Source organism: Salmo trutta, chromosome 14 (assembly GCF_901001165.1).
Source record: "Salmo trutta chromosome 14, fSalTru1.1, whole genome shotgun sequence".
NCBI classification, from domain to species: Eukaryota; Metazoa; Chordata; class Actinopteri; order Salmoniformes; family Salmonidae; genus Salmo; species Salmo trutta.
The window spans coordinates 81,200,906-81,272,507 of NC_042970.1; the positions used below are offsets into that span (position 1 = coordinate 81,200,906).

At 44.7% G+C, this 71,602-nt stretch overlaps 4 protein-coding genes and 2 pseudogenes across 8 annotated transcripts in view; 3 read left to right on the top strand and 3 right to left on the bottom strand.

Moving 5' to 3' along the window:
• The window catches only part of tsc2 (TSC complex subunit 2), a gene marked incomplete at its 3' end in the record, with an annotated part of 40,478 nt that extends 35,237 nt beyond the window's left edge, over positions 1-5,241 (bottom strand). For 2 of the 4 annotated variants that reach the window (XM_029689890.1, XM_029689887.1), the window contains 6 exon segments: positions 7-154; positions 264-374; positions 771-857; positions 1,957-2,157; positions 4,875-4,920; positions 5,050-5,241. In XM_029689890.1, the coding sequence (XP_029545750.1) occupies positions 7-154; positions 264-374; positions 771-857; positions 1,957-2,157; positions 4,875-4,907 (580 nt within the window). 4 annotated transcript variants of the gene reach the window in all.
• Positions 5,242-5,266: 25 nt separating this feature from the next.
• Positions 5,267-16,126, top strand: nthl1 (nth-like DNA glycosylase 1). Its single transcript, XM_029689893.1, has 6 exons — positions 5,267-5,734; positions 6,062-6,333; positions 11,396-11,566; positions 13,186-13,345; positions 15,091-15,196; positions 15,380-16,126. Exons 1-6 carry the CDS (start codon positions 5,467-5,469, stop codon positions 15,714-15,716), a joined length of 1,314 nt encoding a protein of 437 aa, XP_029545753.1. The 5' UTR covers positions 5,267-5,466; the 3' UTR covers positions 15,717-16,126.
• Positions 16,127-22,084: 5,958 nt separating this feature from the next.
• On the bottom strand, positions 22,085-35,677 carry LOC115147614 (alpha-2-macroglobulin-like). 2 transcript variants are annotated; one of them, XM_029689892.1, is made up of 37 exons: positions 35,597-35,677; positions 34,537-34,624; positions 34,151-34,331; positions 33,624-33,780; positions 33,112-33,164; positions 32,730-32,750; positions 32,328-32,493; positions 32,147-32,231; positions 30,800-30,950; positions 30,579-30,699; positions 30,050-30,159; positions 29,773-29,946; positions 29,143-29,376; positions 28,718-28,784; positions 28,502-28,644; positions 28,246-28,395; positions 27,733-27,885; positions 27,508-27,595; positions 27,169-27,319; positions 26,693-26,918; positions 26,482-26,608; positions 26,282-26,403; positions 26,148-26,199; positions 25,990-26,073; positions 25,707-25,883; positions 25,272-25,347; positions 25,012-25,168; positions 24,859-24,933; positions 24,271-24,433; positions 23,857-24,047; positions 23,402-23,617; positions 23,134-23,258; positions 22,836-22,926; positions 22,671-22,739; positions 22,462-22,567; positions 22,301-22,354; positions 22,085-22,181 (listed from the first exon to the last, which is right to left on the bottom strand). In XM_029689892.1, exons 2-36 carry the CDS (start codon positions 34,620-34,622, stop codon positions 22,314-22,316), a joined length of 4,389 nt encoding a protein of 1,462 aa, XP_029545752.1. In that variant the 5' UTR covers positions 34,623-34,624; positions 35,597-35,677; the 3' UTR covers positions 22,085-22,181; positions 22,301-22,313. The 2 variants fall into 2 exon arrangements, with proteins under 2 accessions (XP_029545752.1, XP_029545751.1); XM_029689891.1 differs by having other exon boundaries at positions 28,502-28,647.
• On the top strand, positions 35,271-37,734 carry LOC115147902 (endonuclease III-like protein 1; annotated as a pseudogene).
• A 5,872-nt stretch (positions 37,735-43,606) lies between these two features.
• On the bottom strand, positions 43,607-56,693 carry LOC115147615 (alpha-2-macroglobulin-like; annotated as a pseudogene).
• Positions 56,694-65,763: 9,070 nt separating this feature from the next.
• Positions 65,764-71,602, top strand: part of LOC115147618 (Na(+)/H(+) exchange regulatory cofactor NHE-RF2) — a 33,025-nt gene continuing 27,186 nt past the window's right edge. The window contains exons 1-2 of the mRNA XM_029689894.1: positions 65,764-66,327; positions 69,934-70,239. Coding sequence (XP_029545754.1) covers positions 66,121-66,327; positions 69,934-70,239 — 513 coding nt within the window. The 5' untranslated portion in view covers positions 65,764-66,120. The remainder of the gene's footprint in view (positions 66,328-69,933; positions 70,240-71,602) is intronic.

Here is a 71,602-nt window from a genome sequence, read left to right on the forward strand (position 1 = left end):
TCTCACCTATGTCCTCCTCCAGGTAAGTGATGTCCTTCCCGTTCTCCGTCAGGGCCTTGAACACCTCCAGCCTGTCAGACAGGTCCTCATTGGACGGCTGGTAGTCTCTGATCACCTTGAAGAAGAAGGCCCGCAGAGGACCCAGACGCTCACCCTGGTAGACACACACACACAGAGAGGGAGGCAACATACACAGGATGTCAACATACCTTCAGGGAACAAGAAAGTATCTGTGGTGCCTCCTTTAGTGTGTGTGTGTGTACCTGTCCCTGTATGATAGCTCTGAGGAGCAGCAGGACAGCATGTCTAGCTTCAGGTGGCTGTTCTGGAGTCAGCATGTCCTCCACCGCCTTCCATACTGCTTCCACTGCATGCTGTCTCACACACACACACACACACACACACACACACACACACACACACACACGATTAATAGACGGTTGGTTGTTTAGCAACAATAGCGACGCGTGCTCAGAAACAGACCGGGTCGACTTAGATTGTTGGCAACATGGAAACTATACATTTCATCTCCAAATGTTTATTGAAAACAAATACATTTGCACAGTGAGCACTTGTCTCTTAAATACATCATTACAGTTGTTGGTTAGCTAGACGTGACCTCAGTCAAAACAAGACATGGTATGAAGAACAAGATAAACAACGAGCTGAGAAGAGCCACCTACGATTCCCCACACGGCAGCTTCCTGTCGCTGTCTGGCCACGTAGAATCACAACACACACACACACACACACACGGTGTGCTCTCTCACCTCCTCAAACTTCTTGGCCTTGGCCAGGTCACAGACATGGTTAGCAACCCGGATTCTGTTGCTAAGGCCACAGTCAGGGTGCAGCTCCTGAAGAGAAAAACAGCATGGTGGTCAGAGACAGAAAACGGATTGTGTGTGTGTGTGTGTGTACACTATGTGTGTGTGTGTACAGTATGTGTGTTTTTTTATTTATTTAACCTTTATTTAACTAGGCAAGTTAGTTAAGAACAAATTCTTATTTTCAATGACGGCCTACCAGGGAACAGTGGGTTAACTGCCTTGTTCAGGGGCAGAACAACAGATTTTACCTTGTCAGCTCGGGGATTCAATCCAACTACCTTTCATTTACTGGCCTAATGCTCTAACCACTAGGCTACCTGCTGCCCCATACCACACACTGTGTACAGTGTGTGGTATATATGTGCTGTGTGTGTACAGTGTGTGGTATACATGTGCTGTGTGTGTACAGTGTGTGGTATGTATGTGGCATGTATGGTGTGAGTGTACAGTATGTGTGTGTACAGTGTATACGGTGTGTGGTATGTATGTGGTATGTATGTGGTATGTATGGTGTGAGTGTACAGTATGTATGTGTACAGTGTATACGGTGTGTGGTATGTATGTGTACAGTGTGTGGTATGTATGTGGTATGTATGTGGTATGTATGGTGTGAGTGTACAGTATGTATGTGTACAGTGTATACGGTGTGTGGTATGTATGTGTACAGTGTGTGTACAGTGTGTGGTATGTATGTGGTATGTATGGTGTGAGTGTACAGTATGTGTGTGTACAGTGTATACGGTGTGTGGTATGTATGTGTACAGTGTGTGGTATGTATGTGGTATGTATGTGGTATGTATGGTGTGAGTGTACAGTATGTGTGTGTACAGTGTATACGGTGTGTGGTATGTATGTGTACAGTGTGTGTGTGTGTGTGGAATGTGTGTACAGTGTGTGCGGTGTGTGTGTGGTGTGTGGAATATGTGTGTGTGTGGTATGTATGTGTGTGTGTATTGTGTGCGGTGTATATGTATATAGTGTGTGTGGTGTGTGTGTACAGTGTGTGGAATATATGTGGTGTGTGTACAGTGTGTGTGTGTGTGTGTGTGTGTGTACAGTATGTATGTGGTGTGTGTGTAGGTGTATACAGTATGTGTGTGTGGAGTTGCATCACACTCTTACATACCTTGAGTATATCTAGCGTGATGATGAACTCTGAGGGCTTGCTGTCTGTCTGCTTGCTGGGGGGTCGAGGGGATCCCAAACCAAATATCCCCTTGACCTTGTCCTTCAGACTCTCTTTACTGGGCTGCTTGTTCATGGCTGGGGGTCCAGGAGGGGTCCTGTGGGGAGGGACCAGACAGCTTACACTGGCTCTACTGGGCCTCTGGTGGAAACAGAGGGAGGAAAACCAGCAGGGTCAGGGAGAGAGAGAACATGAATAGTATTGGTGGTAGGGAGAACATGAATAGTATTGGGTGGTAGAGAGAGAGAACAACATGAATAGTATTGGTGGTAGAGAGAACATGAATAGTATTGGTGGTAGGGAGAACATGAATAGTATTGGTGGTAGAGAGAACATGAATAGTATTGGGTGGTAGAGAGAACATGAATAGTATTGGGTGGTAGAGAGAGAACATGAATAGTATTGGTGGTAGAGAGAACATGAATAGTATTGGTGGTAGAGAGAACATGAATAGTATTGGGTGGTAGAGAGAACATGAATAGTATTGGGTGGGAGGGAGAACATGAATAGTATTGGGTGGTAGAGAGAACATGAATAGTATTGGTGGTAGAGAGAACATGAATAGTATTGGTGGTAGGGAGAACATGAATAGTATTGGTGGTAGGGAGAACATGAATAGTATTGGTGGTAGAGAGAACATGAATAGTATTGGTGGTAGGGAGAACATGAATAGTATTGGTGGTAGAGAGAACATGAATAGTATTGGGTGGTAGAGAGAGAACATGAATAGTATTGGTGGTAGAGAGAGAACATGAATAGTATTGGTGGTAGAGAGAACATGAATAGTATTGGTGGTAGAGAGAACATGAATAGTATTGGGTGGTAGAGAGAACATGAATAGTATTGGGTGGGAGGGAGAACATGAATAGTATTGGGTGGTAGAGAGAACATGAATAGTATTGGTGGTAGAGAGAACATGAATAGTATTGGGTGGTAGAGAGAACATGAATAGTATTGGTGGTAGAGAGAACATGAATAGTATTGGGTGGTAGAGAGAACATGAATAGTATTGGGTGGGAGGGAGAACATGAATAGTATTGGGTGGTAGAGAGAACATGAATAGTATTGGTGGTAGGGAGAACATGAATAGTATTGGGTGGTAGAGAGAGAGAACAACATGAATAGTATTGGTGGTAGAGAGAACATGAATAGTATTGGTGGTAGGGAGAACATGAATAGTATTGGTGGTAGAGAGAACATGAATAGTATTGGTGGTAGAGAGAACATGAATAGTATTGGTGGTAGAGAGAACATGAATAGTATTGGGTGGTAGAGAGAACATGAATAGTATTGGTGGTAGAGAGAACATGAATAGTATTGGTGGTAGAGAGAACATGAATAGTATTGGTGGTAGAGAGAACATGAATAGTATTGGTGGTAGGGAGAACATGAATAGTATTGGTGGTAGAGAGAACATGAATAGTATTGGGTGGTAGAGAGAGAACATGAATAGTATTGGTGGTAGAGAGAACATGAATAGTATTGGTGGTAGAGAGAACATGAATAGTATTGGTGGTAGAGAGAACATGAATAGTATTGGGTGGGAGGGAGAACATGAATAGTATTGGGTGGTAGAGAGAACATGAATAGTATTGGTGGTAGAGAGAACATGAATAGTATTGGGTGGTAGAGAGAACATGAATAGTATTGGTGGTAGAGAGAACATGAATAGTATTGGGTGGGAGGGAGAACATGAATAGTATTGGTGGTAGAGAGAGAGAACAACATGAATAGTATTGGGTGGTAGAGAGAACATGAATAGTATTGGGTGGGAGGGAGAACATGAATAGTACGATCCCGTGTAGCTCAGTTGGTAGAGCATGGTGTTTGCAACGCCAGGGTTGTGGGTTTGATTCCCACGGGGGACCAGTACGGGAAAAAATATATATTAAAAATAATGGATGAAATGTATGCATTCACTACTGTAAGTCGCTCTGGATAAGAGTGTCTGCTAAATGACTAAAATGTAAATGTAGTATTGGGTGGTCCATTATTCCACTCCTCTTTGGGAACTTTGTATCATTTAGAAAAGCCATGGAGTTGTCTTGATGTCTCGGGACAGTTGGTTATCAATGTACAGTTTATTGACCATGTTTCCTCACGTCCTACCCACTCGCCTCCTTTTAACCAACAAGGTTGCTTCTCCTCAGACTTTCAATGTTAAAAAAAAAAAATAATTATACCAGAAATAAAATTCAATTCAATGTGTTTTGAGTACACGGAATCAAGTAAAGATCAATTGAGAGAGCCCTGGCCCAACTTTTTGCATTACGTGACAGATAAATGACAGAGACATGCCCCAACATCACACCCCTTCTCGACATGTTGTTGTCCTTTGCATCTGTGATTCTCCAGAAATTAGTGCACCTCCAGGCTGCGTGCACACGCATGCGAAGCGAGCACATCAGACAGCAAACAATTTCCCAAGAAGCATTCCATTCCTCTACACATACTAAATGGCCTTTGATATGATATCCATAACGTTGTTGTTACATAAAGAGAATAATAACCGCTTGTAAAGAAAGCAGCTAGGAGGACTCTGTTGTGGTCACGGGAAAGTGGTAGTTTGTGTGTCCGTGCTAATATAGAATACGTCCCAAATGGCACAATCACTACATATAGAATACAGTGCCATTTGGGACGCATATAGGCTATACTTCAGTAGCTAGTCAGTAGTACCTACAACCTCGGGATCAGTGGCAATCAGCTACTGAGTTCTAGCTGGGGAGAGAGAGTGTACCACGAAACAAGCCAGGGGAATGTTGAAAGAATTCTCCCTGTCAAGCAAAGAGAGAACCGAGTGAACAACGATAGCTAACTAACGTTAGCTAGTTCTGTTTTAGATGTATCAACAGTACCCGGTCAGGTGCCCATTCGTGCACGTTCAACATCCGTCCGGAACAGCTGACGAAATAGCGGACAGGGAGAGAGAAAGAGCGACACAAACAAGCACTAATAAATACATATTGTTGACTAGCTATCTGCTTGTTTGAGTTCCAGACGTAGGGCTTTAAAAACAACGGAAACTCATACCTTCTATCGATCTAGATGCGTTTCTGGCGTCATTCACGTGAGGCTGGCAGGTGGACAAACTACCGAGCAAGCCAAATTCATGCATTTAGAATTTTTATCCACATTTTTCTAAATCTTTCCCCAAGTCAGATCAGTCCCCCTACTCGACAACCGGATGGACTGTCGGGCACTTCCTTTAAAAACACGTTTGTCGCGGGAGCTGACGGGAGATGTAGTTCCTACTGAAAACATTGCTCGAAAAAGCAATAGGTGTCGAGTTAAAATGTAACGTTTGTTTAATGTTCTAGCTAGTCTTAACGTGCCTGTCGTTTGAAAATGAAATCATCAACCAGAGTAGGTCACGTTTCCATATCCATCAATAGTACTTGGAAAATGTTAAACACTTGTATACATTTGTTTTAGCTAGCTAACAAGCTAATGTTGTTAGCCACGGTCCGTCCCACTTGCAGCACAACGGTCTCCTACGCTTTCCACTGTTTCAAAATGACCTCGCCTTATTTCGTTGAGAGTACCGCGGTCATCACTCGGAGCGGTAACAGGACCGTGCCCCATGCCGGTTTAGCCACGACGTTAAAAACTAGGATGGAGAGGAGAGTGTTGAGCGCGGCTGCTTCGAGGGCGCACGTGAAACTGGAGGAAGAAGATTCCAGCGTATCAAATCAGAGTTTGGGACGAGACGCTTCAGGTATGAATCCGTTTTTATCACAATGTTTCCCTTCTGACATCTACACACTGAAGCAATATCTTGCTGCATCATTGAGGGACTTTCAGATGGGACAAGCTGTAGCCTAAAACAACAACTAAGAGTTGTCTTCAGAGAAAGAGAGCCTACGGCCTGGCTATATGCACAGTCTGAATACACCCCTAATATCTTTGACACAGGTGACCATGACATCTACTACTTCCTGTATGTTCAGTACATGAAGAATGTGGCATCATTTCTGTATGCCTCAGAATGTTCAGCACACCTCATCACTCAACTTCTGTCCCCTGCCCTTACTTTACCTTGCAGATATTGGCTCCTCTAGGTTCCGTCGCTCATCCATCGGCCAATCAAAAGCTGAGCCAGACAAAGCCCAGCCCCTGTTACCCCTGGCACCCATCCTGCGGAGGAGGAGGGGCCAGGTGAAGGTGGAATACGATGGGAAGGTGGAGCCTAAACACTGGGAGCCTCCTGATTGGAGCAAGCAGCTGGGTCACGTGCGTCAGATGAGGAGCGCCAGGGACGCGCCTGTTGACATCATGGGGGCGGAGAAATGCTACGACACACACGCCCCTGATGAGGTGGGTGAGACCCCACTGGTTTCTGTCTCTCCGTCGTACACCCCCCACTACCGCTTTGCCCAACCCATCTAACCCCTACCACCCTACATCCAGCCAATACTAACCTTTACCCCTACTGCCTCCTTCTCTGTTGTTTCTGCTTGGGCCCGTACCACTACTGTCCAGCCCTATGCCTCTACTGCCTCCATCTCTGTTGTTTCTGCTTGGGCCTGTACCACTACTGTCCAACCCTATGCCCCTACTGCCTCTATCTCTGTTGTTTCTGCTTGGGCCTGTACCACTACTGTCCAGCCCTATGCCCCTACTGCCTCTATCTCTGAACCTGTCTATACCAACCACAATGCCCTTCTCCTGTGGGGTTATCGCCATTACAATATACATGATTTACATTACAACTTACTTTAAGATTAAGATTCCCCACCTTCCTTCCTCTCCCCTCCTCTTACCTCCCCACCTACACCCTGGCCACTGCCACCCCTCTGTCCTCTCCCTCATCCTCTCCGGGTCAGAGGTGGACCAGGCTTCTCTCCTCACCAGCCCCTGTTACCCCCTGCTCCGTGCTGTCCACACATTCTCCCACTGTAACACAAACCTCCTGTTGACCTACCAAGAGACCGCTTCCTGCCTTGGCTCCTCCCTCTCCCGCGTCCTCACGTTCCCCGAGTTCGCCCTAGCCTTCTCCCGCTTCACAGAGGTTGTGACTTCAGTCCACCCCACCGGGCAGAGGGAGCTCAACGGTTACCTGTCCATCATCTCTGACCTGGCACTCACCTGGGAGTGACCTGTTCTAGACCTGTGGGGCGGAGACCTGATCTAGACCTGTAGGGCGGAGACCTGATCTAGACCTGTAGGGCGGAGACCTGATCTAGACCTGTGGGGCGGAGACCTGATCTAGACCTGTGGGGCGGAGACCTGATCTAGACCTGTGGGGCGGAGACCTGATCTAGACCTGTGGGGCGGAGACCTGTTCTAGACCTGTGGGGCGGAGACCTGTTCTAGACCTGTGGGGCGGAGACCTGTTCTAGACCTGTGGGGCGGAGACCTGTTCTAGACCTGTGGGGCGGAGACCTGATCTAGACCTGTGGGGCGGAGACCTGTTCTAGACCTGTGGGGCGGAGACCTGATCTAGACCTGTGGGGCGGAGACCTGATCTAGACCTGTGGGGCGGAGACCTGATCTAGACCTGTGGGGCGGAGACCTGATCTAGACCTGTGGGGCGGAGACCTGATCTAGACCTGTGGGGCGGAGACCTGATCTAGACCTGTGGGGCGGAGACCTGATCTAGACCTGTGGGGCGGAGACCTGATCTAGACCTACCACTGTAGAGCAGTGGCAGAAATCGGCTACACCAGGGCTTTGTGCGTTCTGCCCCTATATTTTGCCGCTAAAGTAATGTGGGAGTTTGAGGGAGCTCCGCTCTCCATCCCCCCCCCCCACACACACACACAAAAAAAAAATGCCCCTGAAAATAGTAAACCGGGGTAAAATATGCCCTCTAAATGTACTGATTTCCCCCACCGCTGTAGGTTCTCTGCCCACTGTGCTGCTGTCTGCAGCAGGTCTACTGGGGGGTTAGAGACCAACAGATCTACTTCCAGGTCATCACTGGTCACAAACCTCTCACCTGCGGCAGGTGTAACTCACTGGAGCACGAGCTATATCACTGTCTGTCAAAGAACCACTGGGTCTAGCACTGATACTGGTCTATGTAGTACTGGTCAGGATCTATGAAGGATTATGTTGCACTGGTCAGGATCTATGTAGGACCTATGAAGGACTATGTAGCACTGATCATGATCTATTTAGGTCTATGTCGCATTATGTAGTACTGGTAATGCCACAATGTAACACTGGTCATGACAATATGTAACACACAAAGGGGTCATTCCTGACACACAGTATGTTGTCTGTGCCAATCACACAAACTCCCTTTCCACAGGTGGTGCTGACTGTTGCCTGTAGGACGTTGGAATACACAGAGGTAGTAGCAGGGTTCCACCAGTAGAACCCTGCAGGTAGAACAGTAGAATACCCAGAGGTAGTAGCAGGGTTCCACCAGTAGAACTAGTTGAACCCTGCAGGTAGAACAGCAGAATACACAGAGGTAGTAGCAGGGTTCCACCAGTAGAACTAGTTGAACCCTGCAGGTAGAACAGTAGAATACCCAGAGGTAGTAGCAGGGTTCCACCAGTAGAACTAGTTGAACCCTGCAGGTAGAACAGCAGAATACACAGAGGTAGTAGCAGGGTTCCACCAGTAGAACTAGTTGAACCCTGCAGGTAGAACAGTAGAATACACAGAGGTAGTAGCAGGGTTCCACCAGTAGAACTAGTTGAACCCTGCAGGTAGAACAGCAGAATACACAGAGGTAGTAGCAGGGTTCCACCAGTAGAACTAGTTGAACCCTGCAGGTAGAACAGTAGAATACACAGAGGTAGTAGCAGGGTTCCACCAGTAGAACTAGTTGAACCCTGCAGGTAGAACAGCAGAATGCACAGAGGTAGTAGCAGGGTTCCACCAGTAGAACTAGTTGAACCCTGCAGGTAGAACAGCAGAATACACAGAGGTAGTAGCAGGGTTCCACCAGTAGAACTAGTTGAACCCTGCAGGTAGAACAGTAGAATACACAGAGGTAGTAGCAGGGTTCCACCAGTAGAACCCTGCAGGTAGAACAGTAGAATACACAGAGGTAGTAGCAGGGTTCCACCAGTAGAACTAGTTGAACCCTGCAGGTAGAACAGTAGAATACACAGAGGTAGTAGCAGGGTTCCACCAGTAGAACTAGTTGAACCCTGCAGGTAGAACAGCAGAATACACAGAGGTAGTAGCAGGGTTCCACCAGTAGAACTAGTTGAACCCTGCAGGTAGAACAGCAGAATACACAGAGGTAGTAGCAGGGTTCCACCAGTAGAACTAGTTGAACCCTGCAGGTAGAACAGTAGAATACACAGAGGTAGTAGCAGGGTTCCACCAGTAGAACTAGTTGAACCCTGCAGGTAGAACAGTAGAATACACAGAGGTAGTAGCAGGGTTCCACCAGTAGAACCCTGCAGGTAGAACAGTAGAATACCCAGAGGTAGTAGCAGGGTTCCACCAGTAGAACTAGTTGAACCCTGCAGGTAGAACAGCAGAATACCCATTAGAGTTGGAGGGGTTCTACAGAGTATTGTCAGAATGCTGTATATCTGATTTATGTTCCAGGATAAAGGTGAAATACATCCAGCACTATAAAAGGAGGATGTGGAACTGCAGTTAAGTTATGTCACTGGATATGATTTGTCATGAGCTTACGAAACAAACAGTGCAAAAGTGTTGAAGATGGGAGATGGGCCTAGCTAGCTAGCTGGGGTGTATTCACTAGGAACCAAACAGACGCAAACAGAACTAGGCAGGACTTACCTGAATTTGTCCAATAGAAACACTTGATTTCGCAGCAGGACGTTTTCCGTTGGAAAACTTTTTTCTACAGTGTGCGACTAATGAATACATCCCAAGCTGTTTACATGAGGCCAGTTGAATCAGGTTATACCACCATGACACACAAGGATATAAAAGTTAGATGATACATGACATGTTAGCTATGTACACCTATTCTTCCACCAGGAGTGATGAGTCAACCTCATTCTGAGAGTGGAGACCTCTTTAGAAACAATGAAAGAGAAAAGTGTACGCCTACCGAATACTCCATTTTAACACAAAGTAGTGCATCAGAGGCATACTAGCAAGGATATACACTACATGACCAAAAGAATGTGGACACCTGCTCGTTGAACATCTCATTCCAAAATCATGGGCATTTTATATGGAGTTGGTCCCCCTCCTTGCTGCTATAACAGCCTCCTCTCTTCAGGGAAGTCTTTCCACTAACTGTTGGAACATTGCTGCAGGGACTTGCAGCCAAAAGAGCATTAGTGAGGTCGGGCACTGATGTTGGGCGATTAGGCCTGGTTTGCAGTCGGCGTTTCAATTCATCACAAAGGTGTTCGATGGGGTTGAGGTCAGGGCTATGTGCATGCCAGTCAAATACTTCCACACCGATCCACACTCTGTATGGGCCTCGCTTTGTGCACGGGGGCATTGTCATGCTAAAACAGGAAAGGGCCTTCCCCAAACTGTTGCCACAAAGTTGGAAGCACAGAATCGTCTAGAATGTCATTGTATGCTGTAGCGTTAAGATTTCCCTTCACTGGAACTAAGGGGCCTAGCCGGAACCATGAAAAACAGCCCCAGAACGTTATTCCTCCTCCACCAAACTTTACAGTTGGCACTATGCATTGGGGCAGGTAGCGTTCTCCTGGCATCCGCCAAACCCAGATTCGTCCATCGGACTGCCAGATGGTGAACTGTGATTCATCACTCCAGAGAACGCGTTTCCACTGCTCCAGAGTCCAATGGCGGAGAGCTTTACACCACTCCAGCCGACGCTTGGCATTGCACATGGTGATGCTTAGCCATGGAAACCCATTTCATGAAGCTCCTGACGAACAGTTCTTGTGCTGGCGTTGCTTCCAGAGACAGTTTGGAACTCAGTAGTGATTGTTGCAACCGAGGACAGACTATTTTTACATGCTACGCACTCCATCACTCGGAGGTCCTGTTCTGTGAGCTTGTGTGACCTACCACTTCGCGGCTGAGCCGTTGTTGCTCATAGACGTTTCCACTTCACAATAAGAGCACTTACAGTTGACCGGGGCAGCTCTAACAGGGCAGACATTTGACGAACTGACTTATTGGAAAGGTGGCATCTTATGACGGTGCCACGTAAGTCACTAAGCTTTTCAGTAAGGTCATTCTACTGCCAGTGTTTGTCTATGGAGATTGCATGGCTGTGTGCTCGATTTTTATACACCTGTCAGCAACGGGTGTGGCTGAAATAGCTGAATCCACAAATTTGAAGTGGTGTCCATATGCTTTTTTATGTGTAGTTTACTATTTAAAAGATGCCAGATTAAAGACTCTCCCCTCCTCTCCCATCAAGTGAGGTGTTATCAGGTCCTGGTCTCTCTAAAGTTGTCTAGCCAGACTAAAGATTCTCTCCGCTCCCCCTCATCTCTTCCACCAGGTGCGACGTTACCAGGTGCTGGTGTCTCTGATGTTGTCTAGTCAGACAAGGGACCAGGTGACCAGTGCAGCTCTGCAGAGACTCAGGGCTCATGGCTGTACGGTGGACAACATAGTCAACACTGACGATGACACACTGGGACAACTCATCTACCCTGTTGGCTTCTGGAGGGTAACACACACTATACACTGCCTTCACAAAGTGTTCACACCCCTTGACTTTTTCCACATTTTGTTGTGTTACAAAGTGGGATTAAAATGGATTTAATTGTGGGGGTTATTGGTCAACGATCTACACCATACTCTGTCACAGATAAAGTATAAATATTTGTAGAGAATTCATGAAAAACAAAACACTAATATATCTTGATTAGATAAGTATTCAACCCCCTGAGTCAATACATGTGACAGCGACTACAGCTGTGAGTCTTTCTGGGTAAGTCTCTAAGAGCTATCCACACCTGGATTGTGCATAATTTGCCCATTATTCTTTTCAAAATTCTTCAAGCTCTGTCAAATTGGTTGTTGTTCATTGCTAGACAACCATTAGGTCTTGCCATGTATTTTCAAGTAGATTTAAGTCAAAATTGTTACTCTGCCACTCAGGAACATTAACTGTCTTCTTGGTAAGCAACTCCAGTGTAGATTTGGCCTTGTGTTTTAGGTTATTGTCCTGCTGAAAGATGAATTCATCTGCCAGTGTCTGGTGGAAAGCAGACTGAACCAGGTTTTCCTCCAGGATTTTGCCTGTGCTTAACTCCATTCTGTTTATTTTATCCTGAAAAACTCTCTAGTCCTTAACAATTAAAAGCATACCCATAACATGATGCAGCCACCACTATCCTTTAAAATATGGAGAGTGGTACTCTGTAATGTGTTGTATTGGATTTGCCTCAAACATAACACTTTGTATTCAGGACAAAAAATGTATTGCTTTGACACATTTTTTGCAGTATTACTTTAGTGAATTGTTGCAAACAGGATCCATGTTCTGGAGTATTTGTATTCTGTACAGCCTTCTTTTCACTCGGTCATTTATGTTAGTATTGTGGAGTAACTACAATGTTGCTGATCCATCCTCAGTTTATTATCACAGCCATTCAACTCTGTAACTGTTTTAAAGTCACCATTGGCCTCATGGTAAAATCCCTGAGCAGCTTCTTTCCTCACTGGCAACTGAGTTGGGAAGGACGCCTGCATCTTTGTAGTGACTGGGTGTATCGACACACCATCCAAGTGTAATTAATAACTTCACCATGTTGAAAGGGATATTCAATATCTGCTTTTTATTGTTACCCATCTACCAACCCATCTGCTCTACTTTGTGAGCCATTGGAAAACCTGCCTAGTTTTTGTGGTTGAATCTGTTTGAAATTCACTGCTCGACTGAGGGACCTTACAGATAATTCTGTGTTGGGAATAGAGATATGGTAGTCATTCAAAAATCATGTTAAACACTATTGCACACAGAGTGAGTCAATGCACTTGTTAAGCAAATATTTACGCCTGAAATTATTTAGTCAGAGCAAAGGGTTGAATACTTTACTCAAGCATTTCAGCTTTTTATTAATTAATTTGTAAAAAATAAAAACATTCCACATTATGGGGTATTGTGGGTAGGACAGTGACAAATCTCAATGTAATCCATTTTAAATTCAGGCTGTACCATGTGGAAAAAGTCAAGGGGTGAGAATACTTTCTGAAGACACACCCTTACTGCACCATGTCTTCCTTTGAACATGAGGATGAATAGAACCTTGACATGTCTTCTCTCCTACCCCCCTCCTCCAGACCAAGGTGAAGTACCTGAAGCAAACGTCAGTGATACTCCAGAGAGAGTTTAGAGGGGACATCCCTAACACAGTGGAGGGTCTGGTACGACTACCAGGAGTTGGACCCAAGATGGCTCACCTGGCCATGGACATCGCCTGGCACCAGGTCTCTGGCATAGGTAGGTATGGCTCATATACAGTTGAAGTCAGAAGTTTACATACACCTTAGCCAAATACATTTAAACTCAGTTTTTCACAATTTCTGACATTTAATCTTACTCAAAATTCCCTGTCTTAGGTCAGTTAGGATCACCACTTAATTTTAAGAATGTAAAATGTTAGAATAATAGAGAATTTATTTATTTCAGCTTTTATTTCTTTCATCACATTCCCAGTGGGTCAGAAGTTTACATACACTCAATTAGTATTTGGTAGCATTGCCTTTAAATTGTTTAACTTGGGTCAAACATTTCAGGTAGCCTTCCACAAGCTTCCCACAATAAGTTGGGTGAAGTTTGGCCCATTCCTCCTGACAGAGCTGGTGTAACTGAGTCAGGTTTGTAGGCCTCCTTACTCGCACACGCTTTTTAAGTTCTGCCCACACATTTTCTATAGGATTGAGGTCAGGGCTTTGTGATGGCCACTCCACTACCTTGACTTTGTTGTCCTTAAGCCATTTTGCCACAACTTTGGAAGTATGCTTGGGGTCATTGTCCATTTGGAAGACCCGTTTGCGACCAAGCTTTAACTTCCTGACTGATGTCTTGAGATGTTGCTTCAATATATTTTGTGAAGTGCACCTGTCCCTCCTGCAGCAAAGCACCCCCACAACATGATGCTGCCACCCCCGTGCTTCAAGGTTGGGATGGTGTTCTTCGGCTTGCAAGCCTCCCCCTTTTTCCTCCAAACATAACAATGGTCATTATGGCCAAACAGTTCTATTTTTGTTTCATCAGACCAGAGGACATTTCTCCAAAAAGTACGATCTTTGTCCTCATGTGCAGTTGCAAACCGTAGTCTGGCTTTTTTATGGCGGTTTTGGAGCAGTGGCTTCTTCTTCGCTGAGCGGCCTTTCAGGTTATGTCGATATAGGACTCGTTTTACTGTGGATATAGATACTTTTGTACCTGTTTCCTCTAGCATCTTCACAAGGTCCTTTGCTGTTGTTCTGGGATTGATTTGCACTTTTCGCACCAAAGTACTTCATCTCTAGGAGACAGCACGTGTCTCTTTCCTGAGCGGTATGACGGCTGCGTGGTCCCATGGTGTTTATACTTGCGTACTATTGTTTGTACAGATGAACGTGGTACCTTCAGGCGTTTGGAAATTGCTCCCAAGGCTGAACCAGACTTGTGTAGGTCTACAATTTTTTCTCTGAGGTCTTGGCTGATTTTCCCATGATGTCAAGCAAAGAGGCAGTGAGTTTGAAGGTAGGCCTTGAAATATATCCACATGTACACCCCCAATTGACTCAAATGATGTCAATTCGCCTATCAGAAGCTTCTAAAGCCATGACATCATTTTCTGGAATTTTCCAAGTTGTTTAAAGGCACAGTCAACTTAGTGTACTTCTGACCCACTGGAATTGTGATACAGTGAATTATAAGTGAAATAATCTGTCTGTAAACAATTGTTTGAAAAATTACTTGTCATGCACAAAGTAGATGTCCTAACCGACTTTACAAAACTATAGTTAGTTAACAAGAAATTTGTGGAGTGGTTGAAAAACAAGTTTTAATGACTCCAATCTAAGTGTATGTAGACTTCAACTGTAGGACTACAAATCCCATACTATTGTTTTGTGGTGTGGTCTGATCAAGTTCAGAGTGGTAGTTCTATTGGATTATATAGTGGGCGTCTTCTCATGGGATGGTTTCCTTCTACTTTTTGTTGTTTTTATTGTGCGCCGTGTGTGTGTGAGTAGGCGTGGACACACACGTCCACCGTATCTCCAACCGGCTCGGATGGACAAGAGCTGGGACCAAGAACCCAGAGGAGACACGCAAGGCCCTGGAAGACTGGTTACCAAGGTAACCAGACAACACCACTTCCTGTACCTCTGACCCATCAGGTCACTCGTTAACCAGTCACTGACCAATCAGATCCCTTACAGCAGGAAAGGAAAACATTTGGCCTTGTGATTTCTGTCTGACATGATTTTGATGAAGACTGGGATGGTGATTGATGATCTTCCTCTCTCTTCCCCGACACAGGGATCTATGGAGTGAGATCAACTGGTTGCTGGTGGGGTTTGGTCAACAGGTGTGTCTACCTGTCAATCCTCTCTGCTCCGTGTGTCTGAACAAGCACAGCTGCCCCTCCGCCCACCAAGCCTCCCCAGCCAAAAGGCCTAAAGCTGGGTCACCTCGCTCACCACACTCCGCCAAGACCTCCAGGGTCAAGCTGGAGCCTGGTTCTCTTGGTTTGGGGTTACCACCCCCCTCCTCCTCCTCAGCCACACCTGTCAAAGAGGAATCTCTGGCTACCGCCCTCTCCCCTCCTCTGCTGCCCAGAAAAAGGAAGTCCAAAGCCAAAACCTTCTCTCCATGATACGACAGAAGGGGGTAGAATCCCTATAGAGATATAGGGACCATGTCCCAATTCTCTCTCCTTCCTCCCAAAGTGTGCACTTGTCACTTCCCTTGACCCAACACCAACCCCGGGACCAACACCAACCCCGGGACCAACACCGGAACCAACACCGGGACCAGAAATATGGTGGTAACTCCTACTATCCCAGTGGTAATAACTTCTTTAGTGGGGAGACCATTTGGACCGCATTTCTGTGGACCCCATATATTTTGCTAGAATTTCACAACCCCACCCCAAAATAACCTTCAAATCGTTACATTTAGATTTTTACATCAACTAATAAACAATTCATATTTTCATATCTTTATCAAAACTGAACCAATAAATAAATGTACTCAATAAAATGTTATTTTTCAAATGATCTCAAACACGTTTGTATATTGTCCCATACAATTATCGGCACTTAAATGTTTTGTTCCCAAAACAAATAGCGACCTGACAATACCACTGACATAATCCTTGCAGATATACCAGAGTGCCTAAGATGTGTCGGGGTCAGAGGTCCATTTGGAATTAACAATGTGAGTGTAAGACACTGAGTTCCCCCAGGAGACTACAGGGTGGATTGGTGACCACTGCTTTACTGGATCCAACTGACTGTCAGGGTCCTAATCTGAGTTTATGGATAGAATGCACTTTATCATTGCACCCTTAAGTGACCACTGAATTGGGTTGATATGTATCCATTAATATACTGATGAAAAATATAACACAACATGCAACAACTTCAATGATTTTACTGAGTTACAGTTCATATAAGGAAATCAGTCAATTGAAATAAATTAGGCCCTGATCTCTGGAGTTCATATGACTGGGCAGGAGCGCAGGCATGGGTGGGCATAGGCCCACCCACTGAGCCAGACAATCAGAATTAGGTTTTCCCCCACGAAAAGGCTATACTACAGACAGAAATACTCCAGTTTCATCAGCTGTCCGGGTGGCTGGTCTCAGACGATCCCGCAGGTGAAGGAGCCGGATGTGGAGTTCCTGGGCTGGTAGGGTTACACGTGGTCGTGAGGCCGGTTGGAAGAACTGGCAAATTCTTTAAAACGACATTGGCTGCGGCTAACGGTAGAGAAATTATTCAGTTATCTGACAACAGCTCTGGTGGACATTTCTGCAGTCAGCATGCCAATTGCACGCGCCCTCAACTTGACAGCTGTGGCATTGCGACAAAACTGCACATTTTAGAATTGCCTCATTGTCCCCAGCACAAGGTGTACATTAGAGGTCGACCGATTATGATTTTTCGACACCGATACCGATTATTGGAGGGTCAAAAAAAAAGCCGAAACCAATTAATCGGCAGTTTTATTTATTTGTATTAATGACAATTACAACAATACTGAATGAACACTTTTATTTTAACTTAATATAATACATCAAATCAATTTAACATCAAATAAATGAAACATGTTCAATTGTTTAAATAATGCAAAAACAAAGTGTTGGAGAAGAAAGTTAAAGTGCAATATGTGCCATGTAAAAAAGCTAACGTTTAAGTTCCTTGCTCAGAACATGAGAACATATGAAAGCTGGTGGTTCCTTTTAACATGAGTCTTCAATATTCCCAGGTAAGAAGTTTTAGGTTGCAGTTATTATAGGACTATTTCTCTCTATACTATTTGTATTTCATATACCTTTGACTATTGGCTGTTCTTGTAGGCACTTTAGTATTGCCAGTGTAACAGTAAAGCTTCCGTCCCTCTCCTCGAACCAGGAACACATCGACAACAGCCACCCTCGAAGCATCGTTACCCATCGCTCCACAAAAACCACGGCCCTTGCAGAGCAAGGGGAACATCTACTCCAAGTCTCAGAGCGAGTGACGTTTGAAACGCTATTAGCGCGCACCCCGCTAACCTGCTAGCCATTTCACATCGGTTACACCAGCCTAATCTCGGGAGTCGATAGGCTTGAAGTCATAAACAGCGCAATGCTTGAAGCATTGTGAAGAGCTGCTGGCTAACACACGAAAGTGCTGTTTGAATGAATGCTTACTTGCCTGCTTCTGCCTACCACCGCTCAGTCAGACTGCTCTATCAAACCATAGACTTAATTATAACATAACACAGAAATACGAGCCTTAGGTCATTAATATGGTCAAATCCGGAAACTATCATTTAGAAAATAAAACCTTTATTCCTTCAGTGAAATACGGAACCGTTCCATATTTTATCTAACGGGTGGCATCCGTAAGTCTAAATATTCCTGTTACATTGCACAACCTTCAATGTTATGTCATAATTACATACAATTCTGGCAAATTAGTTCGCAACGAGCCAGACGGCCCAAACTGCTGCATATACCCTGACTCTGTTGCACATAACGCAAGAGAAGTGGCACAATTTCCCTAGTTAAGAAATTCATGTTAGCAGGCAACATTAACTAAATATGCAGGTTTAAAAATATATACTTATGTATTGATGTTTAGGTACACATTGGTGCAACGACAGTGCTTTTTTCGCAAATGCGCTTGTTAAATCACCCGCTTGGCGAAGTAGGCTATGAGTCAGTGATAAATTAACCGGCACCGCATCGATTATATGCAACGCAGGACAGGCTAGTAATATCAACCATGTGTAGTTAACTAGTGATTGTGTTTAGATTGATTTTTTATAAAATACATTAATGCTAGCTAGCACCTTGGCTCCTTGCTGCACTCGCATAACAGGTAGTCAGCCTGCCACGCAGTCTCCTCGTGGAGTGCAATGTAATCGGCGTCCAACAATGCCGATTGTTATGACAACTTGAAAAATCGGTCGACCTCTAGTGTACATGTGTCATCAGCTTCTTGATAATTCCCCACCTGTCAAGTGGATGGATTATCTTGGCAAAGTAAAAATGCTCACCAGCAGGGATGTAAACAAATTTGTGCACAATTTCAGAGCTTTTTTCATGCATATGGAACATTTCTGGGATCTTTTATTTCAGCTCATGAGACATGGTGATATAGTTGCGTTCACTACTGTTTAAGAATTCCTGAGTACTGTCCAATCAAGAGGGCTTGTTAAATCTTCTCTGAACTGAAACATTTGGTGTTGTACTGCCGTCAAAAGTAGAGTGATTGCTTAGTTCGACAGCAGTCAACCCAGAATGTATTTTCTTTCCCATTGTCAGGTCATGAGCATCACTGCTTTTCTAAAGTTCTGTTTTCACAGCACACTCTTACTCCCAGTATGTTTGCATACATTGTGTTCATAGAATTTAGCGAGTCGTGTTGTCAGTAGGGCTCTATAGTAGCTGTTGGGTCGTCAGTTCTGTTAATCACATTGATTTGTGAGGTGTTTACCACCACATCATGCCATGCCTTGGCCACACCATTCATCAAATCAAAGTTTATTTGTCACGTGTGCCGAGTACAACAGTGAAATGCTTACTTACAGGCTCTAACCAATAGTGCGGGAAAAAGTGTGTGTGTAGGTAAGTAAAGAAATTAAACAGTAAAAAGACATTTGAAAATAAGAGTAGCAAGGCTATATACAAACACCGGTTAGTCAGGCTGATTGAGGTAGTATGTACATGTGGGTAGGGTTAAAGTGACTGTGCATATATGAACAGAGAGCAGCAGTAGCGTAAAAAGATGGGTTGGCGGGTGGTGGGACACAATGCAGATAGTCCGGGTAACCATTTGGTTACCTGTTCAGGAGTCTTATGGCTTGGGGGTAAAAACTGTTGAGAAGCCTTTTTGTCCTAGACTTGGCACTCCGGTACCGCTTGCCATGCGGTAGTAGAGAGAACAGTCTATGACTGGGGTCTTTGACAAATTTTCAGGGCCTTCCTCTGACACCGCCTGGTGTAGAGGTCCTGGATGGCAGGCAGCTTTGCCCCAGTGATGTACTGGGCCGTACGCACTACCATCTGCAATGCCTTGCGGTCGGAGGCCGAGCAATTACCGTACCAGGCAGTGATGCAACCGGTGAGGATGCTCTCGATGTTGCAGCTGTAGAACCTTTTGAGGATCTCAGGACCCATGCCAAATCTTTTTAGTTTCCTGAGGGGGAATAGGCTTTGTCGTGCCCTCTTCACGACTGTCTTGGTGTGTTTGAACCATTCTAATGTTGTTGATGTGGACACCAGGGAATTTGAAGCTCTCAACCTGCTCCACTACAGCCCTGTCGATGAGAATGGGGATGTGCTCGGTGCTCCTTTTCCTGTAGTCCACAATCATCTCCTTAGTCTTGGTTACATTGAGGGATAGGTTGTTATTCTGGCACCACCCGGCCAGGTCTCTGACCTCCTCCCTATAGGCCGTCTCGTCGTTGTCGGTGATCAGGCCTACTACTGTTGTGTCGTCAGCAAACTTGATGGTGTTGGAGTCGTGCCTGGCCATGCAGTCGTGGGTGAACAGGGAGTACAGGAGGGGACTGAGCACACACCCCTGGGGAGCTCCAGTGTTGAGGATCAGCGTGGCAGATGTGTTGTTACCACCTACCCTCACCACCTGGGGGCGGCCCGTCAGGAAGTCCAGGATCCAGTTGCAGAGGGAGCTGTTTAGTCCCAGGTTCCTTAGCTTAGTGATGAGCTTTGAGGGTACTATGGTGTTGAACACTGAGCTGTAGTCAATGAATAGCATTCTCACATAGGTGTTCCTTTTGTCCAGGTGGGAAAGGGCAGTGTGGAGTACAATAGAGATTGCATCATCTTTCTGGGATAATGGTGTTGTGAGCCATTACCAGCCTTTCAAAGCACTTCATGGCTACGGACGTGAGTGCTACGGGTCTGTAGTCATTTAAGCAGGTTGCCTTTGTGTTCTTGGGCACAGGGACTATGGTGGTCTGCTTGAAGCATGTTGGTATTACAGACTCAATCAGGGACATGTTGAAAATGTTAGTGAAGACACCTGCCAGTTGGTCAGCACATGCCCGGAGCACACGTCCTGGTAATCCATCTGACCCCGCAGCCTTGTGAATGTTGACCCGTTTAAAGGTCTTACTCACATCGGCTACGGAGAGCGTGATCACACAGTCGTCCGGAACAGCTGATGCTCTCATGCATGCCTCAGTGTTGCTTGCCTAGAAGACAGCATAGAAGTGATTTAGCTCGTCTGGTAGGCTCGTGTCACTGGGCAGCTCGCGGCTGTGCTTCCCTTTGTAGTCTGTAATAGTTTGCAGGCCCTGCCACATCCGACGAGCGTCGGAGCCGGTGTAGTACGATTTAGTCTTAGCCCTGTATTGACGATTCGTCGCAGGGCATAGCGGGATTTCTTGTAAGCTTCCGGGTTAGAGTCCCGCACCTTGAAAGCTGCACCCTTTAGCTCAGTGCGAATGTTGCCTGTAATCCATGGCTTCTGGTATGTACGTACAGTCACTGTGGGGACGACGTCCTCAATGCACTTATTGATAAAGCCAGTGACTGATGTACTCCTCAATGTCATCGGAAGAACCCCGGAACATGTGCCAGTCTGTGATAACAAAACAGTCCTGTAGTTTAGCATCTCCGTCATCTGACCATTTATTTATAGACCGAGTCACTGGTGCTTCCTGCTTTCATTTTTGCTTGTAAGCAGGAATCAGGAGGATAGAGTTGTGGTCGGATTTACCAAATGGAGGGCGAGCTTTGTACGCGTCTCTGTGTGTGGAGTACAGGTGATCTAGAATTATTTTCCCTCTGGTTGCACATTTAACATGTTGGTAGAACTGATTTAAGTTTCCCTGCATTAAAGTCTCCGGCCACTACGAGCGCCGCCTCTGGGTGAGTGGTTTCCTGTTTGCTTATACAGCTGGCTGAGTGCCCGCATTGATTGTGGTGGTAAATAAACAGCCATCAAAAGTATAGCTGAGAACTCTAGGCAAGTAATGTGGCCTGCAGATTATCACAATATACAACTTCAGGCGAGCAAAATCTAGACACTTCCTTAGATTCCGTGCACCAGCTGTTTACAAATATGCACAGACCGCCCCACCCTCATCTTACCGGAGTGTGCTGTTCTATCCTGCCGGTGCAGCGTGTATCCCGCTAGCTGAATATCCATGTCGTCATTCAGCCACGATTCCGTGAAACATAGGATATTACAGTTTGATGTCCCGTTGGTAGGATATTCGTGAACGTAACTTCTCAGGAGATCATAGCCAGGACTCAATCCCTTGTAAGATGTTAATATCATTTAGTGGTAATGTGTCCTGAGCCCATTCCCTGATGAGAACTAAAAGAACCAGGCCTTCACAACTACAGGGGTCCATGACACAGACTGAGGAACAAAAACCCAAAGCTGTGTAAAACAGTTACACGGATTAACAGCACAGATGGAAACTAGACCTCCAGAGAGCTGCTCTGTTTACTGTACCCCCAATCACATCAGTGTAACAAAATGATCCAGAAAAGGGTTCTAATGAAAAACTTTATTTCCAGTTCCATAGTTTTACTTCAGCACTTGAAAGACGTCTCAAGGGTTGCAGGTGTGACCTCAATGTCATCTTCCATCTGTCGAGGAGCAAATCCATTACCAAACTGACCAGCATTTAGATTAAAGGAAGACTGGCTCCCTAAATCATTTATAGTATATGAGTCAGCAATAATTCCAGATTTTAAAAAAACCTCACCAGCTTGGAACTCCTACTTGCAAGGGAAGACGTATTCTGTCTCAGCCTGGTCACCTGTAACCGTAAGACAGGTTAGTCAGAGTAAATGAAAACAAGTTGCCCAAATGTTCCTCAGAAGAGGGGGAAAATAACATTTTGGAAGGGTTAGTAGAGCAACTTACTTGGCTGGTAGTAGTCATAGATTTTGACCACCGCTGGCTTTAGATTCTGTACTGGGAGCTCCTGTATGATGTCCAGGGTGATGTGGAAAGGAAATAGCGATGTCAGCTGTTGGGAGAAAAACAAACATATTGCTCATTATACAGCAATATCTATTCTTTTTAAATGAAGCCCATTATATGGAGTGCCATGCGAATGGTTTCCACCTCACCTCTGTCAGGTACATTAACACATGGTCATCTTTGATATCAACACGATCCACTTGACTTGAACCCCTCAGCTGTGAAGACAAGTCATTGATATTGCATGGACACAAAAAAAGGGACACCGATGAGGCAAGACCTCCATGGATAAAGGTCACACCACAACAACTCACCCTCCCCAAAGAGTCTGGATCTGGGGAAAACCCAGAGAGCATTTTCAAATCCACTATAATCATATTGGTGGTGAGCTCCTTTCCATGATATCTGAGAAAGACATGATTGACAACTGCTTTTAATAATCAAATGCTTGGATTATTTTAGCCATAAAGACCAGGCTGCTGAATGAGCCAAGCCGAGGTACCAACTAGAAGGTCAATAACCCTGATTCATTTGGGTCAAACCCATTCTGCAAGTCATGCGCCAAGACAACACATTTAAAATAATTAATACAAATGGGTCCTTCATTCTTACCGAGACTGGAGCTTCAGCGTGACTCTGGGTCTCAAAGACTTGATGTTGCAGTCCACCTCTGGAGTCACCTGGATACTGAGCGTTGTGCTTCTGGTAGGAGTAGGGACGTTGTAGTTTAGCACCACCTGGGATAGACAAGAGGAAGTCAGGGAAACCATCCTGTCCATATACAAACATTTTATGACCCAGAAGAAACATCTTCCCTGTAATGTATATTAAAGCGCATCTTGCGCCACAGGACTGGGAGCAGAGATGTGTATTCACTGACCTGCACTGAGGCACAAGCACTGCCCTTCACTTCAACGCTGTACTTCCCTTCTGTGTCCTGCAGCGCCCTCTCCTGGTACAGAAGCTTGTTGTTTTGGTTCACATGGAAGAGGCACCGTTCCCCACTGGGAGACCGTACCGTCACTGTGCTGCCTCCTCCTCTACTGAACACCCTGGTGGAGTAGAGAGCCAGGGCCTGTAGGGCCACCACGGTGTCCTAGACATACAGACCACAGGACAATACCTTCAATGACAAAGACCGTTTTTAAAGGGTTGATTTTTCCAAATTCAACAGTTGCTAAAGTGACTATAGCCCAATTCCATCCATTATGATGATGGTTTCTAGGCTCTGTACCAGTGGAAGTGAGCCTCACCAGGTTGGACATGAAGAACAGAGTTCTGCCTGTACTAGTGCACAAGGTGCCATTTCAGACCACTGGTGTTTGGGAAGTATACCTGTGTGGAGGAGAAGCCTCCGTAGGCGTTCTGCTGCCTCACCAGCCACCTGACGATGCGGGAGGCGTAGCCCAGGTCAGAGGTAGACCGAGAAGAGGCACTGAGGGACGCCAGCAGAACGTAGGAGCTGATCTCCACCTCCAGGGAGGGTGAGGTCTCCGAGGAGGACTGGGACCAGTGCAGGAGACCCCCTGAGGGTTGAGGAGCACACACACCCACACTTCAGGATAAGGACTAGCTTAGTTGTCCTAATACAGACTAGACAAAACAAAGTCCTGACCTCCCCAAATCAACTTTGGCTGTTTGATTGGACCCATCTTGAGTGCCAGATGGGCCAAAGGTTTGCACTTTTAGGAATACTCCATTATCCAGGCAAGACAGCACTAACAGATCTTGGACCAGGATATAGCTCACCCTCTTGAAATGAGATGGTGTCGAGGTGCTGCAGAAGCCGGGCCCGTGTCTCCATGTCACCTGCCAGGGTGAAGGTGTAGGCCAGCAGAGCAGTAGCGTAGGTGTTGGACACATCACTGGTGGAGTTCTTCAGGCAAGACAAGCTGTGGTCCACAACAGGATCCTGGAGCACAGAATAACAGCAGCACATTAAGACACAAGCCAGCCTGGTCCCATTCAACTTGCAGTTCAAATTGTTGATTAGTGACAGCTTTTTGCTGAGGAATGGGATCATTTTTTCCTTGTAAAATTTGTAAACGGTATAAATTGTGTCTATGCAGGGCTCCTCTGATAGAGGCCTTGGTCTCAATGGGATTCTTAAAATAAAGGTGAAAGCAGACAATACAAACAGATCTGGGACCAGGCTAGAGAACATATCAGTAGTAACAGATCTGCTTATATAACGGCCATTCTTTGTTATTTCATAGGCTACTTTCAGACAAGTTACTTCATTGTCGAATCTTTAGATGACAATTCATGTAAGACACACACAGATTTCATACAGGAGGCTAAATGAGTTGCGAGAAATGGTTACGTGGAGCTACTTACCGACACGGACATGTTGAGCTCCAGCATTGAAGCAGTGATGTAAGCCGTCAGTGTGACTTCATCCGTCACTCCACCCTAGAAAACAATGTTAAAATACTAACTGCATCTAGCCTGTTGATTTAACATCCTTCAGTTTGTTAGCAATATAAATACCTTCATTCTGTTGTTCAAGAGCTTCCCTAAAGTTCTGAAACAGCCATGTTTGCCTTGTTGACCTTCCAACCAAGTCTTGGACTGCTCCATTGTTGCCGGGTCAACATAGATGAAAGACTGGGCTTTGCCAAAGGATCTCAAGACAAAAGCAGTCAGCCTGAAGAAAGAACTGGATTCATTTAAAAGCCCTGACATCACATGTCAACTGTCCTATCCGTCATTGAAACTACCAGTAGGTGAAAAACAAGCCAAGTACTCACCAGGTGTTCCCCAAGCCTTGTCCAAACGTGCTGTACGCACCATCAGCATTCTTGTAGTTCAGCTGCCTTTGGTAACCTGCCGGTGGGTTTTTAGCATGAACAGTGACCAAGTGGTTGTTCTACTCCCAGAGTTGAGCCCCAAATGGCTCCCTATATCAGGGCTCTCCAACCCTGTTCATGGAGAGCTACCCTCCATCCAAGCTGTAATTAACCCCATTCAGCCAGCTAATTATTAGAAGGGGAGCTAGACTCTCCAGAAACAGGGTTGGAGAGTCCTGCACTATGAGACAGTGTCAATATTCTACCATCAAATGACTTCAGTAGGAATCCATGTGTTGGGTCAGTGATATCAAAGTAAATCCTCTAATTGGACAAATCCAGCCCGGTTTGTGGATTTGGTGTCTAATCAAGACAGATTTTAAGGGACTCTCCTACCACTAGTGAGGAACTTGGTGGCCTTGTCTAGGATGGCTGGCGTGAGCTGCTTTGTATTCCGCAGGTACTCCAGGATGTAGATATTGGGGGAGAGCAGGGCCATATTCTGCTCCCCACAACCATACGGCATCTGCAACAGTCCATCCAGGTTGTTGAGGGCCCGACCCAGGATGTCCCCTACAGAGAAACAAGGGACTTCTGTTAGACTGTCCTCTTTAGCAAACAGCAGCATCAGCACTGGAGAAGCGTTGTCTTCCCACCACTACACAATGGTTTCTTTTACCCAGAACAGAGAGGGAAATCCTAGCAGAGCCATCCACCACATTCTGGGGGAGTTGTACTTCCACCTCCTCTGTCAGAGCTTCTCCTGTGGACACAAACATGCGCTGAATGAGGATGATCACAACCACCGTGAACATTCAACGCTGATTCATTACTGACCAGTAGGACACAGCAACCAGTTGTAGGTGTGGCTCTTCTCTGTTCCCTCAGCCTAGAGGAGAGGAGAGGGATTCTTTTCAGAGGCAGTTACACCAGACACTATCTGTGCAACCTAACAGCAGTAGACCACATACCTTCACCAGCAGGCTCCGTGTGACTGTGTCAACGCGTCCTCTCTCCGGTACGTTCACAACCCCGTTGCAACACGCAGTGTGGGACTGGACAGCCGCTGCACTAACGGACACGTTCAGAACCCCTACACGCAGTACAGCACAGGTTACACAACTCAGGTTGACATCCATTCTGCCGTTTCAACAGTTGAATGAAGACTAACCCAGGACAGAGGGGGCCATTGTCCAACTGAAGGTCTTTCTTCCATTGGCACACAAGCACGAGGAGTCCTGGACATCACGCGCAGGTGTGAGAGTGTAGTCGGAGGAAAGAGCTGGAGTCACAGAAACCTGCCAAAGAGGAACACGTCCTAAGATAACATGGTACGACAAAAACACTACAACTCAAGAAACCATCCTGGTGCACTGTCGTACCATGATGCACTTGGAGAGGTAATTAAACACGGTGGCCTTCAGCTCAAAGTGCTCTCCCCGGATGACTGAGTAAGGCAGGGTGAGCTCCAGGAAGAAGGGCTGGAAGACCGTGAGCTCCACCAGAGGAGCCAGACCGAAGCCACTGGGGGCCAGGCAGAAGACCTCAGTCTCCCAGGTGGTGATGGTGTCTGGGACTGTCAGGGGGACATCTGCTGATCCAGACTCCCTGGAATACAGAGGTCAGAGTTCAAACAGAAAGCCACCAAGTGTCCAATAGAGGGGACTAATTTCAACACCGTTTGTTGTTACAAATGCATTTAAGCTTTATCTAACCAGGGACACCCATTGAGGTCAAAGGGTCTTGCCTACAGTTTACAGAGGTTCAGGTTCCTAATCTACACCACTACTGTTTTGATATGAGGCAAGAGCTAAGAGGGCTTTCACCAGAGGTCAGCCTCACTGTGCAGAGCACTTACCCAACTTCCACAAGATCCCAAATCCATGTCTCAGGGAAGAATGTACGGACCGTCTGTATGGGTGGCGGAGGTGGAGCGGCAAGTCCACCAGCCACAGCCATTTCAAGTCTAGGACCCGCTGATCCAGGCCTAGCCATTTGGCTGTAAACTACTACTAACACAAAACATGGCCATTATTGTCAAGTTAAAAATGGACTGAATGCTGTGCTCAGTGAGTGCATGCAGTGTTTAGACCAGTTTAACCAGGCTTTGTTATTCTAGCAAAAAGTAATCCATTTCCCAAGGTTCAATAAACACTTCTGGCAATGATGAGAATAAGGGTTGGTAAGGACATCTCACCATAGGAGCGATAGTACTGGTTCCCCTGGTAACTGAGGCAGGAAGGTACTCTTATATCCAGGTTAGTCGCTAGCTTCAGTCCCAGTGTCTAGAAATGTCAGAAACAACTAATTATTAAGAAATGTCCATTTGTCATTCTATTAAGAATATCAGTGTAAGATGAACACATGGTAACAGTATGGGGGCTGATTCTTCAAGTTGAGAAAACAGGGCAGAAATATTTACCTGAAAAACTGCATAAGGATCATTTGTCTCCTCAGACGGTCCATATGGGTATGGCATTATGGATCTCCTTGGTCTAACACGTAAACATGCTACTGGATCTTCAAGCTCGTAGGGAATATAGGTCGTCTCCTTGACTGGTAACAAATCAAATATCTGGAATGGGACAAAAGGGAGGCTTGAAATTCTCTTGTTCATTGGGGACCAAACAGGACTGAAACTGGGAGGACTACTTGGCCAAGAATAAAAGGACACTCAATTTTGGTTTTCCATTGCTACATTTTTAGAAAGTTGTCCTATCAACCCAGAACATCAATAAGGAGGTGCTTTCCAGTTACCCAGAGTCAATAGAAAGCGGGCCTCAAGCCAGAGAACCAGTCTCATTACATTTGATAAAAGCTCCCCAAATAACCAGATCCACTCCATGTCTGCTGTAGTCACTGGTTGTATTCCCAGCACCACCAAAACTGTAGGTATGGTGGTACCACTGTTGTTCACTTCAGTGAGCTCCGTTACCTTGTCAGCATCCAGCCTCTTCCCTGGCTCCATGATGCCAACACTCTGGTCCACAGCACTGAGGCCACAGAGGGAACCGGGCTGGGCCGAGAGATGCAGGGTGTTCTCCTCCCCTGGGACAGCGTTGGAGGGCGAGAACGCCACCAACACCTGGCATACACATCAGATACCATTACTCCAGCTATGATACAGTCTGCATGGAAATACTGGACACCTTTCATAAAGTGGCAACAATGACAGACTCCTGCACACACACCTTGTTCCTGAAGCATTTCTCAGTGGGGAAGTTCATGCTGTGGGCGATGACAGTCTCACTGGGTAGCATACTGTACACCAGGAGCTGAACCACCGGTGCCAACTCTGGAACCACTGCCAACTTCAAGGTGACGTCACCCTCAGCTACTGCAACGCAAGAGCAGGTCACTGTCAAGCGCCTTCCAGAACGGTCAGAATCACTTAATGAAACACTCACCAGGACTGTCCTGCTGCACAGTAACATTGATGTGTCCATGCTGAACTATGACCCCTCTGGATAAGGCCTGGAGGGAAAGGGAACAGTTCTCAGCAACTCAGAGAGGAGACGTTGCAACCTGGACTCATGGGGGTAGACGTAACATGGTAAACAAATCCAGGACTCCAATTAGTATGATACGTTAGTGGATGTCCATCATCCATTTCATATATGTTACGAATTTGCTAAATGTATTGTTTATACATTAGCTAGGTTGGGTTACCGTGGTTGATTAGCAGTATTGGTGTAGTTTAGGAACATCCTTCCTTTGAAAGTGTGGCTGGGGCAACGTCTGAAATCATCCTGGTCAAAAGGAGTGCAACTAGGAAATATGGTGCTATTTGAGAGGCACCATGTGTTTGCAGGTTGTTCCTGGTTCTACTCACCAGGTAGAGGACATCCACAGAGCCCTTTGGGACAGTTTCCCCTACGATGGCATAGCGGATGGTGATTGACACTGCCTGCCCACATGCCAGTGGTTCCTCCATCTTCTGAATAGCCAGGGAGCTGGACGGTTTACTGTCTGGGGCAGCGGGCTGGATCAGTGAGAGGACGTGTTGCCCTCTGTTGAAATAGGGGACCCTGTATCCTGGGTACTCCACTTGTGGGGTGTCACTCACCTGGAAAGGAACAAAAGGAAGAGTCTAACTAAAGGCCCAATCCTAAATCTACCCCTAGACACCGTCCTATATACAGTGGGGATCTGAGAGGATAACAGGAAGCAATATAATAACAGATCCACCTTACTTCCACCTAGCCCATCTTGGTCACAGCATGTTAGGGTCATGGCCTTAGGGCAGCGTTTCCCAACTGTCCTGGGGACCCCAAGCGGTGCACGTTTTGGTTCCCCCCCTAACACTACACAGCTGATTCAAATCTTGATGAAGAATTCATTATTTGAAGTCAGCTGTGTAGGGCAACAAACTAAACACGCACCCCTCACGGTCTCCAGGACAGTTGGGGAAACGCTGGCATGGAGTATAAAGTCTCTCAAACCGACAAGGAATCATACTTACTACGAGGTTAATATTCTCTCTGGGCATACTGGTTGTGTTGACGGAGAACCTGGCAATACCCCGACTGTCCGTGGTTAGGTTCTGTAGTCGTAGATATGAGGACCAGCCTTTCTCCTCAAACAGGTAGACTAACATGTCAGAGATGGGTGTGTTGTTAAATCCAACAGCATTTATCTGAGGAAAAGGTATGAATGAAGTGACACCACATACTGGTACTTCAGGAAGCAGGACAAACAAAAAGCATCCACAAGTCAACAGGAACACCATTTGGACTTACCTTGCCTTCGATAATTGATCCATGCTCATAGATTTGGGGTGTGTCAACAAATGTGAATTCTCCAATCACATAGGAGAGCTCTACATTTTTTTCCTCTGACAGTGTAATACCTGTCAAATGAAAACAAATAATAGGATGGTATATTTCACAATTACCAGTACCAACACAATTGCAGTGCAGCTTCAACAGAATATTAAAACCAGAAGAATAAACAGCATTATATAAAACCAAAGGTCAAAAAGCTCTTTCTTACCAACCTTGAGCCAACGCAGAGTAACCCAAACTCAGTCCTGGACCCCCCCTGGGTGCACCTCAGTTTCTTGCCCAGCACAACAGCTGATTCAAATCATCAAAACTACATCACGAGATGGTTATTTGAGTCAGCCGTGTAGCGCTCGGGCAAAAACCAAAACGTGAACCCAGGGGGGCCCCAGGAAAGTTAGGGAAACCCTCATCTAATGAAACAGGCAATAGTTACATTGAGTCAATTACACGATGCATCTCATAATGATTGTGATAGAGGACTTGCCTGTCCCCTCCTCCTGAACTTCTGCACGGAAACTAAACACGTCTCTCAGCAATTTCTCTCCTGCATTCTTTGTGAAAATCGCCATGTTGAAGGCATAAGAAGCACAGCCAGTATTGTCCATCTAGGAAAAGCAAGCAGAACCACAAAAACAGATTTAAATCCCATTCAAATGTAATCTGTTGGTAAATACAGCACTACTAGCTATAGGAAAGCATACAAACCTCTAGCGACTCTTCGTGGCATGGAGGTGTGTAATCAGGAACTCCTTGTGGATTTCTCTCATCAATTGTTATTGGTATCACTGCATTGTCCACCAAGGGTCGGCACAACTTCACCCCTGCTTTACCAGGTACAGGCTGCCCATACGTGTATCTGATTTCAATTCACAACAAGACAAGTGTCAATTTCCTACATCCAGTTACCATATTAAAAACAGAACACCTAAAGGCTTGTGCATTCCTGCAGGCTTTAAGTCACATGTTTAACATGGTCAATGAATCTGGACCTGTCTTCATAGAGCCTCAGAATGGGAACAGTTTTAACTAGAGATCATAATGAACAAGGTCACATGTCAGGGTGGGACCTGATCCTAGAACAGCAATCCTAATCTGAGAACCAAGAACTAGCTGTTCATGTTAATGCCACTATAGGTCTTCAATTAGCATGGCTCATTAATGCAGACCACATGCATATTTAAGTATTTTAATTAAGTGCATTTCCACATGAAGCTACAGTACTAGCAGAGGCTGCTGCCTACAGACTTGAAATACTAGTCACTAATAATGCTGACATACCTTGCATTACTCATCTCATATGTATATACTGTATTCTATACCTCTGACATTGATCATCTATTCTTAATTCCATTCCTTAGATGTGTGTATTAGTGTTAAAGGAATTTTATATCTTGATGATAATAATCAATTCGCCTTGACTAATGCCCAAGGTTTGTAAGACAATGGGCTAAAATAATTATTTTTATTCATGAGAACGTTCTGCCGTCAGGATAACAAAACAGTCATTATATAGTTCTTGCTTACTTACGCACATGCATTTACACACAATCCGTTGGTGACCTGCATCCCCCATAAACTTCTCACACTGTTTATCACTATCCAGAGCTCAGCCTGTTCTTTTCCCTCAAGGTTAGGACTCTTTGAAGCTTTTACTCCCTTGACCATCTGTCTCTATACTAATTGCATACACACATTTCTTTCCCTCTTCAGTGGTTCCTGGACTTTCCGGAACTAAATCAGACTAATCGATCCCTACATTGATTATTCATTAACCATGCTGTATGACTAATAATTCATCATGGTTTATTGATTCATTTACCTTTATTAGATATTTCTCTTATCAATTAGGCATTTGTGAAATTGTTACATGTACTAAACACGTGTATGTGACTTACTTGTATTTAAGATCCAAATCCTTACTTTGAAATGTGAAAGTAAATGAAATACTTCTAATAGTATTTCAACCCAGGTCTGCATTAGCGTAATGAGACTAGAATGACATTTAGTGGACTAACTACAATACATTGCAAATCACCAATAGTGTTTACTCACTCTGCACACACTTTCACTTCATACTCTTCTTGAACAACGCTGATCTTGTCAGTGAGGTTCATCTGGATCTCAAACTTGGGCAAAACTACAGAGAAAAAGAACAGCAGTCAACTCTAGAACGTTCCAGGGTTGTGATGCATTGATTCAACATTACCTAGCATGAAAGAGAAACTCAACCTACCATACTTTTCTACCTTGAAGTTGTGGTAGATTTTCTCTTCACCAATCCACACTACAATAGTATAGGATCCTACAGGTGCTTCAGAGTTCAGGGGGTGAGAAAGCTGCAGGATGTTGCCACGGGATGTAGTGTTGACCCACTGTCCAATCCGGTTGTGATTAACATCCTGTTGGTTCATAGGAAGGGGAACGTTCAGCAGGACAAGGAGTCAGCTCTATTCATGACATTTCTATCTGCAACATGCATTTACTGAAGGGGGCCCAGATCACACAACGCTGACTGGAAGTATTTGGCTACGTTCTACAGTAGGTGGAAATGAGGACCTAGCTAGCTGGGGGGAGTCATAATCTTGCAGTATTTACACTGACAGTCAACATAAAGTTAGACTAACAAGGATCTTACCTCAAGTTCCACAATGTTGTACTGTGAAGGGCAAAGACAAGAGATGGGTTCATGTTTCATTAATAACATGAATTCCAAAACAGCAGAGTAGCATAACTGTCTACAACTACAGGAACTAGACAGGTGATTGGCTTGGTCGCTTAACGTAAACATCACATGTAGCATTTGCACTGGCAATTCAATCTCAGGAAGAGATGATCCCATACATTCCATTGTGACCTACATGAATGGAAACCCCATGTCCTGGCTGGCTGATTGCTGTACATAGTGTTACATAATACCAGATTGCTATGGCCATCACAGTATTGTGACACTTCTGTATTTTGGTCTGAAACAGTAGAGACTGAACTAAAATACATACTATTGTATATTTTCAACTCACCAGCTGATTGACAGGGCTAAAATTGGTATCCAAGGTGACGACTCTAAAATGCACTGTAGACAAACACAATAACAATATTAGAAGCATCATTTCAGACAACTTTCTCAAAATTCCAACGATTCCCAGAAATACTGGATGAGGATTTCCATCCTGAGTGAACCCAGTGGGTTTACTGCATCTGCACCACATTCCTGAACAACGAGGCTCTTCAGATGTCTACCGTATCCATCTACAATCCTCATAAGCCACGCAGAGTGGACAGGACCAGACTGCGGGGCAATGATAGTGTTCTTTTCTACACAATTATTGCCTGATGCATTTCAAACAATACTTCATTCTAATACAGTTATAGCCTCAAATAAACAAAGGGAACATGGTGGGGTCGTGGAAGACTGTTGATATCAAAATGGGGTCAGGGGCCCAAAAAGTACAAAGCCCTGGAGTAAACCATCACCCAATTGTCCTGTTGTTTCTCAGCAACCAGACTGAAGGTGTACTGGCTCTAACGTTACCCGTTTGTCCTGGGTTGTAGATTGGTTTGTCCGTTTGGATGAACGTCATGGGGCCGTAGGGTTTGATCATGACCCTTCTCTCCTCTGTTGATAGAAATGTTACCCCTCGAACCTCCACCTTAAAGTTCTGCACTTCGTCGCTCTTCACATGAGGGGCCTGTCAGAGACCGAGACAGGGCAACACCGGTGAACTAACGGACCGATAACATAGGACATTAAAATGTGGTGCCGTGTGGCCCAGCTGGTAAGAGCGTGCCACTAGCAACTTCAAGATAGAGCGTTTAACTCCTGCAGGGATCACATTATGCACTCAGCGTACTTTAAGTTACATATATAAAGTGTCTCGATAGTATATGCTAGCATGCAATCAAAACCTGAATCGGAAGAAAAGTTCTGGTAGGCCACCACATTGACATTTCCCATAAAATAAGCTGGCGTTGCACAAAGAACCTAAGCGATGCAGCAAAGCTGAGAAGTACATTACACTCTTATTGGAATGGCTCGATGTCCACCAACGCTGGGCTGACCTGAAACTGGAAACAGCGGTGAAACTCTTGGTCAGAACTCTCGTGGAGAAGTGTTTTGTTCTGCCCGTCGGCTATCAGCGATATGGTCATGACCAGGGTCTCGTTGGGCTGCAGAAGGCTGGCACAAAGCTTGGCCTCTGAGCCTGCCTGGATCACTGCAGGAACGGCTACCATGTAAACCCTACAGAGAACACACCCGGCAACAGGAAAATCAGTACCCAATGACAGGATACCTCTAAACACAAAGCCAAGTGAAATATACAGGGGGGATAAAGATCTGCAGCAAGGGTAGATGAAAAATTGCTCTAAATCTGCTGACAGAACATTAAACCGAGACAAGCAAGTCTGACCATTAAATTCTAACTTGTGACTGCAGATTGACTTACGGTCTTGGAGTCTCTTGACAGACACAAAGCCAGTGAATGCAGGCAAAGAGTATCCATCTCCAAACCTCAAGCCCAGGAAGAACCATGACTAAAGGAGAAAAATAAACCACCAACTCTGTTATGACCCACTGTATACAGGTTGTGTCTAGATGGGATACAGATTGTCAATTGACTTTACCTATAAGGTTAGAACTTACACAGCAGGATAGGATCATTAAATGTAGGAGAATTAGGTTAAGGGTTGGCTAATAAAATACAATTCTACAGGGAAGGGGGTGAGAGACATAACAATTGGATTTTAAATTCTTTCCTGGGCACTGCAAACCATATCAGAAGCATCCACCCACTGACATACTACCAGACAGGGCGAAGCAACCCCAAACAGGCCCCAACCTGGTCTCAGACCATTTCATACGCAAATCCAAAACACTCAAGTGTGATATATTACATGTGTGGATGTCCATCAGCCGTTTCATATGATAGGTTAAAAACCATGCAAAAAGCTAACATTATCTAGGCTAAACATTAGGAGTAAAGTTAGTTAGCATGTTGGCTAACCTTAACCCTTTTAGCTAAGTAGATGAAGTTTCTTATTACCCCAGATGTTATACGTCAGTTTTATTACACCCACCCCGCCACTATTTTAGTTTCTGCCTTATGTAACTGTCAGTCTTCTGTAAAATACCAAAGTTAATATTTCATACAGATTTCAGTCTGGCAGATTTACATATACTATGTTACGTATAGTCCGTGAGACCAGGCTGCAGACACAGGTCGGTAAAAAGGCTCAATTGCATGGAGGTTAGTGTTTTGACTTCTAGACCGAGTTACAATATCTCGGTCTAGAAACTGGGCGCCAAACACAGATTGCAAAAGTGTGTCTAGCGTGCACATGGATAAAGTATTCTGTTGCTAAACCCTTTCGGATTGCATTTGGTATAGCCTGTAAAAGACCAGATGCAAATACAAAAAAAATGTTTTAAAACTGACCGCAGACCTGTTTTGGGTATAAGATTGCAACACAAGTTGCTATAGCGCCTGTGACCCCAGGCATACTCATCACAGCGGATTGTTTGTGGACTCAGTCGAAAGTAAATATCCCCCGTCCGTCATGTCCCTATAAATATCCTTAGTTCCGGACTTTTTTTTCTAATTACTATGCGCTCGCACCTGCTGGATATTCAGGGTAATTGAATCAATCCCCTCCTATCACAGCCATTCAACTCTGGAACCGTTTTAAAGTCACCATTGGCCGCATGGTAAAATCCCTGAACAGCTTTCTTCCTCACTTGCAACTGAGTTGGGAAGGACGCCTGCATCTTTGTAGTGACTGGGTGTATCGACACACCATCCAAGTGTAATTAATAACTTCACCATGTTGAAAGGGATATTCAATATCTGCTTTTTATTGTTACCCATCTACCAACCCATCTGCTCTACTTTGTGAGCCATTGGAAAACCTGCCTAGTTTTTGTGGTTGAATCTGTGTTTGAAATTCACTGCTCGACTGAGGGACCTTACAGATAATTCTAAGTGTGGGGAACAGAGATGAGGCAGTCAATACTGCACACAGTGTGTACATGCAACTTATGTGACTTGTTAAGCACATTTTTACTCCTGAACATATTTAGGCTTGCCATAACAAAGAGGTTGAATACTTATTGACAAGACATTTCAGCTTTTTATTTGTAATTCATTTGTAAAAAAAGACATATAAAAACAATTCCACTTTGACATTATGGGGTATTGTGGGTAGGCCCAAACAAATCTCAGTGTAATCCATTTTAAATTCAGGCTGTACCATGTGGAAAAAGTCAAGGGATGTGAATACTTATGAATAAAACCTTGACATGTCTTCTCTCCTACCCCCCCTCCTCCAGACCAAGGTGAAGTACCTGAAGCAGATGTCAGTGATACTCCAGAGAGAGTTTAGAGGGGACATCCCTAACACAGTGGAGGGTCTGGTACGACTACCTGGAGTTGGACCCAAGATGGCTCGCCTGGCACCAGGTCTCTTGCATAGGTAGGTATGGCTCATATAGAACTACAAATCCCATACTCTAGTCTGCATGTTGTTTTGTGGTGTGGTCTGATCAAGTGCAGAGTGGTAGTTCTATTGGATTATATAGCGGGCGTCTTCTCATGGGATAGTTTCCTTCTACTTTTTGTGTGTGTGTGTGTGTGCGCCGTGTTTGTGTGAGTAGGCGTGGACACACACTTCCACCGTATCTCCAACCGGCTCGGATGGACGAGAGGTGGGACCAAGAACCCAGAGGAGACACGCAAGGCCCTGGAAGACTGGTTACCAAGGTAACCAGACAACAACACTTCCTGTACCTCTGACCCATCAGGTCACTCGTTAACCAGTCACTGACCAATCAGATCCCTTACAGCAGGAAAGGAAAACATTTGGCCTTGTGATTTCTGTCTGACATGATTTTGATGAAGACTGGGATGGTGATTGATGATCTTCCTCTCTCTTCCCCGACACAGGGATCTATGGAGTGAGATCAACTGGTTTCTGGTGGGTTTGGTCAACAGGTGTGTCTACCTGTCAATCCTCTCTGCTCCGTGTGTCTGAACCAGCACAGCTGCCCCTCCGCCCACCAAGCCTCCCCAGCCAAGAGGCCTAAAGCTGGGTCACCTCGCTCACCACACTCCCCCAAGACCTCCAGGGTCAAGCTGGAGCCTGGTTCCCTTGGTTTGGGGTTATCACCCCCCTCCTCCTCCTCAGCCACACCTGTCAAAGAGGAACCTCTGGCTACCGCCCTCTCCCCTCCTCTGCTGCCCAGAAAAAGGAAGTCCAAAGCCAAAACCTTCTCTCCATGATACGACAGAAGGGGGTAGAATCCCTATAGAGATATAGGGACCATGTCCCAATTCTCTCTCCTTCCTCCCAAAGTGTGCCCTTGTCACTTCCCTTGACTGATTTGAAATGAGCGGTACTAGAAATATGGTGGTAACTCCTACTATCCCAGTGGTATTAACTTCTTTAGTGGGGAGACCATTTGGACCGCATTTCTGTGGACCCCATTTATTTTGCTAGAATTTCTCAACCCCACCCCAAAATAACCTTCAAATCGTTACATTTAGATTTTTACGTCAACTAATAAATAATTCATATTTTCATATCTTTATCAAAACTGAACCAATAAATAAATGTACTCAATAAAATGTTATTTTTCAAATGATCTCAAACACGTTTGTATATTGTCCCATACAATTATCGGCACTTAAATGTTTTGTTCCCAAAACAAATAGCGACCTGACAATACCACTGACATAATTCTTGCAGATATACCAGAGTGCCTAAGATGTGTCGGGGTCAGAGGTCCATTTGGAATTAACAATGTGAGTGTAAGACACTGAGTTCCCCCAGGAGACTACAGGGTGGTTTGGTGACCACTGCTTTACTGGATCCAACTGACTGTCAGGGTCCTAATCTGAGTTTATGGATAGAATGCACTTTATCTTTGCACCCTTAAGTGACCACTGAATTGGGTTGATATGTATCCATTAATATACTGATGAAAAATATAACACAACATGCAACAACTTCAATGATTTTACTGAGTTACAGTTCATATAAGGAAATCAGTCAATTGAAATAAATTAGGCCCTGATCTCTGGAGTTCATATGACTGGGCAGGAGCGCAGGCATGGGTGGGCATAGGCCCACCCACTGAGCCAGACAATCAGAATTAGGTTTTCCCCCACGAAAACGCTATACTACAGACAGAAATACTCCAGTTTCATCAGCTGTCCGGGTGGCTGGTCTCAGACGATCCCGCAGGTGAAGGAGCCGGATGTGGAGTTCCTGGGCTGGTAGGGTTACACGTGGTCGTGAGGCCGGTTGGAAGAACTGGCAAATTCTTTAAAACGACATTGGCTGCGGCTAACGGTAGAGAAATGATTCAGTTATCTGACAACAGCTCTGGTGGACATTTCTGCAGTCAGCATGCCAATTGCACGCGCCCTCAACTTGACAGCTGTGGCATTGCGACAAAACTGCACATTTTAGAATTGCCTCATTGTCCCCAGCACAAGGTGTACATTAGAGGTCGACCGATTATGATTTTTCGACACCGATACCGATTATTGGAGGGTCAAAAAAAAAGCCGAAACCAATTAATCGGCAGTTTTATTTATTTGTATTAATGACAATTACAACAATACTGAATGAACACTTTTATTTTAACTTAATATAATACATCAAATCAATTTAACCTCAAATAAATGAAACATGTTCAATTGTTTAAATAATGCAAAAACAAAGTGTTGGAGAAGAAAGTTAAAGTGCAATATGTGCCATGTAAAAAAGCTAACGTTTAAGTTCCTTGCTCAGAACATGAGAACATATGAAAGCTGGTGGTTCCTTTTAACATGAGTCTTCAATATTCCCAGGTAAGAAGTTTTAGGTTGCAGTTATTATAGGACTATTTCTCTCTATACTATTTGTATTTCATATACCTTTGACTATTGGCTGTTCTTGTAGGCACTTTAGTATTGCCAGTGTAACAGTAAAGCTTCCGTCCCTCTCCTCGAACCAGGAACACATCGACAACAGCCACCCTCGAAGCATCGTTACCCATCGCTCCACAAAAACCACGGCCCTTGCAGAGCAAGGGGAACATCTACTCCAAGTCTCAGAGCGAGTGACGTTTGAAACGCTATTAGCGCGCACCCCGCTAACCTGCTAGCCATTTCACATCGGTTACACCAGCCTAATCTCGGGAGTCGATAGGCTTGAAGTCATAAACAGCGCAATGCTTGAAGCATTGTGAAGAGCTGCTGGCTAACACACGAAAGTGCTGTTTGAATGAATGCTTACTTGCCTGCTTCTGCCTACCACCGCTCAGTCAGACTGCTCTATCAAACCATAGACTTAATTATAACATAACACAGAAATACGAGCCTTAGGTCATTAATATGGTCAAATCCGGAAACTATCATTTCGAAAATAAAACCTTTATTCCTTCAGTGAAATACGGAACCGTTCCATATTTTATCTAACGGGTGGCATCCGTAAGTCTAAATATTCCTGTTACATTGCACAACCTTCAATGTTATGTCATAATTACATACAATTCTGGCAAATTAGTTCGCAACGAGCCAGACGGCCCAAACTGCTGCATATACCCTGACTCTGTTGCACATAACGCAAGAGAAGTGGCACAATTTCCCTAGTTAAGAAATTCATGTTAGCAGGCAACATTAACTAAATATGCAGGTTTAAAAATATATACTTATGTATTGATGTTTAGGTACACATTGGTGCAACGACAGTGCTTTTTTCGCAAATGCGCTTGTTAAATCACCCGCTTGGCGAAGTAGGCTATGAGTCAGTGATAAATTAACCGGCACCGCATCGATTATATGCAACGCAGGACAGGCTAGTGATATCAACCATGTGTAGTTAACTAGTGATTGTGTTTAGATTGATTTTTTATAAGATACATTCATGCTAGCTAGCACCTTGGCTCCTTGCTGCACTCGCATAACAGGTAGTCAGCCTGCCACGCAGTCTCCTCGTGGAGTGCAATGTAATCGGCGTCCAACAATGCCGATTGTTATGACAACTTGAAAATACAAAATCGGTCGACCTCTAGTGTACATGTGTCATCAGCTTCTTGATAATTCCCCACCTGTCAAGTGGATGGATTATCTTGGCAAAGTAAAAATGCTCACCAGCAGGGATGTAAACAAATTTGTGCACAATTTCAGAGCTTTTTTCATGCATATGGAACATTTCTGGGATCTTTTATTTCAGCTCATGAGACATGGTGATATAGTTGCGTTCACTACTGTTTAAGAATTCCTGAGTACTGTCCAATCAAGAGGGCTTGTTAAATCTTCTCTGAACTGAAACATTTGGTGTTGTACTGCCGTCAAAAGTAGAGTGATTGCTTAGTTTGACAGCAGTCAACCCAGAATGTATTTTCTTTCCCATTGTCAGGTCATGAGCATCACTGCTTTTCTAAAGTTCTGTTTTCACAGCACACTCTTACTCCCAGTATGTTTGCATACATTGTGTTCATAGAATTTAGCGAGTCGTGTCGTCAGTAGGGCTCTATAGTAGCTGTTGGGTCGTCAGTTCTGTTAATCACATTGATTTGTGAGGTGTTTACTTACAGGCTCTAACCAATAGTGCGGGAAAAAGTGTGTGTGTAGGTAAGTAAAGAAATTAAACAGTAAAAAGACATTTGAAAATAAGAGTAGCAAGGCTATATACAAACACCGGTTAGTCAGGCTGATTGAGGTAGTATGTACATGTGGGTATGGTTAAAGTGACTGTGCATATATGAACAGAGAGCAGCAGTAGCGTAAAAAGATGGGTTGGCGGGTGGTGGGACACAATGCAGATAGTCCGGGTAACCATTTGGTTACCTGTTCAGGAGTCTTATGGCTTGGGGGTAAAAACTGTTGAGAAGCCTTTTTGTCCTAGACTTGGCACTCCGGTACCGCTTGCCATGCGGTAGTAGAGAGAACAGTCTATGACTGGGGTCTTTGACAAATTTTCAGGGCCTTCCTCTGACACCGCCTGGTGTAGAGGTCCTGGATGGCAGGCAGCTTTGCCCCAGTGATGTACTGGGCCGTACGCACTACCATCTGCAGTGCCTTGCGGTCGGAGGCCGAGCAATTACCGTACCAGGCAGTGATGCAACCGGTGAGGATGCTCTCGATGTTGCAGCTGTAGAACCTTGAGGATCTCAGGACCCATGCCAAATCTTTTTAGTTTCCTGAGGGGGAATAGGCTTTCTCGTGCCCTCTTCACGACTGTCTTGGTGTGTTTGAACCATTCTAATGTTGTTGATGTGGACACCAAGGAATTTGAAGCTCTCAACCTGCTCCACTACAGCCCTGTCGATGAGAATGTGCTCGGTGCTCCTTTTCCTGTAGTCCACAATCATCTCCTTAGTCTTGGTTACATTGAGGGATAGGTTGTTATTCTGGCACCACCCGGCCCGGTCTCTGACCTCCTCCCTATAGGCCGTCTCGTCGTTGTCGGTGATCAGGCCTACTACTGTTGTGTCGTCAGCAAACTTAATGATGGTGTTGGAGTCGTGCCTGGCCATGCAGTCGTGGGTGAACAGGGAGTACAGGAGGGGACTGAGCACACACCCCTGGGGAGCTCCAGTGTTGAGGATCAGCGTGGCAGATGTGTTGTTACCTACCCTCACCACCTGGGGGCGGCCCGTCAGGAAGTCCAGGATCCAGTTGCAGAGGGAGCTGTTTAGTCCCAGGTTCCTTAGCTTAGTGATGAGCTTTGAGGGTACTATGGTGTTGAACACTGAGCTGTAGTCAATGAATAGCATTCTCACATAGGTGTTCCTTTTGTCCAGGTGGGAAAGGGCAGTGTGGAGTACAATAGAGATTGCATCATCTTTCTGGGATAATGGTGTTGTGAGCCATTACCAGCCTTTCAAAGCACTTCATGGCTACGGACGTGAGTGCTACGGGTCTGTAGTCATTTAAGCAGGTTGCCTTTGTGTTCTTGGGCACAGGGACTATGGTGGTCTGCTTGAAGCATGTTGGTATTACAGACTCAATCAGGGACATGTTGAAAATGTTAGTGAAGACACCTGCCAGTTGGTCAGCACATGCCCGGAGCACACGTCCTGGTAATCCATCTGGCCCCGCAGCCTTGTGAATGTTGACCCGTTTAAAGGTCTTACTCACATCGGCTACGGAGAGCGTGATCACAGTCGTCCGGAACAGCTGATGCTCTCATGCATGCCTCAGTATTGCTTGCCTCGAAGCCAGCATAGAAGTGATTTAGCTCGTCTGGTAGGCTCGTGTCACTGGGCAGCTCGCGGCTGTGCTTCCCTTTGTAGTCTGTAATAGTTTGCAGGCCCTGCCACATCCGACGAGCGTCGGAGCCGGTGTAGTACGATTTAGTCTTAGCCCTGTATTGACGATTCGTCGCAGGGCATAGCGGGATTTCTTGTAAGCTTCCGGGTTAGAGTCCCGCACCTTGAAAGCTGCAGCTGTACCCTTTAGCTCAGTGCGAATGTTGCCTGTAATCCATGGCTTCTGGTATGTACGTACAGTCACTGTGGGGACGACGTCCTCAATGCACTTATTGATAAAGCCAGTGACTGATGTACTCCTCAATGTCATCGGAAGAACCCCGGAACATGTGCCAGTCTGTGATAACAAAACAGTCCTGTAGTTTAGCATCTCCGTCATCTGACCATTTATTTATAGACCGAGTCACTGGTGCTTCCTGCTTTCATTTTTGCTTGTAAGCAGGAATCAGGAGGATAGAGTTGTGGTCGGATTTACCAAATGGAGGGCGAGCTTTGTACGCGTCTCTGTGTGTGGAGTACAGGTGATCTAGAATTATTTTCCCTCTGGTTGCACATTTAACATGTTGGTAGAACTGATTTAAGTTTCCCTGCATTAAAGTCTCCGGCCACTACGAGCGCCGCCTCTGGGTGAGTGGTTTCCTGTTTGCTTATACAGCTGGCTGAGTGCCCGCATTGATTGTGGTGGTAAATAAACAGCCATCAAAAGTATAGCTGAGAACTCTAGGCAAGTAATGTGGCCTGCAGATTATCACAATATACAACTTCAGGCGAGCAAAATCTAGACACTTCCTTAGATTCCGTGCACCAGCTGTTTACAAATATGCACAGACCGCCCCACCCTCATCTTACCGGAGTGTGCTGTTCTATCCTGCCGGTGCAGCGTGTATCCCGCTAGCTGAATATCCATGTCGTCATTCAGCCACGATTCCGTGAAACATAGGATATTACAGTTTGATGTCCCGTTGGTAGGATATTCGTGAACGTAACTTCTCAGGAGATCATAGCCAGGACTCAATCCCTTGTAAGATGTTAATATCATTTAGTGGTAATGTGTCCTGAGCCCATTCCCTGATGAGAACTAAAAGAACCAGGCCTTCACAACTACAGGGGTCCATGACACAGACTGAGGAACAAAAACCCGAAGCTGTGTAAAACAGTTACACGGATTAACAGCACAGATGGAAACTAGACCTCCAGAGAGCTGCTCTGTTTACTGTACCCCCAATCACATCAGTGTAACAAAATGATCCAGAAAAGGGTTCTAATGAAAAACTTTATTTCCAGTTCCATAGTTTTACTTCAGCACTTGAAAGACGTCTCAAGGGTTGCAGGTGTGACCTCAATGTCATCTTCCATCTGTCGAGGAGCAAATCCATTACCAAACTGACCAGCATTTAGATTAAAGGAAGACTGGCTCCCTAAATCATTTATAGTATATGAGTCAGCAATAATTCCAGATTTTAAAAAAACCTCACCAGCTTGGAACTCCTACTTGCAAGGGAAGACGTATTCTGTCTCAGCCTGGTCACCTGTAACCGTAAGACAGGTTAGTCAGAGTAAATGAAAACAAGTTGCCCAAATGTTCCTCAGAAGAGGGGGAAAATAACATTTTGGAAGGGTTAGTAGAGCAACTTACTTGGCTGGTAGTAGTCATAGATTTTGACCACCGCTGGCTTTAGATTCTGTACTGGGAGCTCCTGTATGATGTCCAGGGTGATGTGGAAAGGAAATAGCGATGTCAGCTGTTGGGAGAAAAACAAACATATTGCTCATTATACAGCAATATCTATTCTTTTTAAATGAAGCCCATTATATGGAGTGCCATGCGAATGGTTTCCACCTCACCTCTGTCAGGTACATTAACACATGGTCATCTTTGATATCAACACGATCCACTTGACTTGAACCCCTCAGCTGTGAAGACAAGTCATTGATATTGCATGGACACAAAAAAAAAGGGACACCGATGAGGCAAGACCTCCATGGATAAAGGTCACACCACAACAACTCACCCTCCCCAAAGAGTCTGGATCTGGGGAAAACCCAGAGAGCATTTTCAAATCCACTATAATCATATTGGTGGTGAGCTCCTTTCCATGATATCTGAGAAAGACATGATTGACAACTGCTTTTAATAATCAAATGCTTGGATTATTTTAGCCATAAAGACCAGGCTGCTGAATGAGCCAAGCCGAGGTACCAACTAGAAGGTCAATAACCCTGATTCATTTGGGTCAAACCCATTCTGCAAGTCATGCGCCAAGACAACACATTTAAAATAATTAATACAAATGGGTCCTTCATTCTTACCGAGACTGGAGCTTCAGCGTGACTCTGGGTCTCAAAGACTTGATGTTGCAGTCCACCTCTGGAGTCACCTGGATACTGAGCGTTGTGCTTCTGGTAGGAGTAGGGACGTTGTAGTGGAGCACCACCTGGGATAGACAAGAGGAAGTCAGGGAAACCATCCTGTCCATATACAAACATTTTATGACCCAGAAGAAACATCTTCCCTGTAATGTATATTAAAGCGCATCTTGCGCCACAGGACTGGGAGCAGAGATGTGTATTCACTGACCTGCACTGAGGCACAAGCACTGCCCTTCACTTCAACGCTGTACTTCCCTTCTGTGTCCTGCAGCGCCCTCTCCTGGTACAGAAGCTTGTTGTTTTGGTTCACATGGAAGAGGCACCGTTCCCCACTGGGAGACCGTACCGTCACTGTGCTGGCTCCTCCTCTACTGAACACCCTGGTGGAGTAGAGAGCCAGGGCCTGGAGGGCCACCACGGTGTCCTAGACATACAGACCACAGGACAATACCTTCAATGACAAAGACCGTTTTTAAAGGGTTCATTTTTCCAAATTCAACAGTTGCTAAAGTGACTATAGCCCAATTCCATCCATTATGATGATGGTTTCTAGGCTCTGTACCAGTGGAAGTGAGCCTCACCAGGTTGGACATGAAGAACAGAGTTCTGCCTGTACTAGTGCACAAGGTGCCATTTCAGACCACTGGTGTTTGGGAAGTATACCTGTGTGGAGGAGAAGCCTCCGTAGGCGTTCTGCTGCCTCACCAGCCACCTGACGATGCGGGAGGCGTAGCCCAGGTCAGAGGTAGACCGAGAAGAGGCACTGAGGGACGCCAGCAGAACGTAGGAGCTGATCTCCACCTCCAGGGAGGGTGAGGTCTCCGAGGAGGACTGGGACCAGTGCAGGAGACCCCCTGAGGGTTGAGGAGCACACACACCCACACTTCAGGATAAGGACTAGCTTAGTTGTCCTAATACAGACTAGACAAAACAAAGTCCTGACCTCCCCAAATCAACTTTGGCTGTTTGATTGGACCCATCTGGAGTGCCAGATGGGCCAAAGGTTTGCACTTTTAGGAATACTCCATTATCCAGGCAAGACAGCACTAACAGATCTTGGACCAGGATATAGCTCACCCTCTTGAAATGAGATGGTGTCGAGGTGCTGCAGAAGCCGGGCCCGTGTCTCCATGTCACCTGCCAGGGTGAAGGTGTAGGCCAGCAGAGCAGTAGCGTAGGTGTTGGACACATCACTGGTGGAGTTCTTCAGGCAAGACAAGCTGTGGTCCACAACAGGATCCTGGAGCACAGAATAACAGCAGCACATTAAGACACAAGCCAGCCTGGTCCCATTCAACTTGCAGTTCAAATTGTTGATTAGTGACAGCTTTTTGCTGAGGAATGGGATCATTTTTTCCTTGTAAAATTTGTAAACGGTATAAATTGTGTCTATGCAGGGCTCCTCTGATAGAGGCCTTGGTCTCAATGGGATTCTTAAAATAAAGGTGAAAGCAGACAATACAAACAGATCTGGGACCAGGCTAGAGAACATATCAGTAGTAACAGATCTGCTTATATAACGGCCATTCTTTGTTATTTCATAGGCTACTTTCAGACAAGTTACTTCATTGTCGAATCTTTAGATGACAATTCATGTAAGACACACACAGATTTCATACAGGAGGCTAAATGAGTTGCGAGAAATGGTTACGTGGAGCTACTTACCGACACGGACATGTTGAGCTCCAGCATTGAAGCAGTGATGTAAGCCGTCAGTGTGACTTCATCCGTCACTCCACCCTAGAAAACAATGTTAAAATACTAACTGCATCTAGCCTGTTGATTTAACATCCTTCAGTTTGTTAGCAATATAAATACCTTCATTCTGTTGTTCAAGAGCTTCCCTAAAGTTCTGAAACAGCCATGTTTGCCTTGTTGACCTTCCAACCAAGTCTTGGACTGCTCCATTGTTGCCGGGTCAACATAGATGAAAGACTGGGCTTTGCCAAAGGATCTCAAGACAAAAGCAGTCAGCCTGAAGAAAGAACTGGATTCATTTAAAAGCCCTGACATCACATGTCAACTGTCCTATCCGTCATTGAAACTACCAGTAGGTGAAAAACAAGCCAAGTACTCACCAGGTGTTCCCCAAGCCTTGTCCAAACGTGCTGTACGCACCATCAGCATTCTTGTAGTTCAGCTGCCTTTGGTAACCTGCCGGTGGGTTTTTAGCATGAACAGTGACCAAGTGGTTGTTCTACTCCCAGAGTTGAGCCCCAAATGGCTCCCTATATCAGGGCTCTCCAACCCTGTTCATGGAGAGCTACCCTCCATCCAAGCTGTAATTAACCCCATTCAGCCAGCTAATTATTAGAAGGGGAGCTAGACTCTCCAGAAACAGGGTTGGAGAGTCCTGCACTATGAGACAGTGTCAATATTCTACCATCAAATGACTTCAGTAGGAATCCATGTGTTGGGTCAGTGATATCAAAGTAAATCCTCTAATTGGACAAATCCAGCCCGGTTTGTGGATTTGGTGTCTAATCAAGACAGATTTTAAGGGACTCTCCTACCACTAGTGAGGAACTTGGTGGCCTTGTCTAGGATGGCTGGCGTGAGCTGCTTTGTATTCCGCAGGTACTCCAGGATGTAGATATTGGGGGAGAGCAGGGCCATATTCTGCTCCCCACAACCATACGGCATCTGCAACAGTCCATCCAGATTGTTGAGGGCCCGACCCAGGATGTCCCCTACAGAGAAACAAGGGACTTCTGTTAGACTGTCCTCTTTAGCAAACAGCAGCATCAGCACTGGAGAAGCGTTGTCTTCCCACCACTACACAATGGTTTCTTTTACCCAGAACAGAGAGGGAAATCCTAGCAGAGCCATCCACCACATTCTGGGGGAGTTGTACTTCCACCTCCTCTGTCAGAGCTTCTCCTGTGGACACAAACATGCGCTGAATGAGGATGATCACAACCACCGTGAACATTCAACGCTGATTCATTACTGACCAGTAGGACACAGCAACCAGTTGTAGGTGTGGCTCTTCTCTGTTCCCTCAGCCTAGAGGAGAGGAGAGGGATTCTTTTCAGAGGCAGTTACACCAGACACTATCTGTGCAACCTAACAGCAGTAGACCACATACCTTCACCAGCAGGCTCCGTGTGACTGTGTCAACGCGTCCTCTCTCCGGTAGGTTCACAACCCCGTTGCAACACGCAGTGTGGGACTGGACAGCCGCTGCACTAACGGACACGTTCAGAACCCCTACACGCAGTACAGCACAGGTTACACAACATCCAATACGGTGACAGTACACAACTCAGGTTGACATCCATTCTGCCGTTTCAACAGTTGAATGAAGACTAACCCAGGACAGAGGGGGCCATTGTCCAACTGAAGGTCTTTCTTCCATTGGCACACAAGCACGAGGAGTCCTGGACATCACGCGCAGGTGTGAGAGTGTAGTCGGAGGAAAGAGCTGGAGTCACAGAAACCTGCCAAAGAGGAACACGTCCTAAGATAACATGGTACGACAAAAACACTACAACTCAAGAAACCATCCTGGTGCACTGTCGTACCATGATGCACTTGGAGAGGTAATTAAACACGGTGGCCTTCAGCTCAAAGTGCTCTCCCCGGATGACTGAGTAAGGCAGGGTGAGCTCCAGGAAGAAGGGCTGGAAGACCGTGAGCTCCACCAGAGGAGCCAGACCGAAGCCACTGGGGGCCAGGCAGAAGACCTCAGTCTCCCAGGTGGTGATGGTGTCTGGGACTGTCAGGGGGACATCTGCTGATCCAGACTCCCTGGAATACAGAGGTCAGAGTTCAAACAGAAAGCCACCAAGTGTCCAATAGAGGGGACTAATTTCAACACCGTTTGTTGTTACAAATGCATTTAAGCTTTATCTAACCAGGGACACCCATTGAGGTCAAAGGGTCTTGCCTACAGTTTACAGAGGTTCAGGTTCCTAATCTACACCACTACTGTTTTGATATGAGGCAAGAGCTAAGAGGGCTTTCACCAGAGGTCAGCCTCACTGTGCAGAGCACTTACCCAACTTCCACAAGATCCCAAATCCATGTCTCAGGGAAGAATGTACGGACCGTCTGTATGGGTGGCGGAGGTGGAGCGGCAAGTCCACCAGCCACAGCCATTTCAAGTCTAGGACCCGCTGATCCAGGCCTAGCCATTTGGCTGTAAGCTACTACTAACACAAAACATGGCCATTATTGTCAAGTTAAAAATGGACTGAATGCTGTGCTCAGTGAGTGCATGCAGTGTTTAGACCAGTTTAACCAGGCTTTGTTATTCTAGCAAAAAGTAATCCATTTCCCAAGGTTCAATAAACACTTCTGGCAATGATGAGAATAAGGGTTGGTAAGGACATCTCACCATAGGAGCGATAGTACTGGTTCCCCTGGTAACTGAGGCAGGAAGGTACTCTTATATCCAGGTTAGTCGCTAGCTTCAGTCCCAGTGTCTAGAAATGTCAGAAACAACTAATTATTAATAAATGTCCATTTGTCATTCTATTAAGAATAACAGTGTAAGATGAACACATGGTAACAGTATGGGGGCTGATTCTTCAAGTTGAGAAAACAGGGCAGAAATATTTACCTGAAAAACTGCATAAGGATCATTTGTCTCCTCAGACGGTCCATATGGGTATGGCATTATGGATCTCCTTGGTCTAACACGTAAACATGCTACTGGATCTTCAAGCTCGTAGGGAATATAAATCGTCTCCTTGACTGGTAACAAATCAAATATCTGGAATGGGACAAGAGGGAGGCTTGAAATTCTCTTGTTCATTGGGGACCAAACAGGACTGAAACTGGGAGGACTACTTGGCCAAGAATAAAAGGACACTCAATTTTGGTTTTCCATTGCTACATTTTTAGAAAGTTGTCCTATCAACCCAGAACATCAATAAGGAGGTGCTTTCCAGTTACCCAGAGTCAATAGAAAGCGGGCCTCAAGCCAGTCTCATTACATTTGATAAAAGCTCCCCAAATAACCAGATCCACTCCATGTCTGCTGTAGTCACTGGTTGTATTCCCAGCACCACCAAAACTGTAGGTATGGTGGTACCACTGTTGTTCACTTCAGTGAGCTCCGTTACCTTGTCAGCATCCAGCCTCTTCCCTGGCTCCATGATGCCAACACTCTGGTCCACAGCACTGAGGCCACAGAGGGAACCGGGCTGGGCCGAGAGATGCAGGGTGTTCTCCTCCCCTGGGACAGCGTTGGAGGGCGAGAATGCCACCAACACCTGGCATACACATCAGATACCATTACTCCAGCTATGATACAGTCTGCATGGAAATACTGGACACCTTTCATAAAGTGGCAACAATGTACAGTCACTGGGGATATGACAGACTCCTGCACACACACCTTGTTCCTGAAGCATTTCTCAGTGGGGAAGTTCATGCTGTGGGCGATGACAGTCTCACTGGGTAGCATACTGTACACCAGGAGCTGAACCACCGGTGCCAACTCTGGAACCACTGCCAACTTCAAGGTGACGTCACCCTCAGCTACTGCAACGCAAGAGCAGGTCACTGTCAAGCGCCTTCCAGAACGGTCAGAATCACTTAATGAAACACTCACCAGGACTGTCCTGCTGCACAGTAACATTGATGTGTCCATGCTGAACTATGACCCCTCTGGATAAGGCCTGGAGGGAAAGGGAACAGTTCTCAGCAACTCAGAGAGGAGACGTTGCAACCTGGACTCATGGGGGTAGACGTAACATGGTAAACAAATCCAGGACTCAAATTAGTATGATACGTTAGTGGATGTCCATCATCCATTTCATATATGTTACGAATTTGCTAAATGTATTGTTTATACATTAGCTAGGTTGGGTTACCGTGGTTGATTAGCAGTATTGGTGTAGTTTAGGAACATCCTTCCTTTGAAAGTGTGGCTGGGGCAACGTCTGAAATCATCCTGGTCAAAAGGAGTGCAACTAGGAAATATGGTGCTATTTGAGAGGCACCATGTGTTTGCAGGTTGTTCCTGGTTCTACTCACCAGGTAGAGGACATCCACAGAGCCCTTTGGGACAGTTTCCCCTACGATGGCATAGCGGATGGTGATTGACACTGCCTGCCCACATGCCAGTGGTTCCTCCATCTTCTGAATAGCCAGGGAGCTGGACGGTTTACTGTCTGGGGCAGCGGGCTGGATCAGTGAGAGGACGTGTTGCCCTCTGTTGAAATAGGGGACCCTGTATACTCCACTTGTGGGGTGTCACTCACCTGGAAAGGAACAAAAGGAAGAGTCTAACTAAAGGCCCAATCCTAAATCTACCCCTAGACACCGTCCTATATACAGTGGGGATCTGAGAGGATAACAGGAAGCAATATAATAACAGATCCACCTTACTTCCACCTAGCCCATCTTGGTCACAGCATGTTAGGGTCATGGCCTTAGGGCAGCGTTTCCCAACTGTCCTGGGGACCCCAAGCGGTGCACGTTTTGGTTCCCCCCCTAACACTACACAGCTGATTCAAATCTTGATGAAGAATTCATATTTGAAGTCAGCTGTGTAGGGCAACAACCTAAACACGCACCCCTCACGGTCTCCAGGACAGTTGGGGAAACGCTGGCATGGAGTATAAAGTCTCTCAAACCGACAAGGAATCATACTTACTACGAGGTTAATATTCTCTCCGGGCATACTGGTTGTGTTGACGGAGAACCTGGCAATACCACGACTGTCCGTGGTTAGGTTCTGTAGTCGTAGATATGAGGACCAGCCTTTCTCCTCAAACAGGTAGACTAACATGTCAGAGATGGGTGTGTTGTTAAATCCAACAGCATTTATCTGAGGAAAAGGTATGAATGAAGTGACACCACATACTGGTACTTCAGGAAGCAGGACAAACAAAAAGCATCCACAAGTCAACAGGAACACCATTTGGACTTACATTGCCTTCGATAATTGATCCATGCTCATAGATTTGGGGTGTGTCAACAAATGTGAATTCTCCAATCACATAGGAGAGCTCTACATTTTTTTCCTCTGACAGTGTAATACCTGTCAAATGAAAACAAATAATAGGATGGTATATTTCACAATTACCAGTACCAACACAATGCAGAAACTCAATTGCAGTGCAGCTTCAACAGAATATTAAAACAGCATTATATAAAACCAAAGGTCAAAAAGCTCTTTCTTACCAACCTTGAGCCAACGCAGAGTAACCCAAACTCAGTCCTGGACCCCCCCTGGGTGCACCTCAGTTTCTTGCCCAGCACAACAGCTGATTCAAATCATCAAAACTACATCACGAGATGGTTATTTGAGTCAGCCGTGTAGCGCGCGGGCAAAAACCAAAACGTGAACCCAGGGGGGCCCCAGGACAGTTAGGGAAACCCTCATCTAATGAAACAGGCAATAGTTACATTGAGTCAATTACACGATGCATCTCATAATGATTGTGATAGAGGACTTGCCTGTCCCCTCCTCCTGAACTTCTGCACGGAAACTAAACACGTCTCTCAGCAATTTCTCTCCTGCATTCTTTGTGAAAATTGCCATGTTGAAGGCATAAGAAGCACAGCCAGTATTGTCCATCTAGGAAAAGCAAGCAGAACCACAAAAACAGATTTAAATCCCATTCAAATGTAATCTGTTGGTAAATACAGCACTACTAGCTATAGGAAAGCATACAAACCTCTATCGACTCTTCGTGGCATGGAGGTGTGTAATCAGGAACTCCTTGTGGATTTCTCTCATCAATTGTTATTGGTATCACTGCATTGTCCACCAAGGGTCGGCACAACTTCACCCCTGCTTTACCAGGTACAGGCTGCCCATACGTGTATCTGATTTCAATTCACAACAAGACAAGTGTCAATTTCCTACATCCAGTTACCATATTAAAAACAGAACACCTAAGGGCTTGTGCATTCCTGCAGGCTTTAAGTCACATGTTTAACATGGTCAATGCATCTGGACCTGTCTTCATAGAGCCTCAGAATGGGAACAGTTTTAACTAGAGATCATAATGAACAAGGTCACATGTCAGGGTGGGACCTGATCCTAGAACAGCAATCCTAATCTGAGAACCAAGAACTAGCTGTTCATGTTAATGCCACTATAGGTCTTCAATTAGCATGGCTCATTAATGCAGACCACATGCATATTTAAGTATTTTAATTAAGTGCATTTCCACATGAAGCTACAGTACTAGCAGAGGCTGCTGCCTACAGACTTGAAATACTAGTCACTAATAATGCTGACATACCTTGCATTACTCATCTCATATGTATATACTGTATTCTATACCTCTGACATTGATCATCTATTCTTAATTCCATTCCTTAGATGTGTGTATTAGTGTTAAAGGAATTTTATATCTTGATGATAATAATCAATTCGCCTTGACTAATGCCCAAGGTTTGTAAGACAATGGGCTAAAATAATTATTTTTATTCATGAGAACGTTCTGAGGTCAGGATAACAAAACAGTCATTATATAGTTCTTGCTTACGCACATGCATTTACACACAATCCGTTGGTGACCTGCAACCCCCATAAACTTCTCACTATCCAGAGCTCAGCCTGTTCTTTTCCCTCAAGGTTAGGACTCTTTGAAGCTTTTACTCCCTTGACCATCTGTCTCTCTCTCTCTCTCTATACTAATTGCATACACACATTTCTTTCCCTCTCCAGTGGTTCCTGGACTTTCCGGAACTAAATCAGACTAATCGATCCCTACATTGATTATTCATTAACCATGCTGTATGACTAATAATTCATCATGGTTTATTGATTCATTTACCTTTATTAGATAATTCTCTTATCAATTAGGCATTTGTGAAATTGTTACATGTACTAAACACGTGTATGTGACTTACTTGTATTTAAGATCCAAATCCTTACTTTGAAATGTGAAAGTAAATGAAATACTTCTAATAGTATTTCAACCCAGGTCTGCATTAGCGTAATGAGACTAGAATGACATTTAGTGGACTAACTACAATACATTGCAAATCACCAATAGTGTTTACTCACTCTGCACACACTTTCACTTCATACTCTTCTTGAACAACGCTGATCTTGTCAGTGAGGTTCATCTGGATCTCAAACTTGGGCAAAACTACAGAGAAAAAGAACAGCAGTCAACTCTAGAACGTTCCAGGGTTGTGATGCATTGATTCAACATTACCTAGCATGAAAGAGAAACTCAACCTACCATACTTTTCTACCTTGAAGTTGTGGTAGATTTTCTCTTCACCAATCCACACTACAATAGTATAGGATCCTACAGGTGCTTCAGAGTTCAGGGGGTGAGAAAGCTGCAGGATGTTGCCACGGGATGTAGTGTTGACCCACTGTCCAATCCGGTTGTGATTAACATCCTGTTGGTTCATAGGAAGGGGAACGTTCAGCAGGACAAGGAGTCAGCTCTATTCATGACATTTCTATCTGCAACATGCATTTACTGAAGGGGGCCCAGATCACACAACGCTGACTGGAAGTATTTGGCTACGTTCTACAGTAGGTGGAAATGAGGACCTAGCTAGCTGGGGGGAGTCATAATCTTGCAGTATTTACACTGACAGTCAACATAAAGTTAGACTAACAAGGATCTTACCTCAAGTTCCACAATGTTGTACTGTGAAGGGCAAAGACAAGAGATGGGTTCATGTTTCATTAATAACATGAATTCCAAAACAGCAGAGTAGCATAACTGTCTACAACTACAGGAACTAGACAGGTGATTGGCTTGGTCGCTTAACGTAAACATCACATGTAGCATTTGCACTGGCAATTCAATCTCAGGAAGAGATGATCCCATACATTCCATTGTGACCTACATGAATGGAAACCCCATGTCCTGGCTGGCTGATTGCTGTACATAGTGTTACATAATACCAGATTGCTATGGCCATCACAGTATTGTGACACTTCTGTATTTTGGTCTGAAACAGTAGAGACTGAACTAAAATACATACTATTGTATATTTTCAACTCACCAGCTGATTGACAGGGCTAAAATTGGTATCCAAGGTGGCGACTCTAAAATGCACTGTAGACAAACACAATAACAATATTAGAAGCATCATTTCAGACAACTTTCTCAAAATTCCAACGATTCCCAGAAATACTGGATGAGGATTTCCATCCTGAGTGAACCCAGTGGGTTTACTGCATCTGCACCACATTCCTGAACAACGAGGCTCTTCAGATGTCTACCGTATCCATCTACAATCCTCATAAGCCACGCAGAGTGGACAGGACCAGACTGCGGGGCAATGATAGTGTTCTTTTCTACACAATTATTGCCTGATGCATTTCAAACAATACTTCATTCTAATACAGTTATAGCCTCAAATAAACAAAGGGAACATGGTGGGGTCGTGGAAGACTGTTGATATAAAATGGGGTCAGGGGCCCAAAAAGTTCAAAGCCCTGGAGTAAACCATCACCCAATTGTCCTGTTGTTTCTCAGCAACCAGACTGAAGGTGTACTGGCTCTAACGTTACCCGTTTGTCCTGGGTTGTAGATTGGTTTGTCCGTTTGGATGAACGTCATGGGGCCGTAGGGTTTGATCATGACCCTTCTCTCCTCTGTTGATAGAAATGTTACCCCTCGAACCTCCACCTTAAAGTTCTGCACTTCGTCGCTCTTCACCTGAGGGGCCTGTCAGAGACCGAGACAGGGCAACACCGGTGAACTAACGGACCGATAACATAGGACATTAAAATGTGGTGCCGTGTGGCCCAGCTGGTAAGAGCGTGCCACTAGCAACTTCAAGGTAGAGCGTTTAACTCCTGCAGGGATCACATTATGCACTCAGCGTACTTTAAGTTACATATATAAAGTGTCTCGATAGTATATGCTAGCATGCAATCAAAACCTGAATCGGAAGAAAAGTTCTGGTAGGCCACCACATTGACATTTCCCATAAAATAAGCTGGCGTTGCACAAAGAACCTAAGCGATGCAGCAAAGCTGAGAAGTACATTACACTCTTATTGGAATGGCTCGATGTCCACCAACGCTGGGCTGACCTGAAACTGGAAACAGCGGTGAAACTCTTGGTCAGAACTCTCGTGGAGAAGTGTTTTGTTCTGCCCGTCGGCTATCAGCGATATGGTCATGACCAGGGTCTCGTTGGGCTGCAGAAGGCTGGCACAAAGCTTGGCCTCTGAGCCTGCCTGGATCACTGCAGGAACGGCTACCATGTAAACCCTACAGAGAACACACCCGGCAACAGGAAAATCAGTACCCAATGACAGGATACCTCTAAACACAAAGCCAAGTGAAATATACAGGGGGGATAAAGATCTGCAGCAAGGGTAGATGAAAAATTGCTCTAAATCTGCTGACAGAACATTAAACCGAGACAAGCAAGTCTGACCATTAAATTCTAACTTGTGACTGCAGATTGACTTACGGTCTTGGAGTCTCTTGACAGACACAAAGCCAGTGAATGCAGGCAAAGAGTATCCATCTCCAAACCTCAAGCCCAGGAAGAACCATGACTAAAGGAGAAAAATAAACCAAACCAGTTATGACTTAGTATTCCTACTGGGAAGACCTGCCTACTGCAAATTAATTTCCTGTCATTCTACCATTGGGCAAGGTATTTAACAGTTGTATGATCAATTTTATGCAATTATACTAATTTTGCCAATGAGCAGAAAGTTGTCAAATGCACTCTTATTTCCGTCAATTCTACACATTCCCCCATGACTATGCCATTTTAATGATATCTGAGTGAGAGTGGCTAACAACATCAATGTTAGTCTAGTGTGCATAGTCTACTATGTTACTAAACCCTTTTACAGTGCATTTGGTATAGCCTGTAAAAGATCAGATAAATGTAAAAAAATGTTAGGCGTTAACTTCTTAGAAGTTAACCGCCGACCTGTTGTTACGGGAATAATGATTGCACCACAAGTTGCCGCAACACCTCTGGTCTAGGTTTACTCACCAGCCCGATATATTTATCGATTTAGAAATGAGACGGCTCGGTTACGTCCTCTTAAATATCCTGCAGGTGCGCGGCTAGTTCCGGATTTGTTTTATAATTACTAAGCGCGCACACCTGCTGGATATTGAAGGCGTTCGATTAGGCTGAACCGGGGTGCATGTGACCGGGCAAACCCGGTAGGGAGGAGCGCCTTTCAAATGGAACAGTAATCGGCGCTGCCCGGTCATAATAGTCAACAAGGCAGCATGGTGCATCGTTCAGGATCATACATGTCTTTTCGATAAAATGCTCTTATTTTCCCATATTGGAAAGGCAGCTAAAGCACATAATGGGGATTTTATCAAGACCGCACGCTTGGGCCTATGACATGCATATTAACCTCATTATCCTAAATCATTACTCCACGTGCTTAACCTACATCACGTTGTTTTGAACCGCTTTCGTCTTTGGCAGCACCTGGCTCATGCCGGAAGGCAGTCCTGTTACAAAACGAATGTAATCCCGTATCACCGTGTGCAAACTCCTCCCCGTCCAGATCAGATGTGGACCTATATAAACCCTGAATTGCTTACACTATTGATGCGTTCGTATCCAAGTGGGAAATGGGAAATGACCTCATAGGACTGGGAAAAATCCACTTGAACGGCCCTCCAGCTGGTTATTACTAGTGGGAAACTCCTCTATCATCCTGAGCTCCCATTTCTCCACACGCTGACCTCTGTCATCTACTACTGAAATTACCTCGAGAACTTTCAGGAGTTAAATGCAACAACAAACCATTGTTTATAAAAAGCTATCTATACTAAACAAAAATATAAACACAACATGCAACAATTTCAATGATTTTGCAGAGTAACAGATCATATAAGGAAATCAGTCATCTGAAATAAATTCATTAGGCCCTAATCTATGGATTTCACATAACTGGGCAGGGGCGCAGCTATGGGTAGGCCTGAGAGGGCATAGGCTCCCCTCCTCGATAGCCACCTTTCATTTAGGATAGTCATGTGTATCCTACTGCAGAAGAGGTTTGAAATCTGCCAAACCCAGTTTGAATCAGCTTTTGTTTTTTCAGAGGAGAAAAAACATGCACATGTTTAAAAGCAATAAACTATTTATCCTTTTATCTATAACATGGCAGGTTAGGAGAACTAACGTAGCAGGTTAGGATAATTAATATGGCAGGTTAGGAGAACTAACGTAGCAGGTTAGGATAATTAATATGGCAGGTTAGGAGAACTAACGTAGCAGGTTAGGATAATTAATATGGCAGGTTAGGAGAACTAACGTAGCAGGTTAGGATAATTAATATGGCAGGTTAGGAGAACTAACGTAGCAGGTTAGGATAATTAATATGGCAGGTTAGGAGAACTAACGTAGCAGGTTAGGATAATTAATATGGCAGGTTAGGAGAACTAACGTAGCAGGTTAGGATAATTAATATGGCAGGTTAGGAGAACTAACGTAGCAGGTTAGGATAATTAATATGGCAGGTTAGGAGAACTAACGTAGCAGGTTAGGATAATTAATATGGCAGGTTAGGAGAACTAACGTAGCAGGTTAGGATAATTAATATGGCAGGTTAGGAGAATTAACGTGACAGGATAGGAGAATAGCTAATATGCTACACTGGTTTATCAAGTTGTGTAGCCCAATCAGCCACTCAAAATTTGAGTGGCAACAAATCTACCCAATTAGCTGATTCGCTTTCCATACACCCACTTCTGTTGATCCACCCACATCTTTCATAACGCCTACTTTCAGACACACTGCACATTGGAAGACCTCAATTGCATATTCCTCACGTCCTCTCTCCTCCTCAAAACCCATTGGATGAGAAAGTCAATGGTCCCGCCCCTCTGACCTTTTCCTTCAATGGGTTTTGAGAAGGAGACGAGGAAAGAGGGCGCGAGGAGTATGCAATTGAGCTCTTCCCTATGACGCCATTGAGATCATAGAGAATAATAGAGAAATCCCCATTTCATTCCCATTATAGCGTCTGTGAGCGCACGGGCAGCACCATTGAGGCAATCTCCAATTTGCTGGAGTCCATTTTTTTCTTCTAAATCAAAATCAAATGTTTTTACATCAGCAGAAATACTTCAAATAAGAGCTGTGTTTCGTGTAGGCTTACCCTGGCGTGATGTTTTGATAACCATGTAAATATCTCTCGGACAAGTTGACTTTTATCAATATATTCGTCTCTATTTACTCTCAGATTCAAAGATGCTAATTAGCATCAAAGTAGACATCATGCAGGACTACAAATCCCTGCAAGCTCCTGCACATCATCTCTAGTTGACACCTTTGCTAACAGGTATTGTGTCAATTTAAAACTTGCACAAAACAGGGGGTGGCCTAGTGGTTAGAGCGTTGGACTTGTAACCGAAAGGTTGCAAGTTCAAATCCCCAAGCTGACAAGGTATAAATCTGTCATTCTGCCCCTGAACAGGCAGTTAACCCACTGTTCCTAGACTGTCATTGAAAGTAAGAATTTGTTCTTAACTGATTTGCGTAGTTAAATAAAATAAAAAAGTTCACTGAATTGTCCATTTAAAGAAATGTATCCAATTTATTCATTACTAAATGTACCTAACATTAGATAGTTCATCCAGAAATTCTTACCTTTGCCTCGATTCAGCAGTCTGGTCCAGATCATCACCTGTAGTTCTTTATGATAACCATTTCCTTGTTTGACCACTAGGTTTTATGGGTATTATGACTAATACTGTGGTACTCTATAGCATCTGTGACAGCATGAGGCAATATCCATTTTGAAGTAGCCAGTTTTCTTTCTCACGATTGGCTGTCCCGGTAGGACATCTCTCCAACATGGTCACCAGGAGTGATCAGCCAATGAAGTTGGAAGTCCCACCCAGTTGAGTACATAAAAATGGTGGAAGCTCAAAATGGTGCTGTCCATGTTAAACAGCCTTTTGGCCACTAGAGGCCTCTATCATTCTCTATGCTTTGAAACCGCTGGTCTACCATATTGGCACTCCCCAGTAGGAGCATTCCTCCATAGGAATGAACGGAATTCTACAATATTTTGATTAAAGGTTTCAAGGACAAAATTACATGTATTACATGTATTTAAGTATTTTGTTGTTGTAGTCAGGGCCGTAACATTAGTAATAAAATATACATATACTTTAAGGAAAATTACAGTTTTTTTCTTTCTGTAAATATCATATTACTTTTTACAACAACAACAAAAATATATTAGAAATGTGCTCTTTATTTTCTTAAATGCATTTATATAACTGTCCCCCAGGTGGTGCTGCTGTACAGTGGGTCAGAATGAGACACTTAGGAGACTATTGCCTATTATTCCTATTACTTGGTCTTGGTTCTGTTTTTTACTAGATAAAACTTAGAGTCAATGTTATGCTATTCCTGTGTTCTAAAGAGGGTTGGATGAGTATTCCTGTGTTCTAAAGAGGGTTGGATTAGTAGTCCTGTGTTCTAAAGAGGGTTGGATGAGTATTCCTGTGTTCTAAAGAGGGTTGGATGAGTATTCCTGTGTTCTAAAGAGGGTTGGACAAGTATTCCTGTGTTAGAAAGAGGGTTGGATGAGTATTCCTGTGTTCTAAAGAGGGTTGGATGAGTATTCCTGTGTTCGAAAGAGGGATGGATGAGTATTCCTGTGTTCGAAAGAGGGTTGGATGTGTATTCATGTGTTCTAAAGAGGGATGGATGAGTATTCCTGTGTTCTAAAGAGGGTTGGATGAGTATTCCTGTGTTCTAAAGAGGGTTGGATGAGTATTCCTGTGTTCTAAAGAGGGTTGGATGAGTATTCCTGTGTTCTAAAGAGGGTTGGACAAGTATTCCTGTGTTCTAAAGAGGGTTGGATGAGTATTCCTGTGTTCTAAAGTGGGTTGGATGTGTATTTTCCCCTACTATTTGATTCTATAGCATCCAACAAATGTAGGCCTATTGGTCTAATCCATCATTTACTGATGGATGAGTCCCCTATACACAGTTATACTTCATCTTGGGTAACCCACAACTAAAATCTTGCGTAATTTGATCAGAAGCACCATTTATGTTTACATAGTCCATCCACGAGAGATTATTATAACCTAATTATAATAACCTAAACATGTGTGGTTAGGCAGTAAGAGCTCTGATGAGCTCTGATGAGTATCCAGGAAGCAAACATCCTGGATGTATATTTACCCTAGTCCTACATCAACTATTTACTTCATCTATATTGACTTAGTTTTCCACTGAATCTCACTGATAGGACTGTATAGCCACTGCATCCCAGGAGACACAATAAGGACACTGCAGCCCAGGAGACACGATAAGGACACTGCAGCCCGGGAGACACAATAAGGACACTGCAGCCCGGGAGACACAATAAGGACACTGCAGCCCGGGAGACACAATAAGGACACTGCAGCCCGGGAGACACAATAAGGACTGCAGCCCGGGAGACACAATAAGGACTGCAGCCCGGGAGACACAATAAGGACACTGCAGCCCGGGAGACACAATAAGGACACTGCAGCCCGGGAGACACAATAAGGACACTGCAGCCTGGGAGACACAATAAGGACACTGCAGCCCGGGAGACACGATAAGGGCACTGCAGCCCAGGAGACACAATAAGGACACTGATGACCTGCAAAACAATTCATCAAAATCTAAAACTGTCCCTTACCTTAAACCTAACCCAACTTTTAACCCTAACCCAACTTTTAAACCTAACCCAACTTTTAACCCTAACCCAACTTTTAACCCTAAACCAACTTTTAACCCTAACCCAACTTTTAAACCTAACCTAATTGTACCCCTGTGTAGACTTTAAGAAACACTATAGGTAGCCATTTGAATAGCCCATTAAACCCTGTGTAGACTATTAAACACTATAGGTAGCCATTTGAATAGCCCATTAAACCCTGTGTAGACTATTAAACACTATAGGTAGCCATTTGAATAGCCCATTAAACCCTGTGTAGACTATTAAACACTATAGGTAGCCATTTGAATAGCCCATTAAACCCTGTGTAGACTATTAAACACTATAGGTAGCCATTTGAATAGCCCATTAAACCCTGTGTAGACTATTACACACTAGGTAGAATTTTAATAGTGGTTTTGCAGTGAATGGTGATCGAACAGGTTTCCTGTAGGGAGGGTGAAGTCTGTCAATCCAAAAAATAGTCATAAAGATGATTAACAAAACATGCACACGACAGTATTCATACCTTGGTTTTTGTGGTGAATGTGAATGAAAACTGTTTTGATAATGGTTTTCATACACATACCTTGTCCATAATGTAGAGGCCTATGGGATATTCATTGAAGAGGTAAAGGAAGAGGATGGTACATGTGATCTGCATAACATACCAATACCTTTTGACATACATTTTAATGTGTCCTCGTCTTTATACCTGCAGACACAGACAGAACAGTTCAGCAGTTCAGTCATCTGCACCCAGTACAGCTAGTCTTCAACATATTCTTATAGCCTACAGTACATATTCTTATAGTCTACAGTACATATTCTTATAGCCTACAGTACATAGTCTTATAGCCTACAGTACATATTCTTATAGACTACAGTACATATTCTAATAGTCTACAGTACATATTCTTATAGCCTACAGTAGATATTCTTATAGCCTACAGTACATATTCTTATAGCCTACAGTACATATTCTTATAGACTACAGTACATATTCTTATAGACTACAGTACATATTCTTATAGCCTACAGTACATATTCTTATAGACTACAGTACATATTCTTATAGCCTACAGTACATATTCTTATAGCCTCCAGTACATATTCTTATAGCCTCCAGTACATATTCTTATAGCCTCCAGTACATATTCTTATAGCCTACAGTACATATTCTTATAGCCTACAGTACATATTCTTATAGCCTACAGTACATATTCTTATAGCCTCCAGTACATATTCTTATAGCCTACAGTACATATTCTTATAGCCTACAGTACATATTCTTATAGCCTACAGTACATATTCTTATAGCCTACAGTACATATTCTTATAGCCTACAGTACATATTCTTATAGTCTACAGTACATATTCTTATAGCCTACAGTACATATTCTTATAGCCTACAGTACATATTCTTATAGCCTACAGTACATATTCTAATAGACTACAGTACATATTCTTATAGCCTACAGTACATATTCTTATAACCTACAGTACATATTCTTATAGCCTACAGTAGATATTCTTATAGCCTACAGTACATATTCTTATAGCCTACAGTACATATTCTTATAGCCTACAGTAGATATTCTTATAGCCTACAGTACATATTCTTATAGCCTACAGTACATATTCTTATAGTCTACAGTACATATTCTTATAGCCTACAGTAGATATTCTTATAGCCTACAGTAGATATTCTTATAGCCTACAGTACATATTCTTATAGCCTACAGTACATATTCTTATAGCCTACAGTAGATATTCTTATAGCCTACAGTACATATTCTTATAGCCTACAGTACATATTCTTATAGTCTACAGTACATATTCTTATAGCCTACAGTACATATTCTTATAGCCTACAGTACATATTCTTATAGCCTACAGTACATATTCTTATAGCCTACAGTACATATTCTTATAGTCTACAGTACATATTCTTATAGCCTACAGTACATATTCTTATAGCCTACAGTACATATTCTTATAGCCTACAGTACATATTCTTATAGCCTACAGTACATATTCTTATAACCTACAGTACATATTCTTATAGCCTACAGTACATATTCTTATAGGCTACAGTACATATTCTTATAGTCTACAGTACATAGTCTTATAGTCTACAGTACATATTCTTATAGCCTACAGTACATATTCTTATAGCCTACAGTAGATATTCTTATAGCCTACAGTACATATTCTTATAGCCTACAGGACATATTCTTATAGCCTACAGTACATATTCTTATAGCCTACAGTACATATTCTTATAGTCTACAGTACATATTCTTATAGCCTACAGTACATATTCTTATAGCCTACAGTACATATTCTTATAGCCTACAGTACATATTCTTATAGCCTACAGTAGATATTCTTATAGTCTACAGTACATATTCTTATAGCCTACAGGACATATTCTTATAGCCTACAGTACATATTCTTATAGCCTACAGTACATATTCTTATAGTCTACAGTACATATTCTTATAGCCTACAGTACATATTCTTATAGCCTACAGTACATATTCTTATAGCCTACAGTACATAGTCTTATAGCCTACAGTACATATTCTTATAGCCTACAGTACATATTCTTATAGCCTACAGTACATATTCTTATAACCTACAGTACATATTCTTATAGCCTACAGTACATATTCTTATAGCCTACAGTACATATTCTTATAGCCTACAGTACATATTCTTATAGCCTACAGTACATATTCTTATAGCCTACAGTACATATTCTTATAGCCTACAGTACATATTCTTATAGTCTACAGTACATATTCTTATAGTCTTCAACATATTCTTATAGCCTACAGTACATATTCTTATAGCCTCCAGTACATATTCTTATAGCCTCCAGTACATATTCTTATAGCCTACAGTACATATTCTTATAGTCTACAGTACATATTCTTATAGCCTACAGTACATATTCTTATAGTCTACAGTACATATTCTTATAGCCTACAGTACATATTCTTATAGACTACAGTACATATTCTTATAGCCTACAGTACATATTCTTATAGCCTACAGTACATATTCTTATAGTCTACAGTACATATTCTTATAGTCTTCAACATATTCTTATAGCCTACAGTACATATTCTTATAGTCTACAGTACATATTCTTATAGTCTACAGTACATATTCTTATAGCCTACAGTACATATTCTTATAGCCTACAGTACATATTCTTATAGCCTACAGTACATATTCTTATAGCCTACAGTACATATTCTTATAGCCTACAGTACATATTCTTATAGTCTACAGTACATATTCTTACCTCTTTATTGATTGATATCCATTGAATTGTGTCCATTTTCTGTTTTAGAAAGATTTGTACAAATATGAAAAGATAGATGGTATCATCATAAAACAATATCCATTTAGATTGTATACAGGACCTTAAATTGAGGAGCTCTTTACATTCTTCAGTTCAGTTCCTGCACCTGCTGTCCTTTCCAATTCAAATCAAAATGTTTCAGATGGACAGTTAGGCTCCTGCAAGAACCCCCAACAACTAAGGAGGTTCCTCGATGAGCCCCACCTCCTGTGGGGTTCTTGGAAGAACCTTTTGGGGGCAATTTTCAGTGCCAAGAACCCTAAGGTTCTTCAAAGAACGTTGAAGATCTTAGAAGAACCCTTGTTGAACCCCTAATTTTTAGTGTACTCTGTGTCTCTCTATCTCTCTCTATCTCTCTCTATCTCTCTCTTCCTTCCTCTCTCAGCCTCTCTTCCTCCCTCTCTCAGCCTCTCTCTATCTCTCTTCCTCCCCCTCTATCTCTCTCTTCCTCCCTCTCTCAGCCTCTCTATCTCTCTCTTCCTCTGTCTCTTTCTTTCACAGCCAACAGATGAGGAAGACTTCCCTCTTATCCAGGTCGCAATCCTGAAACGACCTGCCTGTTGCGGCTCCAAGTAGAAGTTGCTCATAGGCACAGATCTAGGATCAGATCACCCTCCCTCAACCCCGACCTTAACCATTAGATTGGGTTGTGCAACAACTGACTTTAGATCAGTGTATCCAGACTATATAACGGGAAATAGATGTATTATCAGGCGTGGGATTCGGGCAGCAGGTATATAAGCGCTTCCTGGATCTCTTTTAGCCTATATGGGCAATGTATCATCATATTTCTCCCACGAGTGTTTTTACATCGGAGTGTGTGTGTCGCGCGGTGCAGGTGCGAACAGAACGGAACGCAGAGGCACCTGTTGCTATTCGTCATTGCCACTGTAGCGCGGATTGGGGCAGGATCGCCTTCACACACACACACACACACACACACACACACACACACACACACACACGGGGATTTAGGCTACTGTGTGTGTGTGAAGCAGCTATTCCCTAATCTCTGATCTTCTGGATAAACCCTCGGGTAGGCTCGAGGTAATCTACGGTAATTTAACTAACGACAGTGTCCTAGTTGAACAACTTTACGGTTATCGTTTTTCCAGCCCCGGGGACTGGAGAGTTAGTGTTAGACTGTATGCTGCTGTTTCGGATTGATTGACATCTCGCCTCCTTTTGAGTAGCCAACGTGTATATTTCTTTCTTTACTTTGTGGTTTGGATACTTTTGTCTGTGTTCAGCACAGTCACACCAGTGCGCATCATCATGGTGAAAGGGGTGTTTTGGGCCGCGGATGTCTGTGATCGTTCCTTCGGACTGAAACGCCTGTCCTACCTGGGATAGGTAGCTTAACCTAACCTGGTTCCCGGTTTGAGGAACTTTACATTTTCATCGGACTCTACATTTTTCACACGGACATTCTATAGAATGGAGTGGGAGCTGAGACCACGGCTTTGTTTCCTAACGAAAGGGCCGCGCGGCTACGGCTTTCACCTTCACGGCGAGCGGAATAAAGGCGGACAGTTCATACGGAAAGTGGAACCCGGTTCGTCCGCGGAGCTTTCGGGGCTGCGCGCGGGGGACCGGCTCGTGGAAGTGAACGGGGAAAACGTGGAAGACGAGACGCACCATCAAGTGAGTGCTTTCTCTGTCAATTCAATTTCAATTCAATGGGTTTTATTGTCGTGGGAAACATATGTTTACATTGCCAAAGCAAGTGAAATGGATAAACAAAAGTGAAATAATCAGAAATGAACAGTAATCATTACACTCACGAAAGTTTCAAAATAATAGAGACATTTCAAATGTTACATTATGGGTATGTACAGTGTTGTAATGATGTGCAAATAGTTGAAGTACAAAAGGGAAAATAAATAAACCTAAATATGAGCTGTATTTACAATGGTGTTTGTTCTTCACTTGTTGCCCTTTTCTTGTGGCAGAAAGTGCAGGAAGTGCAGCTCAGTTTCCACCTCATTTTGTGGGCAGTGTTGCACATAGCCTGTCTTCTCTTGAGAGACAGGTCTGCCTACAGTGGCCTTTCTCAATAGCAAGGCTATGCTCACTGAATCTGTACATAGTCAAAGCTTTCCTTCATTTTGGTCAGTCACAGTTTTTAGGTATTCTCTCTCTTCTGTCTCTGTGTGTGTGTGTGTGAGTGTGTGTGTGAGTGAGTGCGACTCGAGTGTGTGTGTGTGTGTGTGTGTGTGTGTGTGTGTGTTACAGTATGCGTGTGAACCACAGACAACAGGTTACCTTCTACCTGTTTGCCCACTTAAGGTTTAGATGTGATTAGATCCCATTTAGCCGACGTCAACATCTAGTTTTCCGGGGGTCCGACACATAACGAAAAAGACATTACAGACTACTTCCTGTAGCCTTAGGGGATGGACAGTGAACTGGGTCAAATGAGTCCTTATTGTTATGGGAATCAATGGAAGGTATTGTGGAGCTGGGACTATGTGTGTTAGTCTTGTTGAAAACAAACTCAGGTCTTTGAAACTGGGTTGAGGTTGTCACACCAACAGCTATTTGCCCGAGATGTGGTCGGATCACCTTTTAACCCTTTAACTACCCCTGTCTCCAGCAGGGTTGGGGTCAATTCCAGTTCAATTCCAGCCCATTCAGGAAGTAGGCTGCACTGAAATTCTAATTCTCTTCAATGCTTTTCAATGAGGAAAATTTGGAATTGGAATTTGGTTTACTTTCTTAATTGAAATGGAATTGACAACCCTACTCTCCATGTTAACCCATTACTCTCTCTTTCTCTCTCTCTCTCCCTTCTTCCTTGTCCTCTGCCACCATCCCTCTGTTGGCTCTGTCATTATTCCTCAACCCATCTAAAGTATCTTCTCTCATTCACCTTTTCATCTCTCTCTCTCCTCCTTACTTTCCTCTCCATTGTTTTTCCTCCCTCTCTCTCTAATCCATCTGTCACTCCCTCTCTCCCCTCCTCCCTCTCTCTCTAATCCATCTGTCACTCCCTCTCTCCCCTCCGCCCTCTCTCTCTAATCCATCTGTCACTCCCTCTCTCCCCTCCTCCCTCTCTCTCTAATCCATCTGTCACTCCCTCTCTCCCCTCCTCCCTCTCTCTCTAATCCATCTGTCACTCCCTCTCTCCCCTCCTCCCTCTCTCTCTAATCCATCTGTCACTCCCTCTCTCCCCTCCTCCCTCTCTCTCTAATCCATCTGTCACTCCCTCTCTCCCCTCCTCCCTCTCTCTCTAATCCATCTGTCACTCCCTCTCTCCCCTCCTCCCTCTCTCTCTAATCCATCTGTCACTCCCTCTCTCCCCTCCTCCCTCTCTCTCTAATCCATCTGTCACTCCCTCTCTCCCCTCCTCCCTCTCTCTCTAATCCATCTGTCACTCCTTCTCTCCCCTCCTCCCTCTCTCTCTAATCCATCTGTCACTCCCTCTCTCCCCTCCTCCCTCTCTCTCTAATCCATCTGTCACTCCCTCTCTCCCCTCCTCCCTCTCTCTCTAATCCATCTGTCACTCCCTCTCACAATTTGAGCTTTATTGACATGACTATGAACGGTCCAACAAAAATGTGGAAGCAGTTAATAATTTATCCCCCTCTCTCTTTTTCTCCCTATATCTCTCCTCTCTCCCCTCCTCCCTCTCTCCCCTCTCTCTTTTTCTCCCTATATCTCTCCTCTCTCCCCTCCTCCCTCTCTCTTTTTCTCCCTATATCTCTCCTCTCTCCCCTCCTCCCTCTCTCCCCTCTCTCTTTTTCTCCCTATATCTCTCCTCTCTCCCCTCCTCCCTCTCTCTTTTTCTCCCTATATCTCTCCTCTCTCCCCTCCTCCCTCTCTCCCCTCTCTCTTTTTCTCCCTATATCTCTCCTCTCTCCCCTCCTCCCTCTCTCCCCCCTCTCTTTTTCTCCCTATATCTCTCCTCTCTCCCCTCCTCCCTCTCTCCCCTCTCTCTTTTTCTCCCTATATCTCTCCTCTCTCCCTTCCTCCCTCTCTCTTTTTCTCCCTATATCTCTCCTCTCTCCCCTCCTCCCTCTCTCTTTTTCTCCCTATATCTCTCCTCTCTCCCCTCCTCCCTCTCTCTTTTTCTCCCTATATCTCTCCTCTCTCCCCTCCTCCCTCTCTCCCCTATCTCTTTTTCTCCCTATATCTCTCCTCTCTCCCCTCCTCCCTCTCTCTTTTTCTCCCTATATCTCTCCTCTCTCCCCTCCTCCCTCTCTCTTTTTCTCCCTATATCTCTCCTCTCTCCCCTCCTCCCTCTCTCCCCTCTCTCTTTTTCTCCCTATATCTCTCCTCTCTCCCCTCCTCCCTCTCTCTTTTTCTCCCTATATCTCTCCTCTCTCCCCTCCTCCCTCTCTCCCCTCTCTCTTTTTCTCCCTATATCTCTCCTCTCTCCCCTCCTCCCTCTCTCTTTTTCTCCCTATATCTCTCCTCTCTCCCCTCCTCCCTCTCTCCCCTCTCTCTTTTTCTCCCTATATCTCTCCTCTCTCCCCTCCTCCCTCTCTCTTTTTCTCCCTATATCTCTCCTCTCTCCCCTCCTCCCTCTCTCCCCTCTCTCTTTTTCTCCCTATATCTCTCCTCTCTCCCCTCCTCCCTCTCTCCCCCCTCTCTCTCAATTCAATTCAAATCAATTCAAGGGGTTTTACTGTCATGGGAAACATATGTTAACGTTGCCAAAGCAAGTGAAGTAGTTAATATACAAAAGTGAAATAAACAATAAAAATGAACAGTAAACATTTTACATACTGAAGTTTCAAAAGAATAAAGACATTTCAAATGTCATATTATGTGTATATACAGTGTTGTAACGATGCACAAATGGTTAATGTACAAAAGGGAAAATAAATAAACATAAATATGGGTTGTATTTACAATGGTGTTTGTTTTTCTTTTCTTGTGGCAACAGGTCACACATCTTGCTGCTGTGATGTCACACTGTGCTATTTCACCCAGTAGATATGAGAGTTTATCAGAATCTGGTTTGTTTTCGAATTCTTTGTGGATCTGTGTAATCTGAGGGAAATATGTGTCTCTAATATGGTCATACACTTGGCAGGAGGTTAGGAAGTGCAGCTTAAATTTGGGTCAGTCACAGTGGTCAGGTATTCTGCCACTGTATACTCTCTGTTTAGGGCCAAATAGCATTCTAGTTTGCTCAGTTTTTTTGTTAATTCTTTCCAATGTGTCAAGTAATGATGTTTTTGTTTTGTCATGATTTGGTTGGGTGTAATTGTGTTGCTGTCTCTATCACCCTCTTCCCTCTAGGTAGTGTATCGAATCAGAGCAGTGGAGCATCGCACCAGGTTGCTGGTCATCGACAAAGAGACAGATGATTACCTGCGTGGTCATGGGCTGGCCTGCACAGAGGACCTCGCCGTTGAGATGGGCAATCTCTCTCCCCGGCCCTCCCCCTTCACCTCCCCCTCAGCCTCCCCTGTAGCCCAGGGGGAAGTCCTCTCACCCTCACCCATACACATCCTCACTAAAGCACTCAAACACACCTCTGCCTCACCCAGAAGGATGGATACACGATCGCCGACGTCAAGCCTGATGATTGGCACCAAGAAAAGGGTAGGTGATGTGGTAGGGTAGATGGTATCTATTCAGTGGGGATACTTGGTCACTCTCTGAGCACAAAAACAGTTGTATTTCATTTCTAGTGAACCTAGCGCTGCTAGGCGGTCCCAGTTCGCTACCTTCCTCCGCTCGGCCCTAACCCTTCAATGTTTTCAGATCTGTAAGGTGGAAGCTGAACCTACTAACACCTTTAGCCACACTAACATCGAGGGGTTAGGGCCAAGGTGAAGGGATAGGGAACGATTTGGGACTGGCTGCAAGAGTGTCCACTACAGGTCCTGTGTGGATCAGGTGGTAGAGCATGGTGCTTGCAACACCAGGGCTGTGGGTCCTGTGTGGATCAGTTGGTAGAGCATGGTGCTTGCAACGCCAGGGCTGTGGGTCCTGTGTGGATCAGGTGGTAGAGCATGGTGCTTGCAACGCCAGGGCTGTGGGTCCTGTGTGGATCAGGTGGTAGAGCATGGTGCTTGCAACGCCAGGGCTGTGGGTCCTGTGTGGATCAGTTGGTAGAGCATGGTGCTTGCAACACCAGGGCTGTGGGTCCTGTGTGGATCAGGTGGTAGAGCATGGTGCTTGCCACGCCAGGGCTGTGGGTCCTGTGTGGATCAGGTGGTAGAGCATGGTGCTTGCAACACCAGGGCTGTGGGTCCTGTGTGGATCAGGTGGTAGAGCATTGTGCTTGCAACGCCAGGGCTGTGGGTCCTGTGTGGATCAGTTGGTAGAGCAGGGTGCTTGCAACACCAGGGCTGTGGGTCCTGTGTGGATCAGTTGGTAGAGCAGGGTGCTTGCAACACCAGGGCTGTGGGTCCTGTGTGGATCAGTTGGTAGAGCATGGTGCTTGCAATGCCAGGGCTGTGGGTCCTGTGTGGATCAGGTGGTAGAGCATGGTGCTTGCAACACCAGGGCTGTGGGTCCTGTGTGGATCAGGTGGTAGAGCATGGTGCTTGCAACGCAAGGGCTGTGGGTCCTGTGTGGATCAGGTGGTAGAGCATGGTGCTTGCAATGCCAGGGCTGTGGGTCCTGTGTGGATCAGTTGGTAGAGCATGGTGCTTGCAACACCAGGGCTGTGGGTCCTGTGTGGATCAGGTGGTAGAGCATGGTGCTTGCAACGCCAGGGCTGTGGGTCCTGTGTGGATCAGGTGGTAGAGCATGGTGCTTGCAACGCCAGGGCTGTGGGTCCTGTGTGGATCAGGTGGTAGGGCATGGTGCTTGCAACACCAGGGCTGTGGGTCCTGTGTGGATCAGGTGGTAGAGCATGGTGCTTGCAACACCAGGGCTGTGGGTCCTGTGTGGATCAGGTGGTAGAGCATGGTGCTTGCAACGCCAGGGCTGTGGGTCCTGTGTGGATCAGGTGGTA

Excerpts from the sequence above, each read along its gene's own strand:
- nthl1 (XM_029689893.1), top strand. The coding sequence starts at position 5,467 with ATGTTGTTAGCCACGGTCCGTCCCACTTGCAGCACAACGGTCTCCTAC. Across the intron at positions 5,735-6,061 it reads TTTGGGACGAGACGCTTCAG|ATATTGGCTCCTCTAGGTTC; the intron begins GTATGAATCCGT and ends TTTACCTTGCAG. Across the intron at positions 15,197-15,379 it reads CTGGAAGACTGGTTACCAAG|GGATCTATGGAGTGAGATCA; the intron begins GTAACCAGACAA and ends TCCCCGACACAG.
- LOC115147614 (XM_029689891.1), bottom strand. The coding sequence starts at position 34,622 with ATGGTTCTTCCTGGGCTTGAGGTTTGGAGATGGATACTCTTTGCCTGC. Across the intron at positions 25,169-25,271 it reads CAAGGCTTGGGGAACACCTG|GCTGACTGCTTTTGTCTTGA; the intron begins GTGAGTACTTGG and ends TTCTTTCTTCAG. Across the intron at positions 24,434-24,858 it reads AGCTCAACATGTCCGTGTCG|GATCCTGTTGTGGACCACAG; the intron begins GTAAGTAGCTCC and ends TCTGTGCTCCAG.